This window comes from Ischnura elegans, chromosome 7 (genome assembly GCF_921293095.1).
Source record: "Ischnura elegans chromosome 7, ioIscEleg1.1, whole genome shotgun sequence".
NCBI lineage: Eukaryota > Metazoa > Arthropoda > Insecta > Odonata > Coenagrionidae > Ischnura > Ischnura elegans.
In genome coordinates this window covers 25,096,821-25,157,768 of record NC_060252.1, presented here as the reverse complement: position 1 = coordinate 25,157,768, position 60,948 = coordinate 25,096,821, and the positions used below count along the sequence as shown (strand labels likewise).

The 60,948-nt window shown below is 37.4% G+C and overlaps 1 protein-coding gene across 1 annotated transcript; it reads right to left on the bottom strand.

Moving 5' to 3' along the window:
* Positions 1–13,688: 13,688 nt before the first annotated feature.
* LOC124162242 lies at positions 13,689–21,998 on the bottom strand. The gene is made up of 3 exons (XM_046538708.1): positions 21,805–21,998; positions 16,562–16,672; positions 13,689–14,680 (listed from the first exon to the last, which is right to left on the bottom strand). Exons 1-3 carry the CDS (start codon positions 21,952–21,954, stop codon positions 14,540–14,542), a joined length of 402 nt encoding a protein of 133 aa, XP_046394664.1. The 5' UTR covers positions 21,955–21,998; the 3' UTR covers positions 13,689–14,539.
* Positions 21,999–60,948: the final 38,950 nt, after the last annotated feature.

Sequence of the window (60,948 nt, the reverse complement as noted above, 5' to 3'; positions counted from 1 at the left end):
AATTCTGGACGCATACGAATAATGCTAATGCAAATATGCAATGCTGCTCACCCAGGTATTTTTTCATATCGGTTCTCATCCCTGATGAAATGAGTCGTCCACATATGTCAGTGCGGGACTCGTCTTGCGTCTGCACGCAGGGAGTGAAATATCTTCTCAATCCGACAACCTATTACAATTAATAAGTAGTCTTTTCCCCTTCAGGGAGTTCTTCTCAAATAAGTTCATAATGCTTCGGTGAAATTCGTTAGAAATAAAGCTCTTTGGCTCATAATTAGCATGGGTTTTCTTCAGCAACCAATTTTGGTTAGGAATTTCTCTGGAAATTAAATTTTGAATGAAACCGGCAGCCTATTAGTGATAAACCAGCCATCCTATTGCAGTCGTGCTGAGGTGATACCTTTGCAAATCCAACACACGAAGAAACTTGTTACTCGAATGAATTACATTGCTACTTCGTTTGAATTTTTGATGGGGTTCAAGTGCAATGGAATTAATAATGCTGAAAAGGGAAACAGTTGTTTTTTGTAGGATAATATTGCTGAAAAAAATTAAAAAAACAATTTTAAACTTGCCTCTTTTGCGTGTAAGCGAGTTTCTATACAGATTGATAAAAGATATCTTTCTTGTGCGTTACGGAGCATTGAAGGAAAGAATAGGGTATTGCTTTTGGCGTATTCAAGGCCACAATGATTAAAAATGTATTCAATATCCCGTTTTGAACTCATTTGGTTTCTTATGTTTGAAATACTTTTCACTTAATCTTATTTTTATCTTGCCCATTTTATGATCTATTAGTATAAATTTTAACATTTCTAAAAAGTAATTTCTTTAATTTAATATTTGCTTTTGTAACCTCTGAATCGATGGGTTGCTTTTTGCCCCCTTAAGGCCTGGTTACACGGTACATTAGAATGTACAAGAATCTGTACATTTTTCTGAATGGTTTTCTGAACAGATTCTTGTACATTCGCATGGACAAGATCCACGAGTAGGTGGTTACACGGTACATTTTTTCGGACATTTTTTCGTACATTTTTAAATGCGCAACAAATTATTTCAACTTTAAATATAAACCAATGGGGACATGCAAACTTTTTTAAAAGTACTAGAATAATAAGATCCTTACCTCAAATGTACTTGCCGAAAATTTCGCGGATGAATAATGTTTTATAGCTGAGATATGAGTCTTTAAAAATAATCTTCAATGACTGTTTGAAAACACGTGACGGAGCGTGCGCGCGTTACATCACGGCCTGGAATCCACTGATGACAGACTGAGGAAGTGGATAGAAAAACTGTCTATGTATGGACTCAAACGCAAATTTGGCGAATATAATTGCTGCTTTAACGTCAGACTTCGGATTGTGAATATATTGGTTGCCAAGGCGTTGTTGAAATAAATAAAGGCGATTGTTTCGGGGGCTTTGGAAAGATTACATTAAAATAAGTTGATTGCAGATTGTGATCTACGTTACACATCTACATCATTTGCTGTAGTAAGTATATTGCAGCACGGACCTTCAATAGAAAAACGTGTGAAAACCATGTAAATAGTGTATCCCATAAAACCATATAAAGTGCCCCGACGTCTTGTGCCTCTATTTACTTGCCGGAGAAGTTTTTTGCTTGTGTTCGAAGGGACAAAAATAAGAGGAATAAGTGGTTGATGATTCACAGAATGGAGTCAAATACATTATCTATATTGTCAACGGGATATCCTCAACGTAAGTACATTCTTAAATCAGGTTTACCGCAGGATTTTATCAAGTTACTTATTTCACTTTGTAAACAACTCTATAAATGTACCTATCATTCTACCCATTGTAGGATCAAATTATAAGGAAAGTGGCTGTTTACGAGAATAAATACTGATTACGATTAAACCAGGGTGAAAAATAAGGAATGTAATGGGCGGCCGGTCTCTCGTCACAAGGAGCCCCTAACAAGGAATATTCACGAAGTGTCTTTCGCCGATATCGTTAAAATTTTGGTGGATAGTAGTGTTCCATAATAAAAGCACATTTTCAAAATATCTCGTGCCCTTAAGCCTTGTGATATAATAAACAGGACATAATAAAGGCAGTTGAATTTTAGACTTGAAAGCGAGTGTGTCGTGATTTCTCTCCATCCTTCTCCTGTGAATCGGCGCACGCCACAGGAATATACGAGAAATATGAGGTTTTTGGCAAGGTAATTTCAATATTTATTACTGCGATGCCCATAACGTTCGCTGCATGTCAACGCAACACCTAAAATTTCGACTCGTTTTGCAGTCGGTCTCGATTCAAAAACAGGAACTTGAGTAAATGCAGCGTAAATAGCACTTGAAACTTATTTCTTTGCCTATAACATGCTTTTTTATGACCTTTTAACGATCATTTGGATCTCAATCTTGGACAATTCTCGCGGTTCATACATTCAGCCCCTTTTCTTGTGTTCCATTCTTTCGCTACCCATATCCAATCAGTGAGATATCCAAGTCAAGCAAGATCATATCAAATCGAAATAACTATCGGGGCCGTACGTAAACAAAGAAGTCGCCTATACAAGCCAGATGAAATGAATGTGTCGTTTTCGTAGTCTGCCACCAGGTGACTCTGAGGTCAAATTGCATGATTGTCTGAACGAAATTAGAGCAGGCGTTCAGAAATTCATACATTCTTACATTTTGCGTGGTTACACGGTGCATTTTCGCGTTCATTGTGAGATTCAGACATTCTCACATTTTCTTGTACATTCTCATGTACCGTGTAACCAGGCCTAGAGCATTCGGTTAAACTAGATGGTAGGGAGAAGAGAAGAAGAGAACGTGGATTCCGCCGTTAGCCGACACGTACTGAATGACAGGAGAAATCCTTAAAACTTTTATTTCTATGAGCAGTGTTCTAGTGAAAGTAAAAGTAGATAGTTAAAAGTAAAACCCTCTACTGTAAGATTTAAAATTCATTTGGGAATTCAAAAAATTACTTTGAAGGAATTATGGGAAGAGGAATTAAATATTATTTAATTAGAAAATTCTTTCTCCTGGAATGATAATTTGATTTTCGTCGTTAAGCTACCTTTAGATACAATGCATGCGAGGGATTTTTAGCTGCAAGTGATGTTGTTCGACTGAAATATATACAATGAAAAAGTATGATTGTAGGTAAAGGTTCATTGAACAGTTGAAAAGGTTTATCGAAGTTGCGACTTTTTATTTCGTAATGGAATTTACCATGTCAAAAATATGCACGTGAGGTAGACAGAGTTGGTTTATCCAATGGTTGATGGAAAAAAATGCCCGTTACTTTGTGGATCGGACTGCTGTGGTGGTTACCCATACCACGCTTAAATCCCATTTCCTGGGCGGATATTTTTCAGGTCGCCCGATCCCTGCTTGAGTGCCTTATAAGAAGTACTTCAACCACAGTTTCCCGTCCTTCGTGGCAAGTTAAAGTGTGGTCTAATGCCGACGCCGGGTTTCTCTCCACCCATTCTTCCCAACCCCGATATGACATGAGCTGTCGGTCGCTTCGCCTTGCCTACAAAACTTCGCGGAGTCAAATCGCCGTTTTACTTAGCTCAAGGTCGATCCAGCGGGTATGCGGATAGATTGGCAAATTTACTCTGGTAGCTCACGGAGATCCTGTGACTCACGTCCAAAGCTTTGGCTCGGCAGTACGGAAGAGCACGTCGACGGAAAGCATAACGGCCGGAAAGTTCGGGAATGACACAAGGCTTCGGAGCGTCAGGAAATCATATTCGTATCACGTTTAGCTGCAGTGCAATTTATTTCTCCGTAAGTACCTCGTATTTCGTATCTTCTGCATTTCCATTTTTGGGATAGCATTGAACACCGAGAAATGTCGATATTAGGGCCGTCTAAGGTTGTGTTTACATTCTAAAACAGTGGTGAATATGATAACTGTACTCTCATGATTAGTACTACCACGTTTCTTGGTTTGGTGCAATTAGCAGCTTGATCATTGTCTTACTCTCCTCTGATTTTTGTGAGGATTAATTATTCGATTAATTAAGGCGAACTGCTAATTGGCCTATGTCTGAACATAGGAATTTCCGATAGGGTATTTTTCTTTCTATTTCGTTGTTTTCTTTGGTTTTCATCACAGTGAGATCTGCTGTGGCACTAAGGTGGCCTGATTCTAACATGTGCTTCCAGACTTTCGGTTCGAGTTTTTTTCGTTTTTATTTAGCGTCTATTAGCTCTTGAACATCACAGCGGCATTACAAATTGCCGCCACCTAATTACGAGTCACCACGCGTTCTTCATTTGCCTTGGTCAGTGCCGGTCCTAGCAGGTGCGGGGCCAGGGGCGAGCCTTCAGTGCGGGGCCCTTCACTTAAAATATTAAACTCTATACCCCATCTACAAACTCGAGCATTTTGAATCCCTACCACTCTCTGGCTAAGTATGTGTTCCCCTCCCAAATTCAGACTTCGTAATTACGCCGTTATGATACCATCACGCAGTTGAGTTCAAAATAGTATAATACAAATAAAATTTATAGTTATATTTATTCATAAAATTATAACGTAAATCGATTCGGATCATCAGTGCTGTTGCTGACTTCAAGAAGGGCATCTCTAACTTCATTTTCAACTTCAAATTTCAAAACTATCGAGTATTTTAATTTTTTTTCACAAACGCGGGACCCCCCAAAGCGCGGGGCCCGGGGCGGTCGCCCCGCCCTAAGGCCGTCCCTGGCCTTGGTCAATTTTTGACTGATCTAATGGAGGGGACTTATTCTTTTAATCCATTCCCGAGTGAGTTTTGAAGTGTATTTTCTTTTGTTAATACTACTTTTCTGTCAACTCTTTCAAGTATGTTGCGGATGGTACAGCGATGAAATAAACGTGGCCTTGTGAGTTATCTTCGCTAAGGCTTATGGTAGCATTAATTACATTACATTCCCCTGCGTTTATTCCGAATATTTTTACCAATTGTCCCCAAGCTATAAAGGAGACCAATAGATTTTGATTTATTCGTAGGAGCTTGATCCCGTTATGCTGATTTTTGAGGGTTAATTTTAAGTATTTAACTTAAGTTGGAATTCGAATTCTCCTGCCTTTCGACATTTTCCCTTATTTTTCTGAGCTTACCTCAAGAAATTATCAAATGTTTCCTCTATCACATCCATAATATTATGCATTTATTGTATAAGTAGGTAGTTGACATTTTTATGTTTTTAGTCCTATTTTTGTTCATTTTTCATGTATAACTGTTTCAGGGACTCAACGAGGTATGAAATATCCCTGACGAATTTGGTGGAAGCCGAAAGGACCCAGGGCAAATCACATTACACGTATGTGGACGCAGCAATGATCAGTGAGTGCCACCTTACTTTGAATTCTGTCTCATTAATTTTATGTGGAAGCTGACTGATCATACTTTACGTAATTTTCAATCAACTAACGGAGAAATTAGTTAATTCACTTCCGTGAATACAGTTTAAACTGTTTTCAGAGGCTTTTTCCAACGCTATTGATATGCTGATAGCCTTCTCGGCAGGAGAGAGAGATCTATAAATAGGTTTAAAAAGGAAAAGTAGAATTTTTTAAATGTAAAACCAGAAAGTAAAAATTGTTGCACAACGAGAGGAACTACTAGATATCTCAATGGTCAATTTATATCTGACTCCGCTTGGAAAGCTCGGGTTATGATTTAATTTACAATCATCTAATTCAAAGCATTGAATGGTTCACAGAAATTAATCTCAACCGGGTGCGAAACAGGTTTTGGTTTCGTTCCGGATACATTCACTATTTTGCATTCTAGGTATGGATAGCATGTTTGCGCTGCGTTCTAGCTTGAGAAACTATCCCCAGTCGGCGGAGGCCAGACATTATTCCTGACTACGCAATACTTGCTTTCCAGGCAAAAAAAGTGGATTTATTGCAACCGGTAGCCTCTCATTTTCGGGTCAAAACATCGTCCTTCATTGTCCCGCATCCCCATTCAAACACACAAAGTCAACACGCAGGCATTCCGTGCGTCAAATATCCTCCAAATGAGTTTTTTGCTCCCAAAAGCTCTGGGAATTCCTTCTTGCATAATGACCGGCTTCCCTGTGCTCTTCAATATAATCACCGCACGTTATTACGCTAGACCGCCATTGCTGTGCACATGAAGGTTTGAGTGCGTCGCTTGAGAGGGCAGCAGTTCTCGGAGTGAGGCCATGTACTACCGTGGCCGGTCAACGTGCAACGAACCTCTATTATAGACCGTGATTATCTCTCTATGCCCACTATTGCGCGCAAATAAACCTGTATTTGAACTGGCTTCATTCGACGAGCGTTTGTGCCGGTGATCGCCGATATGACCCGCCGGAAACATAAAGGATTGAAGGCGTAAATCGTTGCCGCTCAAAGATGGATTTAGGGGGGCGGGGGGGGGGGGCACGTGAGCACTCCCCTTCTCCCCCACCAGACGCTTAAGAAATAGACAAGATTTTTAATTCCGTTATCATAACGTTCGTCTTGATTTTTGTCCTACGGAGCCTCAATCATTTAATTTCAAATGTATTACTTTCACATTAAAATAAAGAGAATATTTCGTACAGCAAATGTTTTGTGCTGTTTTTAATCACAAATACGAGAGGACTGTTTGCCTGTCAGAACCCCTCCCCCAGAAAAAAATCCTGGATTCGCCCTTGTTGCCTCCGCATGTGTTGGGATGCTCTCACTGATTACATTGCGGAAATTGTTGAAAATGCTGAAGATTATTATCCAGTTTGGTGTCCTTTTTTATGATTAGTCTTCAAAAAGATAATTTCCACTTTGAATATCAACTACCAGTGGTGGTACCTATTATTGTTCTTTGTTTTCCATGCACGATATTGTCTTATGTTTCCATTATATCCATACTATCCTTTCTCAAGTGCCCCATTCGTGTAAATTGAAAGCCATTAGAGTTTTTTTATCAGTGCAAATATATCTTGCGTTTCAAATTGGCTTGCCTTTCAATTAATGGTGTTCCAGTTGAAATTACCATGTAGCCAAAGAACATAGTACTATTGTTCTTATAACTTTATCGATTTTCCGTCCCCGACAAGGAAGCCGTTTTCTGGTTATTTTAGGGAACGCCTTTCCTTGTTGTAGTGCAATATGCCAATACTCTTGCCATCCTCCGAAAGTACACATCATATTCTCCAGTTTATTTGCTTCTTGTAGCCTTATAATTGCCTGATTGCGAAGTCTTCGTGGGATTTTTCAATATTTTTAGCCATTTTTCTGAGTAACCACCACATACCTCTTGGTTAGGATAATCCAAGATTTTCTATGTGTACTGAAAAAGATTTCTTTTCCCTGAGCCAACCTCAACCTATTTCTGAAGGTCGACTCACCATCCGCGCATTATAATTGCTATGTCCACGGGTACAATGCACACACGTTGAACAGCTCTTCATTTTCCGATGCGTGACAATAGAAAGTGGCATCAGTTTCAGATTGTTTTTCTCAATTGAAATATGCACAAAGTATGCATAATAATAAAACTTCCTACAATACAATAATGGTTGATTTACCCATAGTGTTACTGCATGTGTCGATGATACAGCGTCATCAACAGGTAGACGACATATTCAGAAATAAGTTGTAGTGCCCGAAAATAATATAGCTGTATTTACTGACATTGTTGTATTGATAAAGGTACACGTGTATGATTTGAGAATTTCTCGATAGCTATAAGTTTAAAGTGTAGCTATTTTTTTCTTTTTTTTTATCTAGCATTAAGAATATAAATTGATCGTAACCCTCTCTTAAAAATAATAAACCTAACCTATATTTGGTCGATCTTGCGACTGCTTAAATATTTCTGGCTGATTCTTCAAAGCTGCATTGTCGCATGGAAACCTACCTTAATCGGTAGAATACATTAATAATAATTATTCTCACAGTAGAAGTCTAGGATATAATGTGCGTTAATAAATCATGAATTCGCATAAGTAATAATATAATAGCATATGAGTAACCTGTAAAATTAATAAAAAAAAGTAAACTATAGTGGATTATCTAAGTGCTTAATGATGCTTAGTTTAGACGCTAGAAGTCATTTTTCCTAGCATTTAATTATTCCACCTTTAAGTCCACGAACTAATTACGCAGTTATTGGACATTCTCTTTTTAATGGAGCTCACACGGATATTTTGGACCAGTATTGCTGATTTTCGTTTCTATTTACAGTAAAGATAACCGCAGTGCCTACAAATGCAGTGATGAACATCTCTCTGTTCCGCAGTTTATAAACTTAGAATTACTGCTGAAATGTCGTCCTTGACATTCATTATGAATTCATTTCGATGTTTGGAAATAACTTCACTTCGTAGCGTTCCATAAATTTTTTCGTTTATTCGCTCAGATTGCAATTCTTTTCAAATCACCGAAAAAAATTGTCAGTAATATCATAGAGTAAGTACTCTATATATACTTACTCTGTGGTAATATTTTCTGTAAATTGTTCACTTGATAATGTTGACTATTCGAAGAAACCAGGGTAGAGTAATAAATAATCCTGTGGAAATTGACTATTAAAGTCAAAGTTGAAGTTATTCCATGTTGGATCAACTGTTCATTAGTTCTTAGCGTACTCTTTAGCAATGATACATATGCACTATTATAATCCATTTTCGGGTGTACGTCTGCGTGCTTAATATTTGTCTCAACGTTTCATTCCACTTACTGGGAACGTCGTGTCGTCAGTTTCTCCTAACGACGTTCCCAGTAAGTGGAATGAATCGTGTCGTCAGTTTCTCCTAACGACGTTCCCAGTAAGTGGAATGAAACATTGAGACAAATATTAAGCACGCAGACGTACACCCGAAAATGGATTATAATAGTGCATCTAATCGCTGTGAAAACCTTAAAACTAAAAATGATACATATTTTTATCATTTTGGCTTTTAACTCAATTATGAAATTCGGAGACGCAAAAATCATTTAGTATTTGACGAATATTATCCATAGCCGAATACACCTTGTGGTTTCACAAAGTGAAGCCTCAGAATGTTGTCATACTGCACTGGCAAGTATCCAGAAATTTACTAAAGGGGTGCTTTGGATGCATGGGCATCGCCTACACTGATGTTTTGTTTTCCATTCGCACACACCGGAAAACCATACATTTCATTAAGGTTTGTTATATATTTCATTGCAGGAAGTCATGTTCATTGTTAGTTATTGGGAGACATCATGGAACGTCGCCATATCGAAAAATGGAGTGTCGGAGTATAAATGCTCCTAAGATAGTGGTCTTATCAGGATATGTATCGCGGTTAATCGTCACAAGGGAAAAAATGTCCGGACGGGCTGAAGCTCCCAAATTTCATTAACTACTGTCATGATTAAATATCGTGAGGTAATTGGAATCAATGAATAATATGTCCGGGGCTTTGGTGTAATTGCGTGCTTAGTTTGTAGGCTTGGAGATGGATATTAATTGGTTGTAGAAAAATGGCTACTAGCGTCTGAACATGTTTGTGTATCCTGCATTAGAGAATCATGTAGAAACCAAAGTTATGTTGAATGAGTTTCAGTTGGAAACCTTGAGTAAAAGAAGAGTCATAAATAATTTACTCTTTCTGCATGATGTAATTAATAAGGCAAATTTTATCGAATTGGTTGGCAAATTGAACCTTATTGTCCAAGCAAAAATGATTAAGTAAAATAAAAAAAGACATTCCTGAATAAATTTCAAAAATAGGGCTTTATATTCATGAAGTGTAAATACAATTTATTGCATGAATAATATTAGTAGTATTAATAGATTATGTAACTCATTTAATGGACTTGTGAATGAGTGAATAAGTGAATTAAATATTAAAAAACCAAATAAATGTTTTACGGACAGATGTCGTCGATGTTTTCAACGTTAAAAATTTGTACAGAATTTTGTATGTGGCACAGCTGGCCTTGGCCGTTTTGATAGTTAATTGCACTATTTGTGTATTAAGTTCTTTTTGCATAATGATTGTAACTATGATTGATTGTGAAAATATTTTACCCTATTTTTGTGTTTTCATGCTGGGTAAACTTAAAATATTATTATATAAAATAAATAAACCAAGCATTTGCTAAATAACAGTAATAAGGTAGGTACTCATTGGTTAATAAATTGCACGTGGTTGCTTATCTGATACTACATGCATTATTTCTCTATTCCAACCAAGCATTTGGATATCTTCCCGTTTGGGATTGTGCTCTCGTCATCTCGACCCCAACGCCTTGCGCCGCCAATTGCGCGATGCCACTTCTAGTCTTTTTATTTAATGGAGCGCATACCATTCTCTTCAGTGCAAACGTGCATGAGGGCTCTTAAGAACGAGGCGCCACCTCCATCGTACCTTTTCCATCGTTCGCTGACCCGACTCGCGAGGCTTTCCTTTTTCAGTCGAGTGACTTTTCTCGACATAGTTCAGGTGTTTGCCGCCTGCGAGTGAGTGGCGTCGAGTCTTGAAAATAGTTGTTACCCGTGGAAAGTTCTTTCCGAAGGCTCTCCTTGAAGATGCTTCAACCCTTGCTGTCGGTTTTAAAGTGTTATATGTTGGTATAGTGGAATTTCCTCCAATTGGGCACAGAAATTACTCCGTAACGAATATGAGGTAAACGGAATTAGGGATTGACTCATGTAGAATCAGCATGAATTATAGACTCCACAAAGTTTCGCCGGATAGCATCTCATTTGTTTTTTAGGATTTTTATGAAGGATACTTTTTAATATCACATATTCGTATTTAATTCTTGTAGGTGGATGCTATCAAAATAAATGCAATCTCATTTTTTGCACAAAAATCGCTCTTTAGAGGAATTTACTATGCATGTTTTCCCTCATCATTCCCTTGCCGTACGAGTTGTGCATGCTCTTTTCTTGAGTTGTTAAAGGGTTTGGAATTTTCTTTTCGGTTACTGGCTCCAAAAAAGCTAGCACCTTGATGCCGTGGTTGTCCCGCGTTATATAAAGATGACTAGAAACGATGCGAATGTGACTAAAATGGTTTGGATAATTATTAGAAACAAATTGGGCATATATGGAATAATTTTTTGCCTGAGCATTGTTTTCATTTCGAAGCCCTTCTATTCGTGCTTATGCATTTAAGTTTCAGTTTATTTTCTTATGACAAAGTTTGTACGTGGCCTCTGTAAAAGATTGGTCAGTGATGACATCATTAGGACAATGCGACCATATAATGTGTCATGCAAGATAGTGGTATATACAATTCATACATAAACAATTCAGGCAAGCTTTATGCCGCTTTTCCTTTATCATATTGACAGAAGTACGGATGCACTATAGCTTTTCCCTTCCAACCTGGAGATGGATCATTCAATGTGGTAAAACGTTTTTGTTAAGGAAGTTATAGCGAAATGTGACATAGTATATATTTCATGAAATTTGTCTCATTTGAAAGAAAATATGTCATCCTTTGAATGGTTCAAAAACAACCATATTTCGCTCGTTTTCGGGATATTTGCCTTGTGATTTGAGAGATTTGGCATGGCAAGAATTATGTCTTGGCACTTAAGGGTGACAAAATGAATTAACTCGTGTTAAATAAAAACTTTTGGGCTATTTCGCCGCGTCAATTTTTTGGATGGCCCCAACGTTTCCGACTGATACTAGTTGCTTTCTAAAGGGATTTCGGTAAGGTGGGAATTTATATCCACATATATAGATAGGTATCTGAGTCAGGGGGTGGGGAAGGGGAGCGGGAGGTTGGAGGGGTAGGTTGTTGATAGTTTTTCCGAATTACGGTTAACATGAAGAATTAATTAAATCGATCAGTTCTTCCTTATATATTTTTCCTAAAAACGTAAGATATGTAGAAAGTATGCTTAATATTTGAGAAAATTTTAGTTAGGATTTTAATTAACTTATCCGCATTTTTATGATTTATAAAGTTATAGAGTATTCTGTGAAATATATATTATTGTAAGGTCTGGTAAATTGTGAAATTATAATTGAAACGTCAAGGAAATTAACTTGATATCTGTGTAGCCACTATGCATTGTCAAAAAAGGATGGATTGTCTGTGTTAGCAAATATTATGTATTAAATATTATTTTATTTAGCGACTGCGGATTGATCAAGGTGAATGCCAGCCTCATCATTTAGATTCTATGAAATGAATCTGTGGAGTTTCCCATCGGACCAAGCAGGATAATTAACCGTACCATTTCTTTCTGCTCTGATTCACTAACCCAGCCTCTCAAGGAACAAATCACTAGGTGTAAAGAAAATAATTAGAGTCGTTTATTATATGCGAGTGAATGATGATCCAAAATATCGTGACAGTTATGAGATGCACGCTCGTTTCCAGTGCAAAGTCCAAAACTTTGTCACCGTAGATACCACACTGTAGTAAAGAGGTCTGCTCTTTAACAAACCTAAAATTCAATCAATAAGCCGCAAGTGCGAATGTCTTTAGGCTACTCTCTAGATTGATTTTATGTGCACTCCCTCGCAGTATTCGTGATACCAATCCTTTTGTGTCCATCAACATCACCTTTACTTTCGCTATCTGACTCTAATCACGGCTGGTGTCCTAACACCCCCTGCCACACGCCTTTTAGGCGGCTCGCGGGGTATTATGTAGATGTAGATGAATGACAATTGACGTGCGTTTTGCTTCATAGCCCTGCCTAATAAGTTTCATTTTCCCCACGACGCATGTTGTTTTTGTTTTTTTATTATTCCTGGATCCAACATGATAAATTGTGTGAATAAAATTTAGAGTGCAAATTGGTTTGGTTCTTATAATATTTCGATAATCAATTAGCATTTATCAAAAATAGTTCACGTTGCACACTTCACGAGTACTGCTGTCATTGATGGAAGATCAAGAGTAAGGAAATACCTGCCTCACGACTTGGAATTTATTTGAAGGGAAATGCGTATTGCATTGCCAAATGCAACTGTATGAAGTATCTTTAAAACATGTGTAATTACTGAATACCGATCCGTATTATCTCAAGTGCGGTGGCGTTTCTAATCCAATTACGATGAACATTGTTACATTGGGTTAATATTTCGATCCATTGAGCTTTAGCTGCCTACTGTAGCAGTGATCATATTAGGCAACCCATATTTACCTGGTAAGCACTTTTTACAAAGTATCTCTTTTAAATTAATTTCTTTGATTATATAATCTAAGTTTTTTCATGTTATGAATGCTTTAAAAATCACTGTCAATAGAAATAAGTTGACAATGGAAATAACGAAATCTTTTTTCTACTTTAAACATATATCGCTATGGTTTCACCATACTAATTTCACTGCTACATTGCCTTCAATCACATTAACCAGTCTTCAGAATTATTATTATTGTCAATTATAATTGACGCATTTCCATGGAAAAATTCTCTCTATTGTAACGCGCTGCAAATATTTTAAATTTTAAGAATGGAATTATGATGTATATTGTATATTGAGTAGCGTGTACTCCATCAAATTACTCGTGATCATATTATAGTTATTTTCTGGGTTTTACTTTCCGTAGGAACCTTCCGCGCTTTACTTACCTAAGGCGTCACCGGAGCCTGACACTAATCAGTTCATAATTTAAATTCTCTTTAGCTCATCTGTTGATTGAAACGAGTGGAGTTGAATTAATGGTTATTTCTAATTAGTAGTTCCTTAAAATTGTACTTTTAATTTTTCGTGTATGAAATAATTTTCCTTATGAAAACCAATAATGATTGTCTTACCTTTATCCAATTTTTTAATCAACTCATTCAGGATACATTCGCAACATAATTTACATATCAAGGCACATATCAATTTCACAAGTATTCCAATATGACACACTCTTTAATAAGGAATAAAAAAAGAATTGTACAGGTTCAGATGTGATTGAAATAGGACGTTGGTGGAATGTTAGAATGGAATTATTCAGCCTTAACGAGCAAGTTTCCGTATAAAAGGGCATTCGAAGCTTTTCTGTGATGCTTTGGCGTCTCTATGCATCCTGCGCGATGACTCTGGTTCGGTAGAACCGCAGGCGTCTTCATATTCTATATGCTTCATCTTGCCTCCATTTACTCCTGCATTTAATGGGAAGGAGGAAATAGTGCGAGTTATTCGTGCTCGGAGAACAAATGTGGAAACGACGAAAATTTTCCTCTCGGAATCTGCATTGAACAATGCTGTTGGCGAAAAACTGTGGTGAAAGTTTTCGCGGTGCACAGATGATAAGAACTTGCGAGCGTAAGACGCATTGTTTCACCGAGTGTCTTCTCAGTCCTGTGAGCTTCTCAGGTGGACACGAGATTTCAGTTTTTTTATTCTTCTTCTCTCAAACCGGCATGCTGCCTTGAGCTCACTCTCGCGTGGGCTGACTCCATCTATATATATGACCACAGTGGAATCATAATTTTTCACTGAGGAAACTTGTCGAAGTTCTTTACGAACGCCCTATGCTCAGGGAGGCGTTTCACGTGAAGTCGTCGCTTCGTTTGTGCACAAAGGCGAGACCAGCAAAGCGCCATCGGAGCGTGAACCTCAATTCCTTTTATTAAGGTACAATTGGTCGGAGGGACTCTCCTCTTTATTTCGTGGAGGGCGGTGCAACGGGTTCGTCTCTTCTCACGCCCGAAGGCACGACGTCCTCGTTGACTTTGTTCTTTCCGTAGTACTGCCCTCTGTTTTGAATCAAGTCCCTCACGGCTTCGAGGACTTTTATAGGAATCTGGAATGAGAGAGGGAAAAAAATCATAAATTATGTTTTCATTCATCACCAATTCGTGCGTTAATTTTCAGCACTATTAGCCAAATTAGCAAGTGCAGTATCATCTGTTAAAACATTAATTTACAATGAAATCTCCCGCCCCATAAATTATTTGCATTCATCAAAAACGAAATTGGGCCCAATACGGAACCCTGCGGCACACTTTAGGTAGGCTGGATATATTTTCTTCGATCTTTCCGTAAACATTGATCTCGGTTGCGAAGGTGGCTTTGAAAACAATCGCACGAAATATCAAGTTTACCAGCTTGCCTTAATTGCCACGCATGTATCTGAAGAATGACAGCGTCAAGGTCTTTAGTTTGGCTGGGTTTGGTATTAAACTTTATTTGAAATATTTTTGTATAAAACTTAAAAATGTAATCCCTGGACTAATAATTTGGAAAATGTCTATTTTTAGTATGAAATGCCTGAATTCAAAAGAAATTTAGTTTGATAATTGTTTAAAATGTTTTAGGTCTGTAATTTTGCATTCCCAATCTTACTATGCTATTGCCGCAAAATGTAAATTTAAGCTTTCGTTTGCTACACCTTCCCAAGACATCAGCCTAGCATTATTTTGTAAACTTTTTATTCTGCCCTATGAAAATTGGTACATTGGCATTCAAAAGTTTTTTTTTAAACCTTTTTTCTGTTACACAATGTTTGCAGACTTAAAGGTAACTTAAATTGATAATTTATCTCGTTCTCCATTGCTCCTACTTGCAGGTAATTAAAGCTTACGCACTAAGAAGCTACTGTGAGTGCGCGCGTGTTGTAAATCTGATCTATCTTATGGGGCTGGTCTATTATGGCTGGGAAAAGAACCTTGGAGCTTATCTGGGGCAGATATTAAGCCGGCACTGGCATCATCCTCCCATCAAAGGAAGACGGATGGCTGAGTAGTCACGGTCTAACGACTTGTAATGCGGAAGGAAGGCCGACGTCCTATTAAGGGAGAGGTTGAAATCGTAAACATCTTACAGTGATGAAACCTTGAAGTAGTAGCCTCAGATTACATTGAATCGAGTAGCAAAATTGATGATTGTTAGAGGATGTTTGAATGATATTTCGGTACTTTTAATATTTTTATAACCATTTTTATGCGTTAGAAGGAAGTTCCAATGATAGAGCTATCAGAAATGGCGGTTGTCTTAGCATTTGGGGAAGACAATTGACAGCTTTGTTTTTGTACTCGAAAAATTGTCAAAGGGCAGCTTATTATAGAGTACTGAGATAAAATGAAGATTCCTCGGTTTTAAGAAATTGCAATTACATTTAGTTTTAGGCGTGTATAGATTAACATGTTAGTGACTTTTCTATCGGGCGAGGTAAATCCAAGTGGGTGAAAATTTAACATACTTAGTTCAGAATTTCAAATTTAATAATTTATTCAAGTGATTTCATGATATTTTTGTAGCATGCCTACAATTTTATTAGTTGCAATAGGCGCGTTTGTAAGTCGTGAATGGATTGTATATTGGAAATTTAAACAGCAGATGCCGTCGGTTTCCTTTTGTAGGGTTTTATATTCATTTCATTTGAGGACAACATTCTCTAAAAGAAATATATACATCAATTGTAGCAGAAAGTAATCTAAAGTGTGTGGTACGAAATTGGACCTAAATCACTGGCGTTGGCCAACAATTGATCCTCATTTTAAATTAAAGAGTTAATAAGTAGTCTCTCTCGCTATTTTTTTCTGAACCAGTTTCATTGCCGTTCAAAGAGCCAAAATTTTGTCCTCCTTGCGTTATTTTCCTATAGCTGATTTTTATATCCATTGTAGGAAAGGAAAAATGTCTGTGATGGAGAGATTTTTTTCTCTCATAAACCAGAACTTACGTTGAAAATGTCCTCAAAAAATCCTCCATTGGATGTACGGTCTGTCTCTGACCGCGTTTCAGCAACGCTATCAACCTTTTTGTTCGGAGGCCGCTTAGGGTTAACAGGGCCCTGGAATAAGAAAAAATTATTAAATTATTATTTTGAAGGTCATTGGAAGGATGGCACCTTGGCGGAGAGGATGTCGAATCTCATGGACTTGAGTGCCTACCTCGTTAAATATTCATTGACTTGGCGCCGTAATCCTTGCATTTTGATTTTATATAATTTGCATTCCTGCATCTTTGATACCATTTAGCGCCTTATTTGTGCCATTTTTCAAGGTAATGTAAAGTTTCTGTTGCTAAATTAGGTGAACATCACCGTTATTTTCCCACAGTGGAACCTCGCTTTTAGATTAAAGGTCGATTTACTCATTTTCGCACTTATGTTTTCTCACCCAGTTCAATGGTCCTTCGCAGACCTATAAATAATTTCGTTGTCTCTGCATTAGTTTTACCATACAATAAATAATGTAATGAGTACAGTAACCATGCAATATTTAATTAGCATTGCACGTTGGAACCGGTTAAGGAATAAAAAGTGTTGGAAACATAAATTTTACTGGTTATACGTGATAGAATACTTCCTGAATCTTAACTGGTCGTTGAGTCATCGGATACAAACTTGTATTTTTATGGCACCACTCAGGTGTGTTAGCAAGTTTCGTTATACCTGATGGATTCAAGGAAAATTTCATGCGAAGAAGATCTCCTTGCCATGTGTAAGTATTCTTGGAAGGGCGCTTTCATAGCTTTACACGCACTTCTCGATTTTCTCTCGTTGCAGGCAGTCTCTCCCCATCATTGAGAAATGAATTGATTATTCTGAGAGTTGTGATCGTAAGACACCTATGTGGTTTGATCCTATCAAAATAAATATTTTCTCTGCATATCATTTAAAATTTTTCTTATCCAGTGCTTTCTTCAGGTAATGTAAAGTTTCTCTCGTTAAATTAGGTGAACATCACGGTTATTTACCAACATTGCAACCTCGCTTTTAGATTTAAGGTAAATTTACTAATTTTTGCACTTATTTTTTCTCACTTGGTTCCGTTGTCATTCACAGAGTCGTAAATATTCTTTCCTTATCTTTTTGTGATCGTACGACGCCAACGTGGTGTAATCCTATCGAAATAAATATTTTTCTCAGCATACCATTTGGTATTTCTCTTAGTGACTGAATGATAGCGGAAAATTTCGCAAAATTCCTTTCAATGTAACAATAGTGATAGTTCTTCGCTTATCTCAGTTCGGTAATTCTGTTCCCATTTAAGGAAATTATCTTTAATCCATTGGTTAGCCTTCCGTGATTTATACGCTTATTGAGTCATCATGGGAGAGAAAAAGTTTCCACGTGAGCTGAACAGCGCAGGCTTCTCAGCAGTGTGGTGTGGTCTACAAAACCATACGCTCACCTGTCTCATCGTTAGTTCGACTAGCTCTCCCATATTATAAAACAATCTAGAAGTTAACAGTGCGGTCTTGCGGGTAACTGATTTCTCAGTTCTAGTCTGTGCAACACTAAAGGTCGTATTAATTGTATTATATGACATAAACAGTGACGCCATGGTAAAATTAGCAGTGCCGTATCGCATGTTTCTTAACTTTCTTTAGAAGTGAAATATTACTTTGTGTGTTTTTCTTTATTACAAGTCATTATTTAAGTTACATTTATTTTGGTTACGAATGCACAAATAAGAAGTTTTAAGGCAACGAAATTGATAAAAGCGTTATTTGACTGTTATGTCTTTTGTCAACTAATGCCGGAACGGCGTTCCGGCAGCATGACACCTCTGTACATATACGTTATTTTATCCTCCTGATTGTGGGTTTAAACAGCGTGAAAAGTAGAAACTTTTAATCTCTTTGAAATAAACTTCGGCATTTTACACCAAAATCCATGCAAAATATTTCTGCCGGATAAGTATCATTTATAGGAAAATATGAATGGTGTATATTAGAAAAATTTTGCATACACAATGAGAATTTAAATCCGTTAGCCAATCTATATTTTTGCTTCGTAATGGATAAAGTTTAACACATTGGAATAATTGTCTGGGTAAGCTTTTTGACGGAGCTGACCAAAAAGTATAACAGTGATAATTTAGTCAGTTGAAAAGTAATTTGAATTGAATTTTTATTGCCAAGTCCGATAATCCTAATAAATGAAAAGAAATAGCGCTTCAAAACCTTCTAGTTGGAAATATCGTGTGGAAGTCGGTCAGTAGGACTCTTACATTGATAGCTCAATCGTTCATCAGTCATGTGGGTCAATTAGCGCGGTATGTTGATGTAATCTTGTCCAAAACACTTCCTGCTCGCATATAAGGCGTTGCATAAGCAGTGACCGGAAATTTTTATCTTCGATACAGTGAAAGTTCGGCGCTTATCACGAAAGCAAAATGCATCGGCATTGTGCGTAGGGAAAGTTTTTTTGAAAGCATTATCGGATTGGCCATTTCTCAAAAATGAAAGAATTTCCATGGTGATATTTCAGAATGAGGAAGAGTAGAGGAGTAGAAAAGTATTTTTCGGATGTATGCGGATTACAAAGCAGATATTGTAGGCCAGATTAAGAGATGCGTTGTATGACATCACAGCACGGAGCGAAAGGTTTTGTTTTTATGGAATGCGAGGAGCTAGGTCGGAACAGTACCTAAGTAGGTTTTGCGCATGTTGCAGGATGTTCGATAAGCTTTTCTATTTCGTACTAACAGTCCTTAAAAATAATTTCTTCAGCTGACCTTCGGTATTATCATAGCAAAAAAAATCCTCACCAATAATTAAAAGATGCGTTTTTTTAAATTACCAATGCTGTTTTTACTATCTCAATGAATGAATTGAGTTACGGTGAAACTTTTTACAAAGCTTTGATAACCTCCGGCCATTCAATAAGTGTAATTACCGATGTAGAAAGTGCGCTCAAAAACTCCAAGATAGCCCTAAAAATGCAAATAATTTTTTAAGTATGTTTGTGTGCTAATTATTGGTACTATTATTTTACTGCGAAATAACTTTAAACTATCAGATTTAGCGTCATACGACTAAACACTTGGTTGGTATAATAATGAGGTAATATTGCAAACTTAGTAAGTACGTCGAATTTATGATGTGAAAGCCAGGAGCAATTGTAATTTTCATTCAGTTTTTTCATAAATATGTGATTCAACCTTTCCATCACGAATGAAATATCTGGAGTAGTTTCCTCTTTAAAAAAACATGCAATTGGACAACGACTTAAAATGCTTAATTTTTAGCCCCAAGCGCGCTAATATTCCACAGTATCTTTAATTCCTGGTTATGAGTATTATAATACAATAATAATAATATAGAAAAGTATTTAATATTCATGTGCACTTTATATTTTACTGGGATATGTAAATTTAAATACATATTTAATTTTTAGGGCAGTTAAATGTTAAAATGTTAAAAAACCAGGAAAGCCAACTAAGCATTATATTTTCATCTTGCTACAGTCGTCACCTCCTTATGTAAAAATAAGGTTTCTTGTGACACAATGGTAAGAGATAATTATTTGAGAAAATAAGAAACTCTTCATCATGGAAAGAGGAAAGCGATACCCATAAGCAGCGGCGATTCAAAAATTTCACCGGAAATGCGCGGAAACCTTAGGGACTACCATCTGACATAGTCACCTCCATGTGGTACATAAGGTTTCCGTTTTGATGCGGTAGCCCACCTCTTATAGTCTTTCGGCATCCTCACTAGCACTATACTCGGCTTTTGAAAAAATGGCTCGTGGGTACACTATTTCCCACGGAGCACTGAAAGACTGCAGAATTTTTGTAATCAAAAATTAACTTGAAAAAAACGAGGATATGGATTCCTTTTGGGTAATGGAGGATACAGGGCGTATATTTTGTTATATTCCAAATATACGGGAATATAATAATCTGTAGGACTTACGATTTCCTACGTTTCATCTTTCAAGTTGAATCGCCCCACAATCGCTCCATTGGCATTGAAATCCTTGTGAAGGTCAAGATGTGGGAATTCAATATTGCGCTCCCAGATAAAAATAAAATGTGTCGCAATCATGGTCAATGTGTTCCGTTTTCCTTTAAAGCATAATTGGCCATGAAAAGTTACGGTGAATTCTATGAAATTTCTCTCCATTACGATAAATGAACTTCATTAAAGTATTTAGTTACTTCCACTGTAAAATACAAATGTTGTAATGTATTTTTCTTATTTTCATTATCAGAATTTCCCCTATTAGAAGCAGTCTTGGAGAAATAGCTCGAAAAACGTTGGTGACTGAATCACATGTGTATATTGGCTGGTTTCGCATTCCTCTGACGTCATTGCTTATTTATGACTGTTAGCGTGCGTGATGGGGAAGGGTCCTTCCAGGAATAGCTATTCAATCATTCTATTTTGCTTGTCCACGAAATTGTGTTGCACCTTCTAACCAATGGTTCAAGTGACCACTATCTAAGTCCCTCGGCCTAAAGTGTTCCCTATGGCAATTTTTGATTGTAGTTGATACAAATCGTCCATTTTAGCATTATCAGTCCAATCCTTATTCAAATGGGGAATGAAGGGAAAGCACAAAGTTTTAAACGCTTATTTTGCTTGTTTGCAAATGTTCATCTTATTCCTTATGGCGACAAAATGGCAAATTTCTACAACCTTAGGTAATTGGCATAGTTAAAAATAAATAAATAATATATTCAGCTGATATAACTTAAAAATTCATATAGTCGCTATTTCATTTATTATTTTTAACATCAGGTAACTAAAGTGGTGTTCAAAACATGCATACTTCATATTGAGTTAGAATTTCCAACGAAAGAAACTGAGAACTCGAACAACACCTTTAGTAGGCTATAAAGAAGGGCATTGTGTTGCTTTAGTAATCTGCTAAATTTATGCCACATCTAACTTTAAAAGAAACGCGCTCATTGAAAATTTGAAAATTTTGCCTCACTGCAATCCTTTTGGCACGGTGCTGTTCTTTTTTATCAATGATCGAGATGGCAAGAATAAATTTCTCACATTCTCCGCCGTATCTTTAAGTATCTAAAAATTCCAAATGGCTCTGAAGAATCAAAAAGGGGAGTATGCCGCTGTCGTTTGCAGCTTGTGAAACTGATCCACACTTTCGCTCATGCAGGCGTTGAAGTCTCCGGGCTATTTGGGCTTATGGTGTTGGGAGGGGCGGGGTAAATGGTCACTAACCGGGTCCTCGAAGGTGGCCCTGGCCGGTGAGTCCTCAACTGGCTCTGCTGGGAGGTCCCCTCTTAGCTGCTCCTCGTCCGGGGACGGCATGGCGGCGGCCAGCGCCACCACCATGAACACCACCAACACGATCTTCCACGCAGCCCCCATCGCTGCCGGTGGAGAACTGAAGCGCACCGTGGAACGCCGCCTGGTCTCTTAAGTCTTGCCTTCCGGGAACCTCACACCTCTCCGCCCCTTCCTCCCCTACCCTGCCGACTTGCCGAACCCGCCAGCCCCCCCTCTCTATTCTCTCTTGCTCCTCTCCGAACCCACCTGCATCATAACGTTCCTCCTCTCTTGCGAGCCTTTCTTGTCCGCCTACCTGACCGGTCACATCAGAGGCCAAAGCTAGCTCGCAAGCCATCCGCTTCCCTCTCCCTTCTCACCCCACCTTGTCCTTTCCTCCTCACCACCCATCCCATTTCAGATTGTATTGCCTTGCCTCCTCCACACGCTCTTAGCTTGTCTTTTTTTTATCCAAGCCACCCTTTTCCAGTCTCATCCCCCCTCTCCAAGTCTTTTCGCCGTCGTCTGCTCCAAGGCTAGCCAGCAGGTATGTGCACAGGCGACTCCTCGACCTTTCCGTCATCGGCTTGGTGCCGTGATCCCAAGGTGGAAATGTTTTTTTTTCTGTGCGTCACCACGTTCATGTTCGTGCGTTTGGCTTTTTCATTGATTCAGCCGACAAGGAAACGCAAGTTCTTATTTTGGGTTCGGTTGTGAGCGAAACATTTTTTCCCGCTTAAAAATGAGTGCATTGTTCTGTTGCTACGTGGCCGGTGCATTCCATGGTGCATGTCTTTGTGTAAGGTCCAGTGAGCGTTGTATCGTAGTTTTCTCCATGACCACCCAGCTTTGCTTGGTTGGTTATTTAGGGAAATTACAGGCAGTTATCATCATTAACGATTCGTGCATAAGTGGAATGGAGAAGGGTTATTCGGTGAATATCAAGATAGTTCGAAAAAAGTCTCTGAGACCGCGGCATAATATTATAATAAGAGAGTGGGTTGAAGGTGCACCAGTTTCAAATGCTATCAGGTCCATTCAAAACGACGCATCACTGCCTCTCTTCCTGTCATATTTTTTTTCTTTAAGCATTAATCTTTCAAAGCTTCCCTTATCACCTTAAAATTTTTGAAGCGTGGAAAGTGGACCATTTTCAACATCTCTCTGTATCCCAAATGTAAAGCAATAAATTTCTAGGTGATAACCAAGTTCTTATTTTGGGTTCGGTTTTGAGCAAAACATTTTGTGCTGCTTAAAATGGGTGCATTGTTCTGTTACTACGAGGCCGGCGCATTAATTACCTTAACCAACATTACCTTAGGTGTATTAACATTATGAAAATTTAATTCATCGGTTGAGAGTCTTTAAGAGAGAGAGAGAGAGAGGTTTTAATGAGTAAGAATGAAATTTATTTGGCTTGTGCATGTTTACAGATGTGTTATCAACTTGAATTGTACTTATTATAGTATTGTATTTATTATAGAATTGTAATTATTTTATTAATGTAAGTACACACGATGTTGTATCAGTTTGTGCTAACAAATATTTTGCTTCACCCAATTTTAGAAGTCAAAATGGACGACATAGTGTGGGATATAATGAAAAAACAGCATTATGAATTCTACAACTAATGACCTGAAATGCCATAAAATAAGTCCAGGATATCATTTTTACCTTTTTTAACTACTTTATTGGTTATTTCACCTCCATGCGAAGCTTTAAAGACATTGTACGCTCTGCTACATTTGCAGGTTGCGAATCGCCGATAAACTTCTAATCGCAATGCATCATAGAAATCACACCTATAATTTACCAATGAGAAAGTTGAACTATCCTATTTTCTATAGTTACGTGAAAAATATTAGATGTTTAACCATGAGTGTTGTAATTAAAATTTATTAAGAATTGGACTGTACTGCTTTGATAAACAAAATTTCATATTTCAAATATTGGTTTTGTTAGTAGTTCCGCAGAGATCCGGGTTAAATTTTGCAGCAAACTCCTCTTCAATAGTCAACTTATTTGACTTCCAAAGAAAATTTAAGACTTATATGTCGCGACGCGGAGTTTGGGTCCGATATCAACGTTAGAGCGATTTTAAATCTAATTCAATTCAGTCTTCTCTCCTCCCTGAAATTCATGTGATGGGTTGAAATACTAGTGCGATGAAGAAAAAAGGAGCAGGAAGGGAATTGGGAACAAGTGAGAGAATTTTCATATGAGAACTTGAGTTGCCGCATGGATTCATGATTTCCTTGTCGTGAAGTTATCGTGGTTCTCAGGAAAGGTACGTGAAACTTTTCGTAAAGCCTGCTGACTATTTCACCGTGTGCGTTGATGTAAATTATGATTCATTGAATTTTCTTTTCAACGGTTGCTGGTGAGATCTTTTCATCCTGCTGTGTCTAAACTTTGCGCCAGAGATTTTTAACCTTAGAGGACCGTAGGATCCTAATTTGATGTTGTTCAGCTGAGAGTTCTCAAGGAAAGAAGTACACTTTCCTCACCCTGAGAAGATAGCCTTCATTATTCTCCTAATAGTGGTATTCAGGCACAGTTCAATTACCTATGGCTATTTTACTTCTTATAAGATTTCCTCATTTGGATTTCTCTGAAGGTATCATCCATAACAATGATTACAAACAAATTTTTTTAAACGGTCTATAAAAACGCCAAATTTTTCTTAAAATGATACATAGAAATTTGCTTTGTACTATGGTCTAACTTCTTGGTCAAAGAGTCGCGGTTAATGTTGATCATTCTATGAAATTCGCCTTAATTCACTTCTTTTTCTATAATGGTATTTCCATTCATGTCGAAAACGATTAAAAAATCTGATACCGATAATCCGATACATGAACTACCGATTCACTTATTGCCTTCGTCCACGTCATATTATGTAGCTGACAAAATGTGGATGGAAATAGCCTAATAACTTATTTTTTTCTCTAATCATGGGCGTACCCAGCGAGGGGCAGGAAGGGGCAGCTGCCCCCTTGCCCCTTAGAAGCAAAAATCGAAAATGTCTTAAAGGAAAATAATATTTTTTCTAGCAAGTAATTTAAAAACTAATAAAGAGCTCTTACAGTTTCCTTAAAATGTTGATTCCATTCACCTTATCCATGCTTAAATCATACCCACAAGTCGAACCACCTGTGCCTCCCCCCAACCTAGTTTTGACCCTGGGTGCGCCCTTGTCTCTAATGGTGATGATTTAAACATGACGAAGCCAATGTCATTAGAATATTACCCCTCTGGTTTTCGGTGGACGAAATTTAAAAGATACGCGCAATTTTCAACCCTTGTGCTTGAGCGAAGAAATTTAAGTCATTAGTTCTGGTCAGTGTCCATCAGTCCGGAAAAATGAGTTTAATGCATTGCGGCTGGGCGTAAATAATTCGCCTTCCTGCTGGATTGCCCTCGATTTGCCATTCACTTCCACAATTGCTCTTGTTTCATCGGTTTCCGTTCATGAGAACGTTCCCAAAGATCTCCTGAACCTACTGATCTACCTCCCAGAGAAAGGGAGTTATCACGAGTAAAACATTTTTGATTCCAAATCGTGGGAAAATATAGGATAAGCTACCGCAACATTTTGAAAAATAGTCATATTGTCAGAAAACTATCATATCATTACTATTCGAGTTTAAACTCAACTACGGTCACTTGAAAAGTTTGGTTCTACTATCGACATTTTAAACTGTGCTAGAAAATGTGGGTATTTGGATGCAATCGTGCTACTAAAACCGTACTAGGAACTTGAAAATTGACATATTTTCTCTTTAAATTTAAATCAGCCTTAAACTACGTTACATAATGGGAACTATTAGGATTCGATTGGACTACTTTTAAATTTTACGTATGAAATTCACTTATTTATTCTTTATTCATTCTTTAGCATTAACGCATTCGATTTTTATCCACTAAAATTCGCTATTGCTACTTCATTTATGATTAATGCATGAACATTTTCCCTTGAACTTATCAATATAAATATCTTTACGCCTTTCTTTTCCATTAATCTGGGTACTTTGACTGTAGGTAACTTTAATAAGCCTATTTTAGAATCAAAATAAGGTATTTTTCATGCGCGAAATAATATTATTAAAAACTTATGCGGTTTTCTTGATATCATATCTCAGTGTTGCTCTGTTTCACCCACCAAATATTTATAACTTTTCTTGTGATATTTGCAGAAATCTGACATTCTGAATATTTAAAAAGGGGAACATGAATTTATACTGTGTTATAAACTTTCAAGACGTTTTTAAAGTTAGATTCGAGTTCGATTAAATTTATTGACTCTCGAAATAACCTGATATACATCAAAGTACGTTCAGAAAGTCGTGTAAAGCAAGATGGAGGGTATTGATGCATGTTTGAGTATTATTAATGCATAAATGGCCTGAAATACGAGGAGAAATGACTGCTTGACCTAGAGTGTTTGATATGCATATGGCAGATTTTTTTCTCGTTTTTATAATTATCTACATATATCTGAACGCCCTCCGTTGTGGGGCGTTGTTTGCCATGAATATAAATATTTTGAACTTGACGAATGAGGTGTATTTTTTGTTCCATTTTCCAAATGTTTTTTAATCATGTATATCGATGGCTAAGTTATAACAACACGTACCTCAGAAATAGCAACTTTTCAGGAGAGCAAAAAAAACGATTTATTTTTTCTAATTTTACGATAAAATAAAAAAATCTAAAATTTCTTAAAACTGAAAAAGAAACATGCACTTGCCAACAAAGAGTCGTTTTTTGCTTGAATTTTATTTTTTAATGTTATTACACTTTGTTTAAGATACCTGTGTCAAACCGGCCAAATTTTGGGATACGTGTTGTTAGAACATCCATTGATATGTAGTTCTGGTATCCAATATATTTTTTAAAAGAAGTAATGGTTTTATGATTTCTTTATCAAAAGTTTGCCATTTAGAATGCTCCGAAGATGGAGGAGGAAGTTCTATAAAAACAATTTTATTGAATTTGTATTTACTTCTCAGAAAGAGAACCTCTTTCCTCCTGCGGACTTTTAGCACCTCTTTGTTCGTATGATTATTTTTAGTGAGGAGGCAGAGGCTAGGTATACTTTTACTTTATACTTAGGTAAGCAAATAAGTAGACGTTAGCGCTCAAGCCAGTAGACTTATCACCTTTGAAGACAATGATTTACATACAGATGAAATATCGAAAGTATGATTGCTCCATGGGTCTCCATGAAGTGAAAGTGCGTTGCTGACTGACGAATAGGCAATGAATCCAAACTTTTCTCTTGCATGATTTTCCCATGCACATTTTTTGGCGTTTTTAATAAGTCTGAATATAAACGGTTGCTTATGTTTTTAAGATAATTTAGTTTACGAGCATACGTCACTCTCCATCATATAGCTATTACCATATTAGATCTCCATCCAAAATATGACCAAAGGCGCAACCAATATTAAAGCAATCTTTTGCAATCATAAGAAGCAGAGATTCAAATAATTTATGGAAACATTTCCATGGAACTCCGAATGGTTGGAAAGAAGTGTTCAGTTATCTAAAAATATATTAATAATTACCTTGTTTTCAGTTTAAATCATCAAATTTTACTGTAGAGTCGCCTTAATATACTCGAAAACTGAATTATCTTAAGACGAGTGTCGAAGAATATCATTCGTAATAGTTCTTACCTGTATTACCTGTAGTAATTTATTACCTGTTTCATTTTCATCCATTTGTAGTCTCTCTTTTGGAAAGCTGTACAAATATTTTTGTATGCTAATAGGCAATTAATTATGAAATTATGAGCCATTAACATATGAATAAAAAGCTGCTGTGACCAAGTGAACTCTCTACCAAATATCCACCCAAGTGTGTCATATTTATATCCTATATTGTTTTTAATGAAATATTCGTCATATTTTTCAATTATTTTAAAGAAATAGGTATCACGTGGTGAAATCTATTCACATTATATTTATATAGTCATGTAGGCTGATTAATATTTTTTAAGTTCATTCTCCTCGGATAATGAGAATTTAAAAGTAGGTCTCTGAAGCGCATGCCTGATTTTACGCTGCAAGAACGAGTGGTTATGGTTTGATAACCTTAAAACCCGCATGGACTCCAGAAAAACAGGTGAATCTGATGAAATAATCGACCAAAATACATTTATTTTCATGCTGGTAGTTATCACCTGAATATACGGAAATGAGGGCTTCGTCGTCGTGATTTACGCCACTATTAACCATTCGTGTAGGATTTTGTATTAGAAATAGGTTTTTCTTTAGATTCAATAAAAATACTGAGATTTTTCTCCAATAATTCCCCATCATTTCTATACCCGTTATTGACTACATCATCGTGTAATTAGATGAAATTTGTCTTTCTGTCCTCGACTGTATTTAGCATTTCTCATCTATGACTTAATTTCATATGTAAATCACTGAAAATATTTAGTATTAAACCAATGGCGAGGGATTCGTCTTCGTGGTCTCAGTCTCGCCACAATTAAGGCGTGTAGTATTATTTATTTTATACATTATTTTCGCTACACAGATTAATAATGTTTATGGGTAAGCAAGTAAACATTCCAGACCGAAACACTTGCATATTTTGTTAATTTTTCGTGGGAATAATATTTAAGATTACCCCTATCTCATACCATTTCCTACGTGTTTTCTCAAGGTATTGGCGTAACCTCAGGCCTAAATAAACCCTCCATCTCACCCCGTTATTTCCTAGCCATTGCAACTTCGGTAAATCAAATCTCTCTTAACGTATGTAGTTGTGAATGTAAGACTTTGCAGCGATTTATTTCGGGTATTATTTATAATGTGATTTCTCTAAGTAATTGAAAAGCATTTATTTATTATTGGCAGCGTCTTTTGCCATATTTTCTTGTGGAGTCACCTGACCATTTTGTGAACTGAATTATCTTTAAACATAAATGCCCGTTTATATTAAGGCTCACTAGTCATTTTTCATGTTCCTGTTGGTAGCCAACTGCTATTTAGTCGGAAGTGGATGATTTCACTGGTTATCCCTGAATTTATAATATTTTATCGCACTTTGCCTCCCCAAACGGTGAGGTAATGCGCCAATAAAATTTTTTTCAACTTTTTCTTGCCAAACCTTAAAGAATATAAATTTCTCCGCAACATGTCAGTATTTAGCATGCCTTATCTTCTTTTCAGATAATTTTTAATACTTTATGTTAACAAATTGTTTTTTGAAACGTCCTTATGTCTGAAAAATACAAGCGATTGCTTTCCACGATCATTGATGGTCATCCTGTAAAATCAGTGCCTATGCATTTCTTATTAATTGTTGAAAAAAGAATTCTGATTTTATCATGAGGAATTCATTAAACCTTTGAATTGGTGCCAAACTTTTAATGGTTGGCTGGGCAATTTATGCCTTACATTGTTGGATGAGCTCAAGCGTGAGAACTGATTTTAAATGAGAAAAGGTTTTAATTGGACCTTATGGGAATTTATTTATCGATGCGCGCATTCATTCATTCCACAAAGGTTCAAAATCAAGTCGCTAATTTAGTACAAAAAAGAGAAATTTTACAAGCATGTATTGGGGAAATTCAAATCGGTAAAAATCACCAGTTCATGTAGATTCTTTGTAGATTAATCTTCGGAAATCAGTGACTTCAACGACCCTTTTAATTTTTTGCAGCAGAATGAAAGCGGCTATTGAAATTCACTCCCAATTTAAGAATGGGATTTAAAAGTATGCATGAACTCTAAAAGAATTATCTCTTTATGCATCGTTTATATCACCTGTACCTGCCATCGCATTACCCTTTAGCTGCGGCTAACAGATTTCGTCTTACATTTTTTATGGGGAACATATTAAAGAATCCAGAGCTTCTGAGAGGCTGAGCTGGTAGAAGATCTAGTAATCACCCCGTGGCCCTATTTTCTAATTTTCCCGGGGCTGTGCCTTTGCAATTGACAGATTAGTAAAAGTTCTTTTCACATAATCAAATCTTTAGCTTGAAATAGATACGTAAAACAAGGAATTTATCGGAGTTTCCCGTAAGTATCGGAGTAACGCGCTACCGAGCGTCACGGGAATCAGTTAATATATGCCAACTTCAAGAGTGGCTATCAGTGCACATAAAGGTAATTGAAAGAAAAGTGTGTCGCTCACGGCGTAGGGATGCATCCCATGAAGAGTGACGGAGGTGGGGGCTGGTCAACAGTGGAACATAAGCAGACACAAGACGTAAACCTCAATAAATTGCTAATCTCCAATTGGACACATGGGGCAAAAGAAGACATTAAAAATCAAGACTCAGACGGAAACTGTTGAGTTCCGTTATTTATTTATTTAATGGATATTGTTAAAAGGAGACCATCACTTGGTGGCGACATGAGTATTAAAATAAACAATAGAAGTTCTTACCTACATAAGATTAAGGAAAAGGAACACAAAATACCGCTATGGTATACCAACAGTGGCATAATACGGGTATTATTCTAAAAAACATAAATTTGGAATAAATCATCAAAAATTCGCAATTTCCAGTGCTCCCTGATGAACCACAACGATATCGATACAGAATCGAGGAGCATTCATTCTTAAACCTTTAACGTTTGCGGGGATGATCTTAAAAATTTTCCAAGCAAGTTTTTCCACTCCTTTATTCATCTACGAGGAGCCCACCGGGCGTTGCTCGGGAAGGTTAGTACCCAGAGAAGTGGTAAACTTGAAACTTGTAACTAATGGTCACATCACAGGATTTTTAGGTAAAGGAAAAAAGTAGGTGTGATAATATAATACGCTATGTAACAGATAACAATAGAAAAAAAAAACCATTTCCGTATACCGCGTATGGATCAGCTAATAACCTGCTCCACAGCATTGGTGGTTAAGTGTGTCGGTAGGTGCGTAGACCAAAAACGTCGTTTAAATCAAGAGGTTTGCACTACTGAATTATATAATCCTTTGAGAAGAGTTGGGTGTGCCTACCCGGCAGGATGTATGACCGCAAAAGTTGTATGATATGACGACAACAACAAGTAATGAGAAAACGACGCAGTGGGCGCGTAGGACACAACCAGAATTAGTAATACGGGCTTAGGGAGCTTAAAAAACACGTAAATACTAACTTAGCTTGTAATCCGTGCAGCCGAGTGGAAATTCAAAGCGGACATACAAGCAGGCATCTTCTTTTATAGCTGCCGCAAGGATTCCGTCAAAATTTCCGTTTTCTGCGTCTTGAATTAAACTTTTGTTTCGGGCAGACCCACGCCTCTTCACGTTCACTCTAAAGAGACAAGTGGATTGCGTAAGAATGTGGGTGTAATTCAATATCAATTGTGTGTTGGCAGGTCAGGACGGTTTTCGGGGAAATATAACAGGAAAATCTACAAAATGGCTTTGAGCAACCACAACCACGGTAGGTTGATACATAGGTAAGTGTGACGTATCACTACTGTGTTTCCTAATGAATATAAGCAAATAATAGGGATGTGAGAGTAGTTCTTTTTGACCTCGAATCGAGTAGAAAACTACTCGCGAGTATCGAGTCGAGTCGAGTCGAGTATGGTAAATCTTGAACAAGTCAATGCTCCAGCATATTCTGATTTTTTCAATCCCCTTGCGAATTCCTATTTTGAATGCTTAGCTTGATGTAGAAAGGAGAAGATAACGAGGAACGTCGATCGTAATTGAGTCACAATAGGGTGGTTTCCTATTATTTTTTTACTGCCTAAATCGAAAGATTATTACTCCTGGAGTACGTATTTCACGCTTTTAGATTTCTAAATGACGATATCTATTTTTCGCGATTAAATGAAAAGTGAAAATTTTCTAGCGCGCGAAAACGCGACGCGTAAGTATGAATGTCGAAAAATCTCTCCGTGTGACGTATTTCTGGTTCCCGCTGCCGCCTTGTGAGGTGACCTTGAGGCGAGTTGAGCGCTGATACGACGCAGGCTGCTAGCGGGTAGCTGAGTACCCTGCTGGCTGATAGCGCTTGGCTTAAATAAGGATTATTAATACCTTATCAAATGAAGAAAACTTTCCGACCTTAGCCAGTTTTAACAAGTGATTATTAAGACATGTTGCCCTGAGCTCTGCGCCTAATGCATGCATTGGTAACCTCAGACGACGTATAACTCCTATCTTCTCGTATAGAAACTAGGTCCCTGTGACGTCACGTGGAGTGGCATCGCATGGGCGCCAATCTGGCCCTTTTCAAATGAGGATAAAAATGGACCATTGCCATTCGTCTACACCGGTATTTCTAAAACGAAATAATTTGTATATTATGAATACAGTAATGGTGGGTAACGAATCGCAATCAATGACTTTCGTTTTCTTTGATGAAGGAAACTACCCTATTGGGAGATGAATGAAAATTAATATGTCTTAAACAGAAGCACAATTGAAATTAAGGAACCTCTAGTATTATGTCGTCAATTTATGCATCCAAACTGCTCAGAAGACCCCTCAACAACGATATTTGTACAGTTGTATTTAGATTGTATACGTAAATTTTAAATGTAATATTTGATCCTTTCAAATTCTAATGCCGAAAAACCAATTGTTCTACATGCTCAGGCAGTAGGATTTGACGTCTTCATGTTACAGAAAAATGTCTTTCGCAGCGCACTTGTGTAGCTGGAAAAGTGCTTTCTATTCAAATTCGCAAGGTTTGGGAACCTTGGGAAGTTTTATTAAAAGTTATATCAACGATTTATTTGGATCTTGAATATTCATGGAATTTTAGTGGACGAATCGAACTAGCTATGTATAAACTTTGTAGATCAAAAAAAGCCGTTTTCTTTATTTCTTACTTCGTTCAATCAACCAGAGCAACTATTTCCTGTTAATATGATAAAGAAACTAAACGCAACAAAGGAAAAAACGAAAATTAACGTTTGACGTACTCAGTGCTGAAAAGGCTAAGAAATGGCACTACTTGTAACGTCAAACACCGGCATTGCCCACCAAAACCTAGAAGTTGCTTTTTTTCATAGAAATCCTAACAATTTTTACGTATTTCCTCGGCGTTTGAGTATGGTAGTGCATAAAATTATCGCAAAAGGAAGTATGGGCGATGCTGTGGTCCACTCCGAATACGCCGCGAGGGTGGAAGACGGTCGGACGCCGCGGATGACGAAAAGGTATTCGGCACCGATGTCGACTACTATCAGCTGAAACTCCTAGGCCAAGGCATTAGAGCGACTTATCGCCTTTGTAAACGATATTACTACAAGAGTTTCATGATAGTGCCTCCTCTCGGCAGATTTCTGAACCTACAGCTCTATAACCGAAACTACTCGACCCGACATTCGTAATACTACTCGAATCACTCGAGTCGAGCACCAACTACTCGACTCGACTCGAATTTTCGAGTACTCGCACCAGGCCCGTCGCTAGCTGATCTGGCGCCCGGGGCGAACTGGGATCGTGCGCCCCCCCCCCCCCGCCCCATATTATTGATATATCTGCAATCGGGAGAGTTGAAAATATAATTGAAAACATTTTTTCGTAATAAAGATATTTTATCGATTATGAAAGTAAAACATACAAATAGGATATTTAAAAATTTTTTTTCGTCGGCGAACACGGTGCGCCCCCAACTTGCTGCGCCCAGGGCAAAATGCCCTGGTTGCCCCGCCTTCGCGACGGGCCTGACTCGCACATCCCTAGCAAATAGCTGAAACAATGTTGCTTATGTTTCCTGAAATTTATTGTAACGGCCTGAATACGGATTTTCGATGTGATGAAGATACATAAATATAATCGAATTTTGAATCGAGTTTTGAAAATTTTAACTCTAAATACATCCCTAAATCTAAAATAAATAAACCCTAAATACAGCGAAAACTAATTTTCTCAAATTGACTTAGAAACAACATTTTTGGGGTAAATTTGAATATACAGCTATCAAGGATCAAAATTCACTCCACCTTTACGTCCGATAAACCGTTTTTGAGGAATTAAATATATTGCCCCAGGATGAGGCACCTAGCCATACATTTCATTCGGGTGAGCTTGGGTGGTGTGCGGGTCGCCTGCCTGTACTAATATTTTAAAGTTGTCAATAAAGTTCAGCCTCCTCCTTCCCCTTATTCTGATCCCTTCCACCGTTCCCTCCAAGGCTACCTTCAAAATGCAATTCCCTTTCATCAAATGTCCCAGCCAGTTTCCCTTCCTTTGATTTATTTGTTCCATCTATGTTCTTTCCTCATCTATCCTATTCAACACTTGCTCATTTCTTACTCGATCTGTCCACCGTATTCCCTCCATCTTCCTTGAAACCCACATTTCAAACGCCCCAATCCTGTCCCTCCCTCTCTTCCCCATCGTCAAAGTCTCAGATCCATAGATAAACACACTCCAATCATAGCACTTTACCAATCTCTTCCTCAATTTTAATTCCAGTCCCTTGTACCACAACACTCTTTTATTCTTCTTGAAAACTTCTTTCGCCATTCCTATCCTTCTTTTTATTTCTGCTATACTTTCCCAGTCTTCTTTTATCGAAGTTGCCAAGTAGTTGCAGGTAACATCATGAAATATAAACATACCGGAAAATGGACTGCCGCACCGTCCTTCCTGACGACTTGAGAATTCTCTCTAGTCAAATTCGTGGGTTAAACCTTCAAGGACTTGGTAACCGAGTGACACTCTTTAATCCCCATGACTCTAACATGCGACGGATGTTTATGAAAGTCCACATTTATTCCTTTCATCGTTTCTGTGAGCTATGGGAAATTTCCTACTACGAGGGAACACGCGCGGTTCGCTTCCTTTGTCATTTCCTTTCGTGCGCGAAATGCTCGGGCTCTCAGCCATACGTGCATGGGAATCAGACGCTCATCTTTTCCCAACGTCTTTTCCTCAGTTGTGAATCGCGCCTGCAAGAACAAAAGGATAGCCTATTAGTCGTTTCGGCGACTGTCGTTTCCCAAGGATATAGATCGCCACTGGGGCTGACGACGAGAGGGAAAGTTAGAAGATTGCAGCCTTTGTGTCGTTGATTTGATCCTAGCATAGTCACGGTGTTAATTTTGGCGAATTTCTTAAGGCTATCAAATAAAACTTACAGAGAAGTTCTCGCTGTAATAAAGAACAGCTTGACCTAATGATCTTGAAATCAATAGGATTATTGCAATAATTTTTAAGATATTCTCTCGATCAAGGTAGGTTTCCATGGAGCAGGGTCCATTATTAAAGTAATGCGCATGATTTTTTTGTGATGCCGCTATTCATCGCAGCGGGGTAAAACGGGTTGGTAGATGTGGTGAGAGGTCTACCCTTTCGATATAGCCAGTCGTCAGTTTGTACCTACCAGTTTTAGAGGAAAGACGTGCCTTCGCGTTAAGTGTTTTTTCGTCTTTGTAACACACTTTGTAACACTTAAAAAGACAGCTCGGAGTTCGCGATGTCTAGAATGGTTATGTTTGATTCAAAATCAGCCGGACATTCTGAACTCTTTCGTAACTGGAGGCGAATCCTAGATATTAGAGTACGACCCGAAAAGAAAGAGCAGCGAGAGGCACCGAAAAATCATCTCCCAGCCCCAAGAGATGAGCCAGTCTCGCATCAAAATGACGCTCATCGTTTTTTTTTTGACGCCCGAGTAATCCATTTTCAATTTGTATCGCAGGAAGAAACTTTCAACGTAGCCTTTTGCCTGTAGGGGCTCCAAAGTTTGAAACTCCGGGTCGCGCGCTTGAGGGATGCCATCAAACACACGCTCAGGATCCACCATAACAATACGCCCCCAACCGTACGGCTTTCATCGCCAACAATTTCCTGACCCGGAGCAACACCTAGAACCACAGGCCGATTTAGTATCCCTCCAGAATCTTAAAAAATAGACTTTTTTATAATATAGAAAAAGATTTTTAATACGGTTGTCGTTACGTTTGTTTTATTATGTGTATTACGGAGCCTCAATCATTTAATTTAATATTAATAGCTTTCATACAAAAATGAAGAGAATATATTCTACAGAAATTGTTGTACTTCGTTTTTAATCTCAAAAATGAGAAGACCTATTAGATCCTTGGCCCCCCTCCCCAGAAAAAAATCCTGGAACCGCTCCTGCCCGGAACAACGGTGGTCCTCCAGCCCCATCTGAGTCCCGACTTGGCTCCGTAGAACTTTTTGTTTTCCCGACTGAAGAGAGAGCTAAATGAAAGCTTTTGGAGTCCATAAAAAACACCCAAAAGCATATTAAAACGTTACTGAGAGACATTCCCGTCTAGGAGTTTCAGGTTGCCTTCCAGAGATGGTAGATACGTCTCTACAAGTGTATTGTTGCTGGAGGAGAGTATTTTCCAGATTTTTAAGCATTTGTGCCGGTACGGTCAAGAAACATATTTTTCCTTTAAAATGCGCATTACTTTTATAATGGACCCTGTAAGAAGCATTCTGGCAGCCTCCCCTTCTTCATGTACTTCCCTTACCAATTCACAATAAGGCCTACTCTCTTTCATTCCATCTTAAAAAAATCCTATTATCCTCCTTCCTCTCCCTCGCTTACCTAACATGCTACCCTCTACCACTGTCTTCAACATTCCCTTCCCCTCTAACTATTCGCTCCATCCATACCTTCTGTCTCCTTCGTACCTCCTCTATAGGCTGCCTCTCTTCTCCTACCATGATCAGCATTTCGTCATACCTCCTCCTCTTGATCCTCTTCGCCTTTTCCAGTCTTCTCCATTCCCATACGCCGAAATTCTCCAGTCTTCTCTCGTCATCGTCATCCTTCCTAAGTGTCCACGTTTTCGCACCGTAAAACGCTACACTCCAGATCAGACTCTTTGCTTACCTTCTCTCTAAGCACTTAAATTAAGCAACCTAAAAATACAGGAAATGTATGTTTTGTATTCATATTAGACTTAGGTAACAACATTTGGCGGCCAGTACTGAATGCCGTCGAGAAGAAGAAAAGCAGACTCGCGAAAGATTCCAGCCAATGAGATGAAAGTAGTAAAAATACAGGACTACCTCACGGCACCAGCGTCATTCCCTGAAGATGAGGAACGTGACGTGCCTCGAAACGTCAGACAATGAATTCTCTCACCCGGTTGGAAACCTGTTAAAACTTTATCCAACTTTAAACTAATGGAGTTACATACCATTTCAACCAAGTTATTGTTAGTAGCTGCAAACATTTTACCAAAGAATAAAGTGATGTTTTATTCGGAAAAGTTGACAGAATGAAAAGAAACTTCGTTCTGTAGTTAGCTCAAAAGTTTGCGAGGAATGAACGAAGGTCGAGGTTTCGATTGCCACATCGATAGTTGGGAATCTTCCTTTCTCCGAAACATGGACCTTCAAGTGGGGTAGCCTGGTGGCACAAGTATCCTGAAATCGGTCAGATTTCACCCCAATAAAACATGCAATCCTACATCATCTTCGCGAATTCTATGAGGATATCACAGTGCAAGTTTTGCAGTCCGAGATGATCATGCATATAATAGAAGTGCCGTTGGCAGGCATTCAGAAAGGCATTCTTTTTCTACTGGAAAATGTTGAACACTTCAGGCTTGTGAGACCAAAAATAATGGAGGAAAAGTCGGTACTCCCAGTGACTTTCCCAGTGTCCATGATATATAGAGTTTAGAGTCTGGGAACTATTTTCCAACATGAATATTCTTCACGTTAATTATTTTGTCTCTTTGTGCAAACGATTTGACGTTTCTTATGAACGACTGTCTTTCGCCAATAATTCCTTTTTGAAATAATTGTATTGAGTTCTATAAAAATATTTTCTGCCACTTAGGAAATCAAGTTTTCATTTGTACGTAAATCGTCTGGAGTACGACGGCTTCAAGTTTTATGAATTATTTTCATGATGATTTTTTATATTGCTTCATTTTTTTTAAATTTTCATTATTGTTTGTTATTGTATTACTTTTCCATCTCTAGCATGCTAAACCGAATGTCGCGGGATTGGGTACCTCTGTCCAATGCGTTCGTCCATAGTTGAAAATCATAAACACATCCGATGTGGGAGGCCGTGCTGCTGTTTTCGGAGTTCTTAGAATAAATTAAAAATTAATAGTCTATTACAATTTCCTGAAATACGTTCACGATCCGTGGGGGTTGTTGTGGTAGACTCCCCCAGCAAGTCAAGCACATGTTGCAAGAATCCAGGTGAAGTCATGGCTGTTCGACGTATTCTGTTCGCGATGAATTGGACTGGGAGAAAATGAAGTGCGTAATTTATTTCTCCCTGACCATGAGCGAGGTCAAAAAAGCGGTTATGCAAGTCATGTCCTGTCGTCTCACTCGACAACGATCGGCATGTGCCATTTGCGTTCGCCTCTTATGCTCGTGGTGGTCGATTAGCTGGCATCGTTTGCATTCACAGGATGAGTACGTTTCTTTGGGCAATGAGGCGAATCACAATATGCTGCAGTGAATTTATTTTCATAGAAGTCGATGTTCTTGATGTATTTCTGTTTCCAAGTTTGACAGTGGTACTCATGAGATAGTATCACCCGTAGCTATGGCGCAAATCATATACCGATAACTCCACTGCAAAAACGCTCAACAATCTCCCACCGGATAAAATCCGTTCATCTAGGAGCCTAGCAATACAAATGTGGTCAGTTGGCAATAGCCGGAGCATAAACGCTCACCTCCAAAGCTTGGAGACTTGAGGTGAGTGTTTGTGCTCCGGATACAATCAGCTGACCGCATTTGTATTGTTGGGCTGCTATGGGTCATTCTATTTCAAATCACCCAATATGAATAAAATTTGTTGCTCGACATTTTTAATTATCCTGTTTTTTTAACATTGGTTTCCTCCAAGTAGACAATCACAAAATACCATTTGAAAAAATTTAGAAGCCATACTTTTTTTTGGCAGCCATTTTTAAAAGGGCGGCTGGGCAAGTTTTGATGAAAAACGTGGTTTGCATAAAGTTTAATTTCGAAGCTATTTTAAAAGATATCAGAGCAATTAAAAAAAACAGTGTGTTCATCATGAAAGGAACTTTTGGAAACCATTTCATTAATTTTTCTATCATAAAATACAGTCAGTCAAAATCTTTCCGAAAAAAATCTGGACAAATTTGTCAATACTAACTTTTTTATGCCATAATGTTTATGAAGGAAACGAGACTCACTAATAAAATGTTATTTCTTAGTTGAATACTTAAAAAAAACTACTTTCAGTATAAGTTTTAGCACTGAGAATGCACTTTTTTCTTTCTAGAGCTTGTCAAACAATGCCGAAAGCCTTTTAACATCGATTTTTGCAGGTCAATATCTAACAAGGGACTAAATGAAAACAAGCGAAAATTTTACAGAATGTTCTCTATACACATATAAATATCTCACAAAAAACTATGACTGAGGCTTTACTACCTTTAGAGTAGTGGAGTAGTGAATTTCAATAAAAATACAACCACTTTACATGCTCCTGCAATCGCACCCTCACCTCCCCAAACCATCCATCATCTTAAATCACTAGTTAGCAAATGTTTCTGTGGCTGACTTTTACGAAATGCATTTGTCGTAGACGTTCATAGGGTACCTATCACAATTCTTATTGCCTCTTTACTCCTTTATTTCTTTAACAAACTTCTAATGGCCTTCGGAGGTATATAAATACATTGTAGGGAGGAAGGGAATATGTTCCACTCTTTAAATTTATATTCACTATACTATTAAATCAACTTCCGACCAGTGACTGACTGATTCAGACAAATTTTTGTGTTGAACGAGAAGAGATTCGAAAATAAAGTCATAGAATCAATAACCTTCAAAATCGCCTGAAACCCTAGGAAAGATTGGCTAAACCCTAATGTAATCGCCTCGAAGATTGTTAATAACGCCAAAGTCACGTTGGTAGGCATTATTCTACACTTTGTAGCAGTCTGGAAGCCTGGAAGCAACAGAAATGCCTGGAAGTCGAGAACTCTTTGGTATTCCACGGATTCAATTTAATTAGGCTAGATATAACAGAAAAAACTGATTCTCAATAAACGAACGGCAGACAAAAATGTAATTGGAAGCGAAAGCGAGTCTTAATTCGTTTAGATACTCTATTGCAGTTGATGAATACGCTGACTTAACGCCCACATGATACGAGGCATGAGGCAGAAAGTAAAAACCAACGTGATAACTGTTGGTGTGACTCCGAGCTTGTACATCTTGTTTGTGCTTTTGAGCGTATCTAAGTTACCTAGCGAAATTGCCTTTTCTTTCCTCGCGTTCGTCCCGGGTCAGAACACTTCGCTCTTAATTTTTTGCAGTTTCCTTTCTCCCCACCTTTCTTTCTCTGTTTGATCTTCCCTCTCTAATGGAATCTTGACCGCAGATCCATCCATCTTCTTCAACGGCATCTCGCCTAGTAGAATACCCAAGTTCGACGCTTCCTCCACTCCTGTGCATCCTTGGAATCCGGAAAATCGGTTGACCGCAAAATCTTACCTTTTTTTGCCTTATAAATTCCTATTCGATTATTGTAGAAACACTTTCATCTTCCCTTTTGAATTCCTCATCGAAGCTTCCTGGTGTCGGAGCATTCTACTTCTTATCTTATCCCGGGAAAGGGCGCGCGGGGTGTACCTAGATGACACCCAATGGTTCTTCTTCTACATATTGTATGTTCATTGTCGTATCTCCAGTGTTGTTACTTCTTGTACCTTAAAGTTTCATACATTATGACAAAATATTGTCACTATCCCATAAAAATTTCATTTCGTTTCGGGATCGGAACGAGTTAAAATTTCCTGAGATGTCACCTACACCCCATGCACCCTTCTACGTTCCTCTTCCAAGCTTTTGGACTTACTCTGAGCTTTTTCATTACCAGAGAGCTAATTATTTTTTCTCTTTTAGCATGTGGAACATTAAATTTAGCATGTATACTAAGATATTACATACCTTAAAACCCAAAGTTGTAAAGTTAACATCAAATATGTTACCATATGTCGAATAACCTACATGGAAAAATTCAGTTGAATATTTTTCTCCGATTGTCAAATTTATAGCTATTGTGTTAAAGTAAATAGTTGGTATCAATTTAATTCGGTTAGCCTATTATAAAAAGAACACAATATAACTATATCATTCCAATGAAAGAAAAAAAAATATTTTCTCCTGTCGATGACACCTCACGTGCCTTCTAATGTTACCTATCGCTGCGCGCCTTCTCCCGGGTTAAGCTAGTTCACAATAACTTCACCTAAAATTATCTAGCCTAATCCCACCGTAGCCATACGGCTACATTCTAACTTTCTGAGCATAAGAGGCTCTTGAGGGAAACCTTCACTCCTTTTTGCTTTCGAATTGTCACAAACATGTTGTTGAAGCTTGAAATTATTTAATACACCTATTTCTTTATTTTTGAAGCCGAACCAAATAAGCTGCGGGACGGAAAGAGACGGGTGCGAAATGGAAATTGAAAATGAACGCGTGCTGTCGGTAAATTTAATGTAACTATCATACACTTAACCTGGAAAGGCATTTCATAGATTATTTTAACTTTCCTCCAATTCAAAAATATGCGTATCTCGAAATTATATCCTTTCTATGGTTTTTCTTGGGTATAAAATAATATTTAATTCTTACCTCGTTACCACATAGTGTAACTACATGGCTTAGGGTCATTCAGAAGAAACAAACTAATGTTTCATTAATGTATTCCTCTGAATTACCAAAGACGACCATAGGAGCAACGTACCGAAATATCTTCGCAAACAGAAAGTTTTATTTGCGGAAATGGGTTAATGGCATATTCCTTTAATCACAGCATAAACCACGCATCAATAAAACAATCAATTTTTTATCACCCATTGACATAACTACCTTCTTTGTTACTAATTTATTTAAACAGGAATTTTTCATTTTATTAGTTAACTACAATCCTAAGTTGAATTGCAGCATTCAAAGTTGTTGTGAACCAAAACATGCTCTTTTGAGTTCTCATTTTCATAGTTACGTCAAAGTATTCAAGTTAATTTTTTGTGACGGAGGCATTACCTTTGGAAATATTATTGAAGAACACAAAATGAGACCAAAATTCCTTTCCTTGCCACAAAGGATCCGCCCAGAGGCGATTTCTCTGAGGGAAAAGGGTAGGAGCGATTTCATGCGTCTCTCCCACACTCCATCGCCCAAAGCGTTTCATGAAGCGATCATTTCGTCACGATACCTTCCGTCTTAGGGAACATGCATTGAGCCACCTGGACATTTCAACAGGAGACGCCGTAATCGTGACCACCGCATAACTCCTTGTCCCAATATCTTCCCCGCGCTATCAGATATATTCTCGTACACTACTCAAATTGACATTATCTGTGAATAGTAAATGTCAATTTGAGTAGTGTACGAGATCATGTCTATTTTACTCCACTAATTTATAGTGCAGGTGAGTAACAAGTGCATCCTTTCGGTTAAAGGCATCCTCATAACCATTGAGTGTATAGACATCTGGTGTTTATCTCTCCTTCAAAATCATGGGTTTTCCCTTGACTTACTTCATTATTTCTTCGTACACATTGGTTACATTCCATTTTCAAGCTTTAAGGTGTCTCTTTCATTTTATCAATTAACATGTACAATTAGTTTGTGATTTGAATTTTCAATTTTCTCGCGAAAAAAAGCAGCTGGTAAACGTAATTACTTATTGCTATGCTTTAAATTTTGTGCGTGCATTCCTTCGTATATTAATTTTATTGCAGATAATATGTTTGTATTCAAAGATAGAGTTTTTAAATTTTGTTCAATATCAAAACCAAAATAATATTTTGCGCTGTAAAAGAATCTGTAAAAAATCCTAAGAATCAGTATATAGTTTTTTTCTGCTCAAAAAGCTTAAAGTTGGAAGCACGGAAACGACAAAATTACTCTTTGTCATTTTAATTATTCAGTTCTCCGAATATGTTGGTATGATAATAAAACCTGGACAATACCTATTCTAGGTTGACCGGAAAAACTAATCGGATAAAAGTTGAAGCTTACGAGTCCCCACGATAGGAACTGATGATTGGTCGATGAAGCGAAACGTGGTGATAAATTGACGTATTATGTATACAGATGAGATCTTTTAAAATATATTGGTCCATAAAAGATTTGTCATGGGATAAAACGGTGATGAAATGAAATAGATGGCTCTTAAAGAAGAACGCAGATGGTAATACCTTGTATTTCCAGAAAAAATGATTTTTTATCATTCAATAAGAAAGTCGTCTCCAGATAGATGTGGTAAACATTTTCCACGTTTATTTAGCACAAATAGAATTAGACTAACAAGCGAATGGCTAAATTTATGCCTGTACTGCATTCGTTTCATGGAAATGTTACTGACATCTACCAATGGTATTGAGTCACGTATATGAATATAACCGTCTAATAGTTGAATGTTTTTCAAATCTCATTTAGATTTTTCGATAAAGGGGTAAGCTATTATTGAAGGTGGTTATCAAATATTGTATTGTTATCAAATGATTATTATATGAAAATTATAATGAAGGTAGGTATCCTTAAGGTAGTTTTCAAATAATGAAATTAAATTGCTCAGTACAGTGTTTTAAATGATTGACGTTGTCTACTGACATAGCTTCTGAGGAACTTGCAGAAGATTAATTTTCATCTAGCTTACGGTTTAATGCGGTGTTTCCCTCAAACCAGGATTACATATCTAGATAGTTAGCTGCAATTAAATAGCATGAGTATATTTTTAATCTTTTAAAATCCTAATATGTTTTAAATATGGAGGCATGCTGAAGCTTTTTAGATGCAAAGAACGCAACGATATGCTCTTAAGATACATGTTATTCTTTCGAGCTTTACTTTTCATTTCTGGTTCATTTCTGAGGAAAACAACTGCTTTGATAGCTGTTTATATATAAAATTGGCGCAAGTGTGGTTACCTTGGATTTAGATAACAAAGTATCCTTTTAAGATAAGTTAGATTGAATTAACACCATTTGAAAATTTTCTTTCTTTTATTTTCGCAACATAAACATTTATTGATGATGATGATGTGGCTTATGTCCATGTAGCTTTTGTTTGCTGCTGTTGTGGGTGTTAGGTGTCTGTAGATGGTGAAGACATCTCTTGCTGATTTCAATGCTGGGAAGAGCATTTTCACCCAGTTTTACGGCTGACCAACCACCCTTTCACATTGGAGTGGTAGATTACGACAAGTTATTTTTCCTGAAAGATACGAAAGTTAATGCTGAAGAGAGCGCAACTTTTCCTACGGACTCCATGAAATCATGCTGCAGGACTAGGGTGCACTGATGAACATAATCAGGCAGATCTAATAGTATCCCTCAATTAGGACAGGAACTAGGAGTTGTGTCATGGGGGGGGGGGCAAATATCAGTTTGCCGCTCCCCCTACACTGATCCCCCCTGTCTCCCTCCCCAAAAACTAAAATATTATACACCCGCAAGCTATTTTATGGGATGTGGTAGTTGAAATTACACATCGTATGTTTGCTATTAAGAAGAGTTATTAATATATTTTTATTATAATAATTTATAAATTAATATGATTTTTGTTAAATAATTTAATAATGAAAATTAAAAAACTTTTTAAATATTTTTATTTCATTTTGTCGCCCCCATGAAATCTGCCGCCCGGGGCACGTGCCCACTCTCTGCCCCGCCCTGGTTCCTGGCCTGCCCTCAATATCCGTTATCTTTGTTTTAATGCGAGTTATCTGAGAACCAATATTCATATGAGCTCTCATGTTCTTCCGGAAAATATTCCACTCAAACGAATTTTTTTTTCAAATGCTGACATTTTCTTGACTGGTTTTAGGTGAATATTTTAGCTACAGAATATTTTTCATAGCTTTCTTGGATATTAAATATTACTTGTAACACTTCTTTTTAAGTAGCGCGACCCGGGTTTCGATGAATTATCATCATCTTCAGGGGCAAATTAAGATCTATTTATCTTACTCTTGGTACCTAGTTACCTGTTGAATTTTAAAACGGACGCCAGAAGTGGTATAAGTAATAGTTAATATCTAAGAAAACTTAGAATGGAATGCCACAAAGTTAGTAATAAGTTAGTTATTTTTATATCTGCCTTGATATTCCTGTCTTTTTTATATCAATCATTCCTAAATCATGAAGGATCATTGCCAGTGGCGTAACTAGGGATATGCTTTAGGGGGGAGCGAGTGGCCTGAGGGGCGACCCCCCTCCCCAGGAAACGGAAGGTCCGGAAAAAATTTTTTAATAGTGACTCATCTCCATGTCTCAAGTGACTTACTTTACTGCTGTGATAGTAATAAATCATATTTAACTTTAAGCAGAGGCAGTAATTATATCTCAAAACTAGACAATAGTTTTAAATACTTTTTCTTTATTTCTCCGAGACTTTGGGGGGGGGGGATCTATACCCCTCATCTCCCCCATAGTTAGTTACGCCACTGGCCATTACTACTGCTCCTTGATAAGGGGACGGAAATTTTTATTTCATAAATCAGTTTCTGATTTATTGGCCCTATTATGACCCTAAAATATGGGTCCGCCACTGTTATTTATACCAGTTCCTACCCTTGGGAGTAGCGGAAATGATTATCCTATTTTTGTGTGACATCTATATCGGTCACATTAATATTTAGTTTTTAACTGGGATGCGGGTTTTATATAAGTAAAATTTCTTCACTTGCCTCATTGGTGGCACAAATACGACCGTATTAGATTATAAAAAACTTACCAACCTGTTTGTAATATCCTGAAATGTCATAATGATAATGTGTGCATCAGCATGGTCAACGGGTTGTTCTTCATCAGCCGACAGTTGAGTAACACCTTGTGTAGCACATTATATCCTCTCGTGGAAATGGAAGCAGTGTTGCTAAGAGTAATTTTTTTAATTGGTTAGTTAACTGCTCGTTTTATTCATGGTACTATCCGAATTAATTATTCGCTCATTTTTAGCTCTAGAGCAATATTGAAACCCATTCACCTGATAGGTCACGAACTTTTCTAGTGAAGTGAGCCATAAATAAGCCAGTTCTATTTTTCCCGTAGGTACTCTATGAGCTTACATTTAAATTTTTCATTGGAAATAGTAAGGCAGATAAATGTTTGCACATACTATTCTGAGTGTATTTCAGAGAACGGGTTTAGTGAACGAGGTCATCATCATAAATTAGCTTTATTGCATGATTTCTGCGCACAGGTGGGTCGGTGTGCGCTTGATGTTGTAACTGAGCAAGTGTCCTCGATCTATCCACGGTATTTCTAAGATTGTGAGAGGTACCTAATTCAGACGTTACGTGGGTTCTACCACTAAAAGAAGGGCAGTTTTCGCACCACCTCTTTAGGACAGCTAGGGGTCAGTTTTACCCATAATGTTTCCGAGTTTTATGCACTTTTGCGCCGTCAAGTTGTCCTGTAATTCGGCACATTTTGATGATGTCCACTAATTTATTCTATGAGAGAGAATTAAAGTTAAGTTTTCACCTATCATCATACTCCTCTAAAGATGAAATTTTAAGTATAACTCAAATAAATTTGATATTTTTCGTGATTTAGGGAACTCGCAGCCCATGTAATGCTCCTCTATTAAAGAATAATATTCAAATGTATTGAAAATTTGTTTGATATTTATCCATCCGTATTTTGATGAATCGATATGATATGATGATATCGGAATTGAATATCTGAGGCCTGCAGGAGAAGAAGTAGAAAGAAAGTTCTACCACAATGTATGGAAAGACTAAGATTCAAAATGACTCTAAGCCTGTCATTTAGGTATTTACCCTTTTTTTAAATTTGTATCAACAATCACGAAAAATTTTTCATGTTACGAATGTTATACAAACATTTACGAAATTTTTATCAGAAGACAATATGAAATGATTAGCGAAATTTGATTTTGAACGCGGCAATGAAAATCAAATTTTGCATCCCGTATTTCGAGTGATAGTCAAAGGTTGGTGAGGGAAGGCTACTCGAAGTTTGATCAAACATTATGAACTCAATTAACGTGATGATCTGGATGCAATGATTTTATGGTAAATGATTGGCCACTCAGAGGAAGGACTCTTTGCTTCACTAGGTGAGGGTATTTTTCGAATCGCGGCTTTATAGATAAAGAGATCACGTGCAAATATTATTCTGAAAGCGGTGATTAATCAGGAACTGTTCCCTTTAGTGTGCTCATAAATTTCTTAAATACTTAGTCATACATTGGAGTCAAGAAATGTTGGGAATTCTGAAACTATCTGGAATATTTATAATTCCTTCTGATTGGTGTGAGTGAGAATACCTAAAATTTTGGTAAAACAGAAGTGTGGGAGTTGATTCTTTATATATTAAAAGTGATCGTGTGTACTTCATGAATATCTTTCATTTACATTGCTTAGTGACTTTAATTCACAAACTAAACCAATGTAATGATAAAATATGTTTTTATGGGTACTAAGGTACGAAAGGGTGATTTATTTGCAAAAAATAATCATTTGTGCTCATTAAGAACGAAGTAAGATAGAAATTTAAACATGTGTTTTTTCTACGGGAAGGAAAATTGGTAAGTGTCAGTGCGTAGTTACATATACATGGTCTCAAAAATGACCACCACATTACTTTAATAATGATGAGCCTATTCTTTTACTTTCAATAAAGCAGGAGCAATCTAATTTTCCGAAAATATGAAATGTATTTTGGAGGTAAAGATATTTTTTTATTTCAGAGGTAGTGCTCATTAATTTGAGTCGCTTTGAATAACAATGGATTCTTATTCACTATCCATTATTTCTTATTTATGAGGTCAACACCATATAATTTTTTGGATGACTGCAAGCGTTACAGGCGGATTCAGAGAGGGGCTATGAGAGGTATCCAATTCACACTGGATGAAATGGTAATTTTTTTCGGACCCCCACTGCTGCTGGAAGGCCACCCTCTAGTCCCCCCACCTAGCCCCTCCCTTGATCCTATCTTGGATCCGCCACGGGCTACCGCGAGTAAGGATTGAAATGAATTTTGTTGTTATTTTCGCTGATTTCTTTTTCTCAAATGACGCATAACAAAGCAAAATTTTGCTTAAAAGAACGTCAATGGGGATTTATCAGTATTCAACATAATTGAGAAAGAATGCTTGAATCAGCAGAGAGAAAAATCACTTGTAATTTTGCTAATATCCATTTTTCTAGATAATTATTATTCGTGAAGACAAGACTACTCGTAGAGTAAATTTGCTATTAAAAGGTAATTTTCATAATCAAGCAATGTAATTAACTAATTTATATCAAATTGGCGTTGGGAAACCGGCGAGAGACCTGAAATTAATAGTTCGTTGTGGAGTGCGACTTGTCCTAACATTAAAGAGCATGACCGTCACGGTTTTTAACTCTCGGCAAACCAAGACGTATTTCGAAGGGATAAATCTCGTAATCTTCTTAAAGAATGATATGATGTCACTGAAGGGACGGGTCTTTGCTGCAGTCTGAAGTGTCATACGTAAGAATTCTTGGTATCTTTGTGAAATGGTTTTCAGAAGACAATACTGTCAGAGAAATCTCCTTTAGAAATCTTACTTTTCCGCAAACCTGTTATTATTTTGGTATTTCAACTATTACATTACTCAAAAGCGTAGGATATAATTTAGACAATAGAATATAATTCTCATCCTAATCACTTAAGTTCAATTTCGCTTTCAATTATATACCCTGATAATGTACTAGAATCATACCCCATCCATCTACGCACGCACTACCCACATCTATCTACGCACACTTAGAGAGCAGTCTCAGAGAATAGACAAGAAAGAATTTGGAAGAAAATAAAAGGAGAATCTCAAAGGAACTCAGCATCACATTATTCTCCCGTGTTAAGCAGGAAAAATGATACAGTATATTTGATCCGCTTCGAATTTTTATTTATAAATCCATAAATCAATATTAATCGGTACACGAATGGAGAGCTGGATTCGTAATAAAACTGAGGAATAAGCGGACCTGGTCGTTTGGAATTAGGGGAAGTTAATACATAAGTGAGGATTCTTTTAGTGTCTACGAATTCTTTTGGAAATAAGCAACGCATATATTTATTGCTACGGTCAGTGTTCAGAGTGTTTTGTAACGTGGAGACGTTCGCCATTATTGCCCTTCGTCAAGTCATAATCAACACTGCTATTAACTCTGAACAATGACTGAATTATTCAGTATTATCCAATGGAATTTATATCGGGCATGCAATAGATATGATGAAAGAAATGATTACGGAGCGTATTTATGAAAATTGGGATTTTTTTTCTAACGAATGACAGAAAATTCCTAGTTGTGCTATATAGTATAATAATTATGCAAATATGGATTATTTGTGACGAAATTTTGGGAGAAGTCAACTCTCTTTGTATAGATAAGATTTTTTTCTTGTCCCATCAAATGTATGGACGCATTTTCTGCTGTCAGCCTCAAATAAAAAAATAGGTCTATAGAGATGGATCAGTTTGTTTTTAGTGATCTGCATTCATAATTAGGTAGTATATAGCGCTGGGTTTCATGATCAACCATAAAAATAAAAACACGAAACAATTGAATAAATTTATTTACAAAACCTATTATTGCTATCATAGAAATAGGTTAACCGGATGCATAAATAATTGTGAAAATAAGTTTACGAAGCGTACATAGTACACTTTTCTTTTCTGCGATATTTTCGACGATCAACATCTGCCAATCACTTTGAATTGCGTGAGTCATTCATTTGTTTTTAACGATGCCGCTTTAATGCACTCCTCCGGAACTAAAACTGAATAGACTTTTGGTTTTGGTCCATGCAGATCGGGCAAGCCACAGCTTCAGCTGGAAAGAAATAAACATTCATCAGTAAATTAGTGTCAATGGATGATTGTTTAAGAAACTTATCGTACAGAAACTTTGAGTGAGTGATTATTTGTGACTGTCTTTTCAACGGCCTTATTCTCATTGTACTGTTTCATAACATGTCATTAAAGAAAGAGGTATTCGTGATATTAGTAAATCATTTTTTCATGATATCATAAATCATTGCCGGCCTCGGTGGCCGAGGAGGTAAGTCCTTGCCCTCTAAACCTTACGTTCCGACAGTACATCCGAGGCATGTTTCGTCGATAAAAATTAAATGATTGTAGTTGGCATTAGAGAAATTTGTGTTCCATTAAGCCTCACCGACGTAATGTAAAATAATATTGACTTAATAGGACAAAAATGATTATTTCAGGTTATGATGTGATAGTCAGAGAGAGACATTTAATGGTAAATAAATATATTGTCCTAGATATTCAGTAAAAATTTGAGTATTTCTGAGACCTTTTAAATATTTTCTACCTGTTTTTTCCTACCTGTTTCTATTTTTAATGGTTTTCTCGTTGTTAATAACTTAGAATCGTAGTGTCTCCAATGGGTTTTATCAACTGACGTACAGAGGAATTTTCTCGAGCATGATTTGATGAAACTGATTCACATCATGGGAATGATGCTATTCATCTCAAAACAATATAAATAGTGCGTTCGGCTGCTCATGCAACATTTGAAAATTGATCCCTCCAATAAGAGATAAGAGAGGAGAGGGAAGATATTTCATGACGTAAAGTAATTTCAAAGAGAAACCCTTGGGCCTTCTCAGAAGCTTCTCCGTTTTTAAACCAATTCCTACCTAACATACCTCTGCCAAGGAAAATCACCCAATAGCTTCGGGGTGGGGGGTCGGGACCCCCCGGACCTCCCCCCTGGCTACGCCACTGGCTAGCATAAGTCAAGTGTAACTATCGTGTAAAAAAGTTTTAACTTAGTACATTAATTAAAAGTCCTTAGTGAGAATTAATGCACTAAGTTAAATCTATTGTATCAGATATATTAAATACTATCTTGGTTCTTGAGATTTAGTTAGCTTTTTAAAGGATAATAACATATTTTAAATTTGTATTATGTTCAGGGAGAGTTGTCTCATTCTTACGTTGAAGATACCGCTGATGATGCTCTTGAGGAAGCTTCCTCTTGCTTGCCTTACGTGGTTCTCCTCTCCGGACGTTGCCGATATTACGGATGCTTCATCCACTATTTCTTTGGCTGCAACCTCGGGCTGTTGAGAGAGAAAAAGGTGAAAATATATTGAATATTAGAGAGTTTGTGTTCTAATTCTTTTCAATGAAATGTCAGATGTCTCTTTTCCAACAGAAAATGGCGATATTGCAAAACTGGGTGCATGTAGTATTCCAATCGTAATTTGAATAGCGTGACAGACATTAAAGTCAGTAGAACCGCACTAGTTACTTTACAATTATTAGCTAGGCCAAAATGTTTTTCCCAATTTGTAGAATTCAAAAGCTTATTTTTATGAGGTGTCCTATTGGTGTGATTTAATTTTTTATTTTGTCTTTTTTTAATTTGAAAGCGTTAAGACATTAGTTTAAAAATATTTTAATCTTTAGAATGGCAGTTAATGTGAATTTTAAAATTGAACTGAAATAACTGTACATCTGGCTTGAGTCTTTTATAACTTCAGAAGGATTATAGTGCCCGAAAAACACAGTATGTACTCAAGCATATTACAATTTTATTTTGAGACATTCTGTTTACCAAATTTTGTCTTTAGACTTACAGAATGATTTGATTGATTTATGTTGAAAATGTCCTAGCCAGTTTTGAACAAGGTCATTCCTTTTATACAATTAAATCTCGTCCATATTTTGCCAACCAGTCAGTTATAAATTGATAATAATAAAACTGCACTTACATATTAAAGAAATGACCGTGATTTTATTGCGGTATCTTTGGTTTTTATCCAATAACCTTAACTTTAATTATTTACACAATAGATGACATTCTCCATTAAAAAATCTTTTGGCTTAGCCGGGAAAAAATTTTATATTAATATTTCCATTTTATTACAATGTTTTCAAACGAAAATCATGTGCCTCTCCTTCACAGGGATTACAGGGATACAGGGATCACAGGGATTAAAATAAAAAGCTTGGACATGTCAATATTTTGGGGGAAGGATGTTAAAGAGGTTAGGAATAGGACTGAAAATGCGTCATTGCACAAAGTAAATAACAGCCTTTTATACTCGTACTTGAGGCAAAAAAAAGTAAAATATGTTTGAAACAGTTGCCAGTAACTCATAAGGGGGTTCACAATAGTGATTTTTTTTCTCTGATAAATGTTAGGATGTTGAGATTTACGCCATATTTTTTATTATTTTTGCCGCCTTAACATTTGTTACCCTAATGATGACTTTTCGTGATGATGAAATAAATGGCTTGCTTTGTTCGGTAAAAAACGAGCAGAACACCTCTCATCGTATCATTGAACTAATGCAGTGTTTATTAGAAAATGGTGGCACTGATCAAAATTTCGAGCCATACTTTGATTGGCAGTACTGCCAACATACTCAAAATTGTAGCCATTAAAGGATTTACTGCTGGATTGTGTAAATATATGGTAGAAATTGCTCCAAAATTGGATTTTTATTATTTTACTGTTTGTCGCAGCATGAGTAATTTGTGATCGTATCGGAATTAGGATTGTATCTATTTTTCGTAGGTCGAGTTTTAACTTTAATTTCCCTGAATGCATTTTTTTATTTAAAAATTTGATTTTTTCCATTACTTTGACCTTATCATTGGGTACTAATGTGGTTTTTCTGTAACTCATCGATATTTCCAAAAATCTTTAATGTAATAAACCCAAACGTCCTTCTCGATCGGTCGAATCCCCGATTCAATTAGCTATTTGGTCTATCAGTTGACTCGAAGCTGGTTAATGCTATGAATCTTGTATAAACATATGATGTACAAGTTGATTGTTTTACGATGATTCGAGGGTTGAATATTCAGATTGTTACATTTAAAACCATTCGAGCTTAAATTAACAAAAATCAATTATTTTTCTGTTTTTTTCTTGATCGTGTTCCAGAATCGAATCCGAAAACTGAGAATCTTTCACCGTTAAAGCATCATACCACTCATCACGTACTAAGACCGGAATTTCGGCTTGACTACAAAGTAAATTTTAATTTATCCTATGGTTTAAGATTATGAGACGTTAAATAAATCAGTCCACAGAAAACGAGTACCATTAGCCTCATTGTATTGCACCGAAGATTCAGATTTCGGCCAATACCGTTTAAATTAGCACTCCATTGGAATGGAATACATTTATTATTCATTCATCAGAAAGTATATCTGATCGCTCTTTTATTTGATGAGAATTCTTGTCTTCGTAATAGTTAGGATTATAGATCATAGACGTCGCGACGAGTCGCTTTGTGTCTTTTTCATGTCACCTCTTCAGCCGTTTACGTAGAATCGTACTGCTAAGTATACTTTCAATACCAATACCCTTATGCTATAGCAGTTTTTTGTTGAGTTTACCAGCTATGAAGCAATAGCAAATTGTCGTGAACATTGCTTATTTCCTCAACTACCCATATGAAACAGTGAAGATAAAAATCTTTTGACTTAATTCCATTGTGTGGTCTCATTTAACGAGTTGTTGAGTCTGTCCTCTATTAATTAGAGGTAATTTATCAATCACAAGCAATTCATCACCTGGTGGAAAGAGTTCTTTCAGCAGTGAATGCTATGAGTAGCCCAATATTCAATATAAGACACGGTCTCAGGCGTTACTTTGTGGAATTCCTTTATCATAGAATAAAATAAAATTACTTTTTTCTATTCCACACTTTATTTAAAATAGCACGACCCGGGTTTCAGCATCTAATGCTATCATCAGGTCTGCGTGATGATAGCATTGGATGCTGAAACCCGGGTGACCTGATGACACCATTAGGTGCTGAAACCCGGGTCGTGCTATTTTAAATAAAGTGTGGAATAGAACAAAGTAATTTTATTTTACTCTACCAATATTCAATAATGCAGCAGCGAAAAGAGAGATTTGAAACAATTTGAAAGTAAGGAATAATTTAAATGTTGAGTCCATTATCCTCATGTGGGTAGTTTACGTTGGATTCACTCAAGGTGACTCATAGCTGGACGAAATAGCTCGCTGATTTTGTCATTAATCCGTTTCCCTTTTGGACACCATTATTTAAAAATGTAACAGTGAGAAGGAAATCCTTTGAGTTTTGCGGGTGGTTTACTTTCAGGATAAAAATTTCTGTTTATTGTTACTGGTATTGCTGGCACAACTATGATGAAGGGTGGTTAGCTTTCGTTTTGTTCTATTCATCTCCTCGCATTTTTTCCGTTATTATAGGGCATTTACAACCGTTGTGTACTCATATTTCCCGCCTAATGATGTGTTCACCCGTGGTCCTTGAAGCTGATTATAAATTACGGAGTATAGTTTTGTGTTATTCCTGTGCTAAGAACAGCATCCATCCTCTTGTCATGTGCACATACGTGAAATAATCATTAAAACACAAGGTGAACCGCTAATTCATCTTATAATTGGGGTCTCTCCTGGTCTTAACAGGTCACAGTTACATCCCCTGAAAAACGTTTCTCGAAAAGCTAGATTACTGTATATTTTGATTGGAGGCTGTAAATAAAACCCAAAGGTGTATTTTTAGCCCTGTTGGATTAAACTAATTCCAACGAATTAATAAAGGTTTTTATAAATTCTACACGTCCGCCATTTAAGTACATGGTTAGCCTTTTTTTCCTTAAAAAAGGTTAAGATAATAACAACGAAATTCCTTATTTCTATTCACTTCAACAAAGTCTCGCATATTTTTATACATATGTTTGATTAAAAATAGCATTGTTGGTTGTTTTAATGTGAAAGGCTAGGTAGATTTTCGCATTGTTATCATGTTTTCTTTGAAGGTGGTTATATATTTATGTCAAAAGTTGCTATTTGGTGCGGATCGGAATTAATGGCTATATATAAAGTTAAAAAGAAAATTGGGAAAACGCATATTTTTTCTTTCGATCTCTGAAAAATGTACTCATCACAGTGTGATTAATGTAGAAAGGAGAAATATATTAAAAGATATTCAAGGAATATTTTATAGTTGCTTATCAGAAAATGCGATCAGTACATCCAGAGAAATTTTGATATGCTGAATATCTTTAGCTAATTTTTTTTTGCAGAAAGGTAGATAAGAACAAGTTGGATTCACGGATGTACTGGCCAGCTACAGAGAAACTTTGGTAATAAACTTTGGAAACATAAAAAAATGAGTTGAATGAAAGCTTTTTATCGCCGTAAAAACAATAAGAAGAAGAAATGTATTTCAAACGATAATATTCCTTCAAAATTCTTAAAATCTCATAATTGGATTATTTCTACTTGTTCCAAAGGAAATATTAATCGGTGAAAGAACAAAAAATTAAGTTATTTTCAGCATAGGAATAAATTCATGGAAAAAACCTATAGCAAACTAAAATAAAGGAAAGAAGAACGTACTCATTACCTTATATTTTCTAGGAATGTAATTTGTGATCCAGTAATTTGAGTAGCAATAACTTACGAATGAAACTAAGAATGCATCTGCACGGAGGTTAATATTTTTTGTATGGGAATGAAAGCTAATAATAATGGTATTAATAAGATCACGTACTTTTTTGCTAGTCTGATTACGTATATGCTCTCAAAGCTTCACGGTTCTATCGACAGTAGCTTAGGCTTGGCGCTGATGAACAAGTCAGTCACAGCATCTCCCTTTTCAGATAGGAGCGTTACGTTTTTTTCTGCGTGTAGCTAGTTGTTTTTTTATCTCATGTACAAAAAATATTCTGGGTGCCGAAAGACGTTTCTACTTACAAAAATCAATGTGCGTGAAGTGAGGCTTGACGGCATAGAAGGCGACTGTGCGTGGGTAGGTCTCACTAGATAGCTAGGATAGAATCGTGTGTGTGTTCCCGTCAAACCACTTCCCACCCGGGAGGTCGTATCGTTGCGCAAGAAGAAATTGTAGCACTCGACTCAGGCCGATTCCATAGCAAAGATCCCCGGGATTCGAAAGCCGCATAGCATAATTTTCTCCTTTCGCACGGCACTCCTCTTCCGCGGGCCCGATGACGGCCTCTCGTCCATCGGGAAGATTCGAGTCCGGATGAACTTTAAAGGTTGATTGGGCACCCCCACGAGACAGTTACTTTCTAACTGCAAGAACTCTGGTCGGTCATCTAGTATGGAGAATCGGCTTCGTTGGGAAAGGAGTATGAGCATAACTTTCTCCGGTGAAATTGCAATTGCTTTGTGCCTCCTGCGAGAGAGGCTTTAGGCGCCAGCGGTGAAAGAGAGTGAGTTGGGTGGGTGGTAAAATGAGGAAGGATGGTTATCACGCCTTGAAACGTGTTTTTATTAGTTAAACCTGATTCACAGGATTAAATTTATTAGAAAATTTTATTGATAACGTCAGCTGTTTGTCAATTACGGAGAAAATGATTGCTGAAGCCGTCATTTTCTATATCACACTGTTATTTGAGGCGTCCTTAATGTTTAATATATCCGTAGTCATAAGTCTTTAAGGCGTCGCCGTAATATGCTTTTGGTCTCGGACCTGAAAGTCTGATGCTGTATTTCGTGTATGTCTTCAATGATGGAAAACGCAACGGGAACTAATGATGGTAGCAGGGATGGTGGTTCACATCATTGCTGCAATCCCCGACGTCCAAGAGTCATCATTTAAGCTGTCATTGCAGCCATCCCTGAATTTGTACGTGAAAATGATCGTATCATTCTAGCTTTACGTCTTATCAGGAGCCAGGCCAGGGTCCTGAGCATCCCCAAAATGAGGAGAATAAGGAAACAAAGTGCCTAAGTTTAATTAGTTCGATGAATTGTGAGCAAAGGCAGAGCAGCGGTATGGAGTGATGAACCCTCATAAATATGCACTATTCGTAGTTTTCGAAGTATAAAATACCGTGGTGCGACCTCGTTACATATAGTTCACTACACCATAACTTGATGGTAGTCCCTCCTTTCTATTATCGAACCATGATCGTAAATTATTGCTAAACGCTACGGTTGGACCGAGAATGCGCGAGGTATAGAGGTAAGCCCGAAGGGTCGAAATAGCCTAACTTTATATGACGACTATTCCTTCAGTGTCCTGTGGGGCGTCACTGCCTCTCGTCACCGAGGTTATGCTCTTCATTGGGGCCAAGCCAATGATTACAGTAGCAGATGGAACTTGCCATGGGCTAGGATATTAGGGAGGTTATCCGGGCGTGGCTTGAAAAAGGATCTACACTGGCCACTACGTCTCATCATTCGAACAGTATAATTTATAACTCATTGTACGTTTTATTTTTTAGGATTAAATTATGCATAGTTGTTGCTAGAAGCTATCAATTCAGATTTTTTCAAACTCTATTGAAACATAAAAATTAATAATTACGAGAATTAACAAATAATTTTACGAATATGGGGCCTTGATAAAATTAATTTTCCTTTTCCTGCGTCAGATGTTGATTCTCAGAATGGAATTTTTAGCTGATTGAATTCCAAATCGATTGCTACGTTGCGCCAGTTTTTCTTGGAAATTTGCGTCTCACAAAGCGCGCTTAATTCAAGATAGTTGCTTTACAGATTTTTTCAATATCTCTCGGCCTATAGTAATGGTACCAGTTTGCAAATTATTTTCGAGTAGTTTGTTAGAAAAAATAATATTTTGTCAAATTTTGATAATGATTTCTAAATATACCAAAATTTTATGTTCACATTTTGGAGAGTAATTGTGCCCTTAGATATAGAAAATATTGTATAAGAATCTGTCGGGGTCGGTGCATAGATTATCATTTTTGAAACCTGCGTTTGAAGGATCACTAACTCACGATCCTCTTTGAAATTTTTGTAATATTTTAAATCACTATTTTTTGAGGACTACATTGACGAGATATTTCGTGAAGAAAACTTTCTCACATTTAGAGGTTCATATCGCATAAGTTACATTCAAGATTTGTGATTTGAGTACTTTGTGATTTTTTTCACTTGAAATAAATATTTATAAATATTTATTGGCTTGCACACATCTCTAATGTCCTACCCCTTCACAGTTGATGCCATCGTACTGAGCTTTTATGCACTTGCCGCATTTCCGTCACTATCCTTTCGTGTGTACCGGGGTGATCTATGTATTTATATACCCTAGATGCTTTTCACACCCTATACTGGAGAGCTCTGCGTGAATTCACTGGGAAACCCACCTGATTTTCTGGCAGCGTGTCCGCGTCAGGAACAGGCAATGCCGCCGCGCACAGGAACACTCCGATGATCACCAGCAACAGCGTTAGAGTCCTCATGGTCGTATGCTCCTTGCGAGGCACCGAAATTGATAACCGAATCCGCCTCCGCGGGGAAAACAGATGAAACGCGAATTTTTTTCACGTTGATCCGCGAGAGAGTCACACTGCTTTTTTGCACCCTTTATATAGGATCCTCGGAGATTGGAGAACTTCCACCCGGTTGGGTACTGGCTTGGAAGACTGTCCCCGATTCTGCGAGAGGCGCGCGTATTTATAGAGAAGAGAGAGGGTGGTCAAGAAAAAGCGGCGATGTTTTTTTTGCCTCCTCCCCCTAACCCACTCACCAACCACCAGCCAACCTCTCCTTCTCCCCCATTACGATCGCTCTAGGTCCCTAGGTCCCAGGAGAGAGGGAATTCTCTAAAGCTATCCATCACCACCCCCTTCCCCCAAGCTCTTTGATTGAGCTTACATCGACTGTACATCATCGCTATTATTCTCACTTTATTAGGTCACCAGCGCGTGCACCTTCGCCCGGGGCATTACTATTTATTCCAGTGTAAGACATTTTAACCTGGGAAATTTTTCTCAAAAGTCGGGGCTCGTCTAATACTTCAGGTCTCGTCTCAAACTGCCGTATTTCAATCCTCCCTGCAGGAGTGCAGAATCTACGGTCGCCGCATATGGTGCGGAACCTAAAAACCTGCTGCACCTTCACCTCCATTGTTTGCAGTGACTGTATGAAATCAGCAAAGGCAGCGGTGTTCAAGGAATAACTATTAAGTAATATACATAAAACGCGGTAGCGTAGCCCAAAATTTACATTTAACCGGAAAAATTGGGGTCTTCTTAGCTTCACGTTGGTGTCACCATCGTAGCGTTTGATACGCACAAAAACATCCTTATGCAGTTTCTGGAGAGGAGCGTTATTTTGACTTCAGACTGCATTGGTACCAAAGAATTTCCGGCCGGTGGCGCCGAGATTTGTATGCGGGCCGTCCGGTTGGTAGTCTAACTATCCACCGGTCCAACTCCATGTTGTGGTAAGTTATGCACAAAAATGCTGCTTTAGCTGCCCTTAAAGAGAAAATTCTTCCTACAGTCACCAGTATTGTGGAAAAAATATTGAGTTATGAGATATCCATCCACAAATGAATCAGGGTTAGAACTGGAGGTTGCATTTTTTAGTTATCGTTTCCTCAATGAATGAAAGGGTGATTTATTTTTTTTTATTTTGCTTAGTCTAAGCGGTAGTTTCACTGTAGTATTCTTTTTAGGTTCGAAGTCATGGTGGGTGACTGAAATCCGTGTTAGAAAATGACAGAGGAAATGGTAAATTACGAAAATTGATTTAGTTTAATCCTTTATGAATTCATGGCTGGAGGATTGACAAACTGGCCTTTGTGACTCAGATTGTCTCTCAGGCCTTAGAGAGTCACCTGTGTGAAGCATTTGAGGACACGGGCCTAAAAACTTCCCGCGGTACCTGCTCATAATTTGCCCCCCAGGCCATGATGTAAATTCGCAAATCAGTGGCGTAGCCAGGAATTTTGTTCGGGGGGACCAAGATCAGGTGGTCCGGGGGAAAAGTTTTGAAATGCACTCTATAAATTAGATAATTTTAAAATAATGTGAACACTTTTAATAACCGAAAAAAATTCATTTTTCATAGAAATTTGTTATAAATTAATGTTTTTTCAATATTTTGTTCTTTATTATGATGCTCAGTAATTGTATTTTTATATTTCGTGGGGAGGGGGGTCGGGACCCCTCCCCTAGCTACGCCAATGTCGTAAATGGCTCGGGAACGGAAACTACTACCCACGCCACACCCGGGAAATACATTGATCAAACCTCAGCGGCTCAAATGGGACTGCTTATTGGAGCTCTTAGTGCAGGTGAGGTCTACCTTCACCTGCCGAACGCAATAAATAACGTGAAACAAGTAAATAGTCACTCGAACTGGGAGACTACGCCTAGACCTTTGTTTTACTGCCCCAATCTGAAAAACTTTGGTAAACCCGGGAAAATTGCTGTAGAATATGCGAAACATAGTATTATAAATGTATCGAAGTAAATATCATATCACACAGGTGTTAATCACTGTCTTTTCCTTCGATTTCTGTCGCGGCGCTCCCGCAATAATTCGATCCCTTTCCTAGATAAATTGGAAACTCTTTATTTCTTTAAGATTCTTCCTCCCAAATGGGACGCATCTCCTCTCAACCGGCCGTATTTTATTTATCTTTAACCTAGACGTATCACTTGCTTAAAAATTACCTCAATCCCTCATTCAATAGTTGTATCCATGGCTTGGATTGGTGAGGGTAGAGCTCACTCCAGACTGAGCCATAGGCGTGTGAATTGAAACTTTCAGGGTGTGTGGGATGGATCAGTTCCTTCCTTGAGCCTCCTGGTACGTCGAGGAATTCAAGCAAAAGTTTCCTCATCACCTTGAAATTTTCAGGTAAATATAGGGCAATGCCAACATTTCCCTGCATCTCAGTTATGAGAATTATGCGTCTTATTATATAATGAAGACAAATTTACGAATCCGATATAGAGAAAAATGTTGAACAGCGTCTACATTGCATAACTCGAAATAGATAGAGAATAGATATCTTTATGAGAGACACGGAGAACATTATCTTCGAACCTCACAACTTTTCTAGGTCCGACATAAACGAGAAATTAAGAGAGATATTTCGCCGAACGAATAGATCTGACGAGCACCGAACCATTAAGGACGTAAATAGATGATAGGCGTAATTTCTTTGCAGCACATTATTTTATTTATATATATATTTTTTTTTAGATCACGAGATGTGGGTCAATTGTAAATATTATTTATTTTTTCCAAACTTTGCCAACGTTTCGGACATTATATTTGTCCATCCTCAGGGCTATAAAAATAATAATTTATGATACAAAATTAGTTAAATACAGGCAATTTTACAGTTGTTATACATTAAAATACATGGAAATACA

Bases quoted from the DNA above. Each gene is read 5' to 3' on its own strand.
- LOC124162242 (XM_046538708.1), bottom strand. From the start codon at position 21,954: ATGGGGGCTGCGTGGAAGATCGTGTTGGTGGTGTTCATGGTGGTGGCG. The intron at 16,673-21,804 runs GTTAGTGACCAT...TTCTTATTCCAG, and splicing joins GGGCCACCTTCGAGGACCCG to GGCCCTGTTAACCCTAAGCG. The intron at 14,681-16,561 runs GTAAGTTCTGGT...CTCTCATTCCAG, and splicing joins TTTTTGAGGACATTTTCAAC to ATTCCTATAAAAGTCCTCGA.